Source organism: Phoenix dactylifera, chromosome 8, assembly GCF_009389715.1.
Source record: "Phoenix dactylifera cultivar Barhee BC4 chromosome 8, palm_55x_up_171113_PBpolish2nd_filt_p, whole genome shotgun sequence".
NCBI lineage: Eukaryota > Viridiplantae > Streptophyta > Magnoliopsida > Arecales > Arecaceae > Phoenix > Phoenix dactylifera.
This window is the reverse complement of record NC_052399.1, coordinates 26,248,086-26,312,899: the sequence shown is the minus strand read 5'-3', so window position 1 is coordinate 26,312,899 and position 64,814 is coordinate 26,248,086. Positions and strand designations below refer to the sequence as shown.

The 64,814-nt window shown below is 38.4% G+C and overlaps 4 protein-coding genes across 8 annotated transcripts in view; all 4 read left to right on the top strand.

The window, feature by feature from the left end:
* The first annotated feature begins 5,988 nt into the window (after window positions 1–5,988).
* Window positions 5,989–17,794, top strand: LOC103723734 (microtubule-associated protein 70-2-like). 2 transcript variants are annotated; one of them, XM_039129392.1, is made up of 12 exons: window positions 5,989–6,457; window positions 6,568–6,653; window positions 7,396–7,461; window positions 7,547–7,717; window positions 8,524–8,694; window positions 8,806–8,961; window positions 9,111–9,257; window positions 9,382–9,471; window positions 9,629–9,700; window positions 9,794–10,327; window positions 10,416–10,603; window positions 17,347–17,794. In XM_039129392.1, exons 1-12 carry the CDS (start codon window positions 6,226–6,228, stop codon window positions 17,384–17,386), a joined length of 1,953 nt encoding a protein of 650 aa, XP_038985320.1. In that variant the 5' UTR covers window positions 5,989–6,225; the 3' UTR covers window positions 17,387–17,794. The 2 variants fall into 2 exon arrangements, with proteins under 2 accessions (XP_038985320.1, XP_008812973.2); XM_008814751.4 differs by lacking the exon at window positions 9,382–9,471 and having other exon boundaries at window positions 5,990–6,457.
* Window positions 17,795–22,582: 4,788 nt separating this feature from the next.
* Window positions 22,583–41,974, top strand: LOC103723735 (two-component response regulator ORR21-like). 2 transcript variants are annotated; one of them, XM_008814752.4, is made up of 6 exons: window positions 22,583–23,234; window positions 29,550–29,702; window positions 29,781–30,182; window positions 30,405–30,481; window positions 33,142–34,373; window positions 41,566–41,974. In XM_008814752.4, the coding sequence occupies exons 1-6, from the start codon at window positions 23,063–23,065 to the stop codon at window positions 41,597–41,599; spliced, it is 2,070 nt and encodes a 689-aa protein (XP_008812974.2). In that variant the 5' UTR covers window positions 22,583–23,062; the 3' UTR covers window positions 41,600–41,974. The 2 variants fall into 2 exon arrangements, with proteins under 2 accessions (XP_008812974.2, XP_008812975.2); XM_008814753.4 differs by having other exon boundaries at window positions 22,584–23,234; window positions 33,142–34,377.
* A 4,690-nt stretch (window positions 41,975–46,664) lies between these two features.
* Window positions 46,665–58,365, top strand: LOC120111660 (probable RNA-dependent RNA polymerase 1). 2 transcript variants are annotated; one of them, XM_039129391.1, is made up of 6 exons: window positions 46,665–46,839; window positions 46,961–47,003; window positions 48,246–48,811; window positions 51,220–53,108; window positions 55,856–56,006; window positions 57,222–58,365. In XM_039129391.1, the coding sequence occupies exons 3-6, from the start codon at window positions 48,293–48,295 to the stop codon at window positions 58,056–58,058; spliced, it is 3,396 nt and encodes a 1,131-aa protein (XP_038985319.1). In that variant the 5' UTR covers window positions 46,665–46,839; window positions 46,961–47,003; window positions 48,246–48,292; the 3' UTR covers window positions 58,059–58,365. The 2 variants fall into 2 exon arrangements, with proteins under 2 accessions (XP_038985319.1, XP_038985318.1); XM_039129390.1 differs by having other exon boundaries at window positions 46,666–46,839; window positions 46,958–47,003.
* Window positions 58,366–64,519: 6,154 nt separating this feature from the next.
* Window positions 64,520–64,814, top strand: part of LOC120111659 (protein trichome birefringence-like 14) — a 6,868-nt gene continuing 6,573 nt past the window's right edge. For both annotated transcript variants that reach the window (XM_039129389.1, XM_039129388.1), the window contains exon 1: window positions 64,520–64,685. The gene's annotated coding sequence lies outside the window, so the exon portion shown is untranslated. The remainder of the gene's footprint in view (window positions 64,686–64,814) is intronic.

Sequence of the window (64,814 nt, the reverse complement as noted above, 5' to 3'; positions counted from 1 at the left end):
TGGAGGAGGAGGCTGTGAACGGATTCATCCGCGGCTTCGAGAACTTTCGGAGGCAAATGCAGTGGTTTTGCCCCCAGCTTGACCTCAAGGGCATTCGGCCAAGGATGGAAATTGGCGAAGATGAGGGCGAGCCCAAAAGCTCCGACGACGGGACCGGCAACATTCCCGTAATTCTCGAGGCTGAGCAGGAGCCTGTTGAGGCCGAGGCTGATGTGGCCGAGCAGACAGCGTGGGAGGTTCCCTCCAGAAAAGCCACCGGGGGTGCTCCCGAGATCACTAGTGAAGCCCCATCCGAGGCTGCTACGGATGGTCCTGAGACAGTTTCCGCCGAGGACCCCCACGTGATTGTTGTGGATGACTCCGAGGTCGGTGCCGATGCGGCCGCTGCCCCTTAGGACTTAGCCTCCTTTTTCTTTTCTTTTTCCTTTTTCTTTTGTAAACGAGGTCGGCCTCTGCGGCCACTGTCTGGCTGGGTGAGTCGACCTCAATGTCACGTTTTGTACTCTGCCCTCAGGCTTTTATTAATGGAAAAACTTTCTTTTTCATTCTTTATTGTGTGCTTCCACTTGTGCAATTGATAAGCTATTATCTTTGATTGTCCATGTTGAGTTCCTGTTCAGCGAATTTCTCCAAGTCTTCAAGCTCGGCTAAGTCTTTAGGCTCAGCACTTAGAGAGATTATGTTAAGGCTCTAGGCCTAGACTCTAGAAGAACTCGATAAGTCCTTGAGTTCGGGCTCCGAAGAAGCCCTGTTAAGCCTTTAGGCTTAACTTCCGGGAGAAATTTTGCCAAGTCCTCGAGCTCGGCTTCCTGAAGAATCTTGTTGAAACTTCGAGCTCGGGCTCGATGGCAGCACAGGCTGAGGTCGAGTCGCTGTTGGAGCTTGCATACTCCTTGACCTCGAACTTTGTCGAGGAGTGGTCAGGCGGAACTCGAGGTTGAATTCATGATCAGTGCGACCAGGTATCCCCGAGCTTAGCCGGGGCATCCTCAGGTTGAGTTCAGGGCCGTCGTCTTAAGTCGGTGTCCGAGTCGAGATAGGTCTTCGAGCTGAGTTGGAGGATCATGTGTGAGGCCGAGGGCGCTCGAGCCGATGGTTAACTCAGACGACGCATCCCGACCTTGGTCGGGGGATCACGCACAAGGTCGAGGGAGCGTGGGCTCGCAGTCAACCCCGTGATGCCTGCTGAGATCGATCGGGGCTCGGCTTGCAGTCGATGTAGTAGCGCTCAACAGTGCTTCCCAAGGTCGAGGGGGCTTGGGCCTGCGGTCGACTCAGCGGGGCATCCCGACCTTAGTCGAGGGACCATGCACGAGGTCGAGGGAGCTCGGACTCGCTGTCGACCCCGCGAGGCTTCCCAAGGTCGAGGGAGCTTGGGCTCGCTGTCGACCCCGCGAGGCTTCCCAAGATCGAGGGAGCTTGGGCTCGCTGTCGACTCAACGGGGCATCCCGATCTTAGTCGAGGGACCATGCACGAGGTCGAGGAAGCTCGGGTTTGCTATCGACCCCGTGAGGCTTTCCGAGGTCGAGGGAGCTTGGGCTCGCTGTCGACTCAACGGGGCATCCCGACCTTAGTCGAGGGACCATGCATGAGGTCGAGGGAGCTCGGGCTTGCTGTGGACCCCGCGAGGCTTTCCGAGGTCGAGGGAGCTTGGGCTCGCTGTCGACTTAGCGGGGCATCCCGACTTTATTTGAGGTCTTTGATGGAGATCGAGACTGAGCTCAATATTAACGCGGCGAGGCATCCCAAACTTGGCTGGGGCATCCAAGCCCGGTCGGGCATCCGAGCTTGGTCGGGTATCCAGGTTCTACCCGTTTTTTCTGGGGGGCATCCCGCACTTTCAAGGTTTCGATGGGCAGCATTTGATCTGACGTTTGGGTTGGCGCCTCAGTTGACTGTTCCACTTGGCTCGGTGCTTCAGCCGATTGCTTTGCTTTGTGGGTTGCCATATAGCATTGCTTAGCTATCGACTGGTCCCCGCGAGCCTCTCCTATTCCTCGGTCGATGGGGAACCGCACGAGGAGTTGGTAGGTCGAGACCACAGCTCGGAGAGCGTTAAGCCCTGGTCGTCCAAGAATGGCGTTGTAGGCCGAGGGCAGGTGGACCACAAGGAAATCCGTCCTCACGGTGCTCTCTCGAGGGGCGAGCCCGATCGTGACCAATAGGTTGATCTCACCCTCTACTGGGATCGAGTCTTCGATGAATCCGACTAGCGGAGCATTCATTCTCCGGAGTTGGTCTTCCATTATCTCCATTTTTCGAAAAGCATTGTAATACAAAATATTTGCTGAGCTTCCATTATCAACCAGAACACGCTTTACATCAAATTTATTTATGACCATGGAGATGACTACAGCATCATCATGAGGAGTCTCAACTCCTTCTAAGTCCTCGTCCGAGAACGAGATTGCTTCAGAGGTGCAGGGATGCTTCAGAGGGGTTCTTCGCCCGGTTGGTTCCCCAGCCGAGCTTCCTTCAGCCGGGCCCCTCTCGATAGTGTTGATGGTGCCGGCGATGGGCCTGTTATCGTTTGGGTTCTCAGGCAGTGCAGCGTTCTCTGCCGGCCTCCTTTCCTCACGTCGGTTCCGCACGAACCAGTTGAGCACTCCACAGCGTATGAGTGCTTCGATCTCGTCTTGGAGCTGGAAGCACTCCTCCATGTAGTGGCCGTGGTCCCGGTGGAAGCGGCAGTACTTCCTTAAGTAGCGCCGGGCTTCTGTCTTCTGCGTCGGGGGTGGAGGTCGGAGGTAGTCTCGTCCTTCTATCTTCATGAGGATCTCTGCCCGAGGTGCATTGAGGGAAGTGTAGTTCTCGTACCTCCCCGAGGGCACCCGTGGCCGAGGTGGTGATCTCGGCCGAGGCGGCGCTCGCTGTCGAGGCGGACTCCTCAACCGAGGCAAGTTGTTATTTCGACGAGGAGACCGGCTTCTCGGACGGCCGTGCTCCTCGCAACGCCTTTTCTGCCTCTTCGAGGCCTGCTCGGTTGCACCTTGCCTGCAAGCTATAACCTCCTCGGCCTTCGCATACTTTCGAGCTCGAGCCAGCATCTCGGTGAAGTCGGCGGAAAAATTCTTCTCAATAGAGAAGAGGAACCTGTAGGATCGAACTCTAGTCTTTAGCGCTGACATAGCTATCGACTGATCGAGATCGCGAACCTCCCAGGTTGCTGCGGTGAAGGACTTTAGCTTTGAGGGACTCTCCCTCCTTTTGCTTGATGTCGAGGAGGGAGTCCGACGTTCGCCGCTGGCATCGGCTGGCCGCAAAGTTGATGGCGAACTGCTTGCCGAGCTGCTCGAAAGAGGATACAGTGCTCGGCTTTAGCCCGGAGAACTAAAGTCGAGCTATTTCTCAGAGAGTTGCTGGGAAGGCCTTGCAGAGCACAGCTTCCGAGGACCCTTGCAGTGCCATGAGGGCATGGTAGCTTTCCAAATGGTCGAGGGGGTCAGTAGTTCCATTATAGAGCTCCACTTGGAGCATCTTGAACCTTGGTGGGACCGGTTCATCCTCAATCTGGCGGGCGAAAGGTAACTTGGTGGTGAATTCAAAGTTACCCTCGCGCCTTACCCTCCGGCTGTGGAGCGCCTCAATCTAGCGCTCGAGATTCTCGACCTTCTTGTCGAGCTCCCTGCCCTGGGGGACCGCCACGGTAGTTTGCTATGGTGCGGGTTGACCCGGGGTTGACTCAGCCTCCGAAGGTTGCGGCCTTCCGTCTAGACTCCTCCCTAGCAGTTCTCTCCGGGGAGACGCTCGGGTTGAGCCTTGATAGCAGCACCGTTCTCCATTGTTGGCCCTCGAGGAGCCATGGGGATTCTGACCTTGGGGCACCGGTCCGTCTGGAGGGAGAACCGGCTGAGCCTGAACCTATGGTGGCGGCATAGGAAGAGCCTCCACACACTGCAAGCCTTGGCTACTGTGGCCAAAGCTTGAACTTGCTGTACCAAAATATTGAATTGCTCCATTTGGACTTGGGAGACTGGGTCCGCCGGAGGTCTTGGTGGCGAATTTTGGACTGAGTGCCCAGGACTTAATGCGGGACGCCGGCAGGCGTTGGAAGCTCCTTTGCTCCTTAGCTTCATTGCCGCGACTCAGGCCCTTCCTCTAGCACCAACTGTTGTTGGAAATTGGACCCGAGGACGACCATTGGCTGAGAAGGAGGAGCTCCGGTAGGAGATGGCGGGTGGTGATACGTCGACGGGCTACGTCCTCCAGGGGACCTTCAAGAAATCGGTAGCCGGGGTTTCTGGCGTCGGCCCTCCAAAGCTTAAGTCAGAGGAGGCTTTTATGGGGAAGGAGAGAGAGGTTGCATGCCAAAGTTCTCAAAGTCAGCCTCCCCATTCAAGGGGGAGATGTTCTCCTTTTATAGGAGGTACAAGGTTACCTGTGATGTGACTGGACGAATTGAATGAGTTACCGCCATGATGGAGCACGATCGTGTGAATTAATGCGCTGTCGTGGAGAGCCAGACTGAAGCCGATGTGTTGTTGTGGGTGACTAGACGTAGTTGAGTGAGTTAACTAGTTATCGTGGAGGGCTTAAGATTTTGAGCAGGCTGGAGATCCGTGGAGGGCATGCACATTTACTGTTGAGTAAGCCGGAGATCTATGAAGACCATGCATACTAATTGTTGACAGCCGTTCAGACGGAGATCACAGGGTGGGGCCCTACAAAGCTCGGTTTCTGGTGGAGTGGAGGGGTTTGCCTTGTTCTCTGACTGGGTCTCCTTTAGGGTCAAAACTGATCGGGGTCGATTTGGCCGAGATCGACCAAATCAGAGAACACACACACACACACACACACACACACACACACACAGCAATATCCATCACATATCTTGTTCTGTACCAGTTTGGAATGGGAAAGCCAAACTGTATGAGACTAATGTCAGCGATTCGGCTCCAATCTCAAATCCAGTTTGCATGGCTCCGGAACCTGATAATCAATTAGAGTCATCATTCCTTCCAAAATAAAAAAAATGGGGGCATCTCTGTCTCAATTTGGCACTGACTTTAGTGATCCAAAGAAATCATTGCACGTATAATTTAATATAATTTAACAAATATAAATATAATTTATGTAAAATATAAACTTAAAATATAAATATAATTTAATGAATAGTAAGGAAGTCAAATAATGATCATTGTTTTTGTTAAAATAACAATTGTTCCTTATATTCTATATAATCTTTAAGTAATTACAACTTTTTTATTGGCCACAAGATGCTCTGATCACAACATCCATGCCACCTCCCATATGCATCATATATATCCAATTGCATCCTCTTTTGAGATTCTTTTTTTTTTTTTGGTGGGTCCCAAGAAGATTTTCAATCCTCTTGATTTTCCTTTTTGCCTTTTTAAAACTCAACTAATGCATGCCACTTGTGGAATGTTAATGAGTAAAATATATTAGATCTACTAATACATCACATTAAACCATCAAATATTTTTCTTATTGCAAGAGACCCTTTCTATCCCCCAAATAAAATAAAAATTATGTAAGAAACATTATAAAATAGTTATATTGGTTCCAGTAGCAACAAATAATAGGCTCTTCATTCATATTGTATATATCCACAGTTTTTTATTTTTTTTAATAAATGATAATATCTAACGAGTATGGATGCATTCAATAAAATCAAAAAACAAAATACCTCGGAGTGTCTGAAACAATTTTTCATCTTTAACTCATAAGATACTATCGAATGATTTTTTTTTGATAAAATATTATCAAAGTGAGTGACTATATGAGCAGCCATCTAATTTACCATCTCATTAGCTTAATGAGAAATATGTTTGGCGTGAGATGACCCCTTCATTCCTCACGCCTTTCTTCTATTAAAAAACAAATGTACACCATCTTGAGCTCCTCCGCGTGAGGGATTGGCCGTGGATCCAACGGTGCGGAGGAGCCTCCCATGGACGGCTGTTACGGTCTTACCAGCAGCGCTCTTCGTGACCTTAAAAAGTAATTTATATGAATAAAATGACACGAAAGACCAGCCTTTGGCACTCATCCCACTGAGAAGAAGACAAGGAGAAAGGAAAGAGAAACATAGGGTTCGCTTCGCTTCTTCCGTTCCTCGATCGACGAATCGAAACCCTAGAGAAAACCAAGGAAAAAAAAAACTTTCCTCGGCCAGAAGAAATCCTAGCTGCGGAGTAGGAGCGGTGACGGCGTCGATTTTGCTCGGTTGTTGAGCTCCTTCCACATTTTTTTCCCCCTGAATGGCGGATCCGAGCGGCGGTGGGGAGGGATCCTGGGCGGAGGCGGCCGGTGGCAATGCTGCGCCGTCGCTTGTGGCGTCGGGGACGTTCAAGGGGGAGATTAGGTCGGCGGGGGCGCCCCGGCGAAGAGCGCCGATCCGGGCGAGCTTGGATGCCGAGGAGTTCATAAATCTGCTGCATGGATCGGATCCGGTCAGGGTCGAGCTCAGTCGGCTCGAGAATGAAGTCAGAGGTGGGAATGTGGTCCGAACCGCGTGGATTTCGATTGTCTCGTCTTAGTTTCGTCGCCTCGGAGGCTCCGGAATAATTGGATATTTGATGCTTGATTTAATTTTTATTCAGATAAGGAGCGGGAATTGGGGGAGGTTCATGCGGAGATTAAGGCGCTGAAGTTGTCAGAGCGAGCCAGAGAGAGAGCGGTGGAAGAGGTAGTTCTCTTTATGACTCTCTCTATTGGTCATTCAAATGAACATATCCTTTACTTGATACTTTTTCCCTTGTTTTATCATTACCTCGTTTTTTACTGATGTTTCTTTTATTTTTTGTTTATGCGAGTTTTATGTGAATTATGATTAGTTCAGGCCCTTTTCTCAGTTAGCATTGTCAAAGTTCCTTTTTCCTTCTTGCTATGTAGATTGTGTTCAATTTGGAAAGTTTTAGATTTTATGTTATCTTTTATAACATTTAATTTTATTGTCTAACATTTTTCATGAAAATTTTCATTTGGATATGGTGGAACAAGTTGATATGCTTTCTGATCAGATTCCTCTACGGATATAGTTGAGGCAGTTCTTTACATATTTGTCTAGCTGTAAGAACTGGATATAATGCATGTTATTGTTACGTCTATGTAAATCAATGGCATTTTATTTAATCTCAACAATTCAGTAGGGAACTAGTCTCTGGAATCTCATGCTGTACTTATTGACTCCAAGAAGTAAGTATTAACTTGATACAATTTATTGAATTGGTATTGAACACTTCCTTTGGTTCATGTTTGTCTAATACTTCCCCTATTTCCCCCAAATTACCATTTTTTATGTAGTTTGCATCTCTTTTAGCAAACTTAGATTTGGTTCATTGTTATAAGCCTTGCCATAAGAAAAGTTGTAGAAAGCTGAGTTCTGCCTATTAATATTGGATGCGACTATGCTCCTTTTTTCCTGCCAGCTTACAGAGCAATTGGCAAAGGTGGAGGAGAAGCTCAAGTTAACGGAATCTCTTCTAGAAAACAAAGTACCTACAGGATATCTTATTTTCGTTCCCACTATTTTTAGTTATCATGTGGAGACAGAGGTTGATGAAACACAGAATTCCACAGAATCTTGAAATCAAGAAGATAAATGATGAGAAGAAAGCATCCATGGCTGCCCAGTTTGCTGCAGAAGCTACTCTTAGAAGAGTTCATGCTGCTCAAAGGGATGATGACATACCGCCTCTTGAAGCCATTCTTGCACCTGTTGAGGCAGAATTAAAGCTTGCCCGCCAGGAGGTATTACGCACCACTGTCTTGTACCTCAAAGCATTCTATTCTCATCCCCCTGGTTATCTGAAGTTAAAATGATGCTGGAGTTCTCTATAGGAGATATCTTCTTAGAATCTTAGGTGCTCTTGGTTTTCTAGAAATATGTGGACCGTTCAAGAATTGCTTGCAAGTTCTTAAATGTTATGTTGAATACCGCTTTTCTTTTTCTCCTAACGTATATATTACTCTCTTTTTTTTTTTACTTCATTTTATTTGGACAACATTTCCAACCATAGTAGTGAAAGTTGACTTTCTAATAAGTGTCACCTTTGCCAAGCTGCGTAGTGAACGCTAGTACAGTGGCTTAATTGTTGTTTTTGTCTCCTCACTAGAAAATGTACACATGACCCATTTTTGTTTTATTGTTAATCGGATATAATATAAAATCTAAAACAATCTGTCTGTTAAAATAATGTCAAATGGCAAATATATGAAGACACTTTGGATTGCCCTGTTTTTGTATATGGCATTGTTCCAAAAGAGCAAACTACATATGGGGAAGGACTGCCAGAGCTTGTGCCCACACTTGTTGATATGCTCTTCGTGCATGGCCATGAAGTGATGTCAGAGTGTCTTGCCTTCTTTAGTAAATCATATGTAGCATTTAGAGGACTACTTTTAGCTAGCGATGTGACAGCTCTGATGTGCTTTTCCAGCGAACCAAAAGATGTCCTGTAATTGCCCATAATGGTTTTACTATTCCAGTCTGCGTTTTTACTGCTAATAAAAACTATATGACAGCACAATTCACTAGAGCTACTACTCTTTTGCAGATTGTGAAGATCCAGGATGACAACAGGGCATTGGATCGTCTCACCAAATCAAAGGAGGCAGCATTGCTAGAGGCAGAAAGGACTGTACAGATTGCTTTGGCAAAGGCTTCAATGGTGGATGATCTACAAAACAAGAACCAAGAGTTAATGAAACAGATTGAAATATGCCAGGTATCAGGGGAACTACATGTTATCTTCCATGTCATGAAAGGATGACTGAGCCCATTTATTATATAAAAGAAATGAATTTGGTGTTCTAGTGCCTATCTTTTTCATTTTTAGGAAGAAAACAAGATATTGGACAAATTACACCGTCAAAAGGTTGCAGAGGTCGAAAAGCTTAGCCAGACTGTTAGAGAGCTAGAAGAGGCTGTTCTTGCTGGAGGTGCAGCTGCAAATGCCGTGAGGAATTATCAGAGGAAAGTTCAGGAGATGAATGTGAGTCATTTTCCTTGTGTGCAGATTTTGGAATTTGACACAATTTTTTACATTACCATTTTAGTCCCCTGCCAGGATTCAAGAACCATTTGTAGTGCTCTTTCTTAATCACAACCTACTATTTTCTTCAATATGCATTATTTATGTAGGAAGAGAGGAAAACCCTTGACCGTGAACTTGCCCGTGCAAAAGTTACAGCAAATAGAGTTGCAGTCGTAGTAGCAAATGAATGGAAAGATGCTAATGACAAAGTCATGCCTGTTAGACAGTGGCTTGAAGAGAGAAGATTCATGCAAGTAAGCTGTAATGCTGCATTGTATCTCTCACTGATCCAATCATTTCAAATATATGTCATTAGATATTTCTTTTTGTGATTGTTATATCTCCTGGTTATATATTTGTACTATTTTCTTGAGGGAGGGCCTTAGTGCCACGATAAGGTTGGTCTACTGTGACTTGGGTGTCACCGGTTCGAGGCATGGAAACAACCTCTCTGCACATAGGAGCAAGGTTGTGTACATCTAAACCTCCCTAAACCTCGCAGTAGTCCTATCCTTGTGCACTGAGATGCCTTATGTTTTTAATATTTGTACTACTTTCTTGCAGCCCAGCTGTGTACTTTTAGTGTGAATAAGCAAGTTATTCTACTTCAAAATGTTTTTTGCAGGGAGAAATGCAGCAGCTTCGAGATAAGCTTTCTATAGCAGAACGTACTGCAAGATCTGAAGCTCAATTAAAAGTAAAACTTGCTACCATACCTTCTGATTCTAATCAGATTTACCTAGTTAAGTTATACGGAAACAATTACATTGTTATCCTTTTGACTTCTCAGGAGAAGTTCCAGTTGCGCATCAAAGTATTAGAAGAGGGATTGAGAATGTCCTCTAGTTGTTCCAGCCACACAAATGTAGAAGGGAAGAGTGCAAGTAATGATCCTTCGCGTCGCCAGTCCCTTGCTGGAGCTGAGATTGTTTCCAAGTCAACTCCCAATGGCTTTCTGCCAAGGAGGTCACCGTCTTTTCAATTGAAATCCACTCTTTCTAGGAGCACCAGTACAGTGCTGAAACATGCAAAAGGAACATCAAAGTCATTTGATGGAGGCACTAGGTCCCTTGACCGGTGCAAAGTCCTTGCAAATGGAATAGGCCATTCACTGAATAGATCTTCCGATGGTATTAGAGACAGTGGAACAAATAACAGTTGGAAGGAGAATCCAGATGAGAAGTCTGTGGCATTAGCTAATGCTGACACAAATGATACGGTCTCTGGGTTGTTGTATGATATGTTGCAAAAGGAGGTAATCACCTTAAGGAAAGCATGCCATGAGAAAGATCAATGCCTGAAGGACAAGGATGATGCAATTGAGGTACATACTCTTTTGGCATTTTAACTTTAAAGCATTAAGGCTTTTCAAAATCCACCTAACTTCTTGGTTCTTTTGTATTGATGTGAAGATGTTGGCAAAGAAAGTAGATACTTTGACCAAAGCAATGGAAGTGGAGGCTAAGAAAATGAGAAGGGAAGTTTCTGTCATGGAGAAAGAGGTTGCTGCTATACGGGCAGAGAAAGAGCAAGACAAGAGGGCTAAGCGGCTTGGTAGTTCCAAAGGTTCTGTAAATACATCACAGATGCTTCCTGGGAGGTATATCCAATAAGCAATTATAGTTTTTCCAGTATACTGTATTGATGTGATGCCTGTATCAAATTTTAAGATTTTGAAGCACCTTAACTCGACCTATTTATAATGGAAAAGAGTTGGAGGCTGGCTTAATATGGCTGCCCACCAGCCCTGAACCATTACTTTTTGTGTGCACCCTCCACAGGAGATGGAGGAAGAAAAAGAATAATGGGAAAACAGAGGAAAGAATAAGAAACAGGACACCTGTCCTCTGTACTTGCCCTTTTTGTCCGTTTCATGTGACCCATCTTGAAAAATAGGGAAAAAAACATGTGCATTACAGATGCAAGGCACTCTTTAAATGATGAAATTTTTCCCGGCTTTTATTGATGATCTTGCTGTGAGTTTTGTCATGACTGTTTTTTCATTTAATTGTCTCATCACATTGAAACTGATAATATACAAACTTTCTGCTGTGTAACTTGCCCTGTATGTTTATTCTTGATCTAGCATTATGTATGATTGATCATTATTGCCACATGTTATACCTTTATGATTGTCATATATATGGTATGCTTAAGTTTTGACATCGAGGATCAGTCAACGATTCGACAATAGCCTATAGTGGTAAATATTATTGTTATTGATCCAATATTTTGTATAATGATCATTATTGCCACTGTCTTCAGTCATCTTTAATCTTCTATTCGTCAACAAAATGGTTGGGGGGACATTGATGTGGTCAGGGAAGACATCAGATGTTGATGGCTACAAGCAGGAAGTTTCAGTTCGATAGGCTCATAATTGAAATCTATTTGTGTTGTTCTTAAGTTAGTACAAGTTGTGGGCCCTTCTGTGGCAAATTTTAATAAGTGGGGGCCTGCCTGTTATAAGCGCATGGTGATGGGTGGTACTTTCCGGGTGTTGTCAGAGGCAACATCTCTTGCCAACTGTCCCCTCCATCTTGTTCTCTTGTCTTGCCTATGAGCCCTTATATTCTCCAAGTATGTTATCATTTGTCTTCTTCCTTATTTGGATAAAATCTACAAGTCTCTTTCTTTGGCCAATAGTTCCAATCAAGTACATGGAGGTTGTTTACTGTTTAAAAGAGAGGGAGGTTACTGCAATTTGGGATCATTTGGCAAAAAAAATATCCTATATTATTTTCATAACAGAGTTAAAGTTTCTCTCATTTGATAATGTACTTTAGGAATTTCCTTGCAGGCTGTGAATTCAAACTGCCTTTCTGAATTTGAGAAAGGTCGAAATTTTGGTTTAGAATTAGATTTTGAACTTGAAAACTCAGATTTACTTGATCTTCAATCTCAAGCCGCCTTATAGTGGTGTTACATCATCCAGGAACAATACTAGGAGTATTGAATTTTCACTTCAAGATAGTGATCCACTTGGATTGGGATGAGAGGCTACAACAAGATACAGTAACATGGCGGTAATCTAGACTGCATCAATCATTGTATCATTTGTTTGGAGAAGTCAATGGATGATCAAGGTTTAATGATTTTTAGCCATATTGAAGAGAAGGGGAAAATGGTAATTCCGTCCTCATCACTTTTAGAAGAAATGAGGCCAAATTGAGTTTCCATGTCCTCCAATCATCACATGAAGAATTACAGGACTAATGTTGTTAGGAACAGGATTGAGTTGTAAATCATAGAGGGGATTAAAGTGGATTGATCATGGATATAATCATTGATCATAAGATTTTTTTTCAGATTCTTCAAAAATTTGAACATAAAAAAATGTAAAAGTTGAGAAATTAGTGAATTATAAAGTACATGCATGAAGAATAAAAAACCATTCATGTAACAAATCTAGTTTCACCATCATATACCCATATGTAAATGAGACAAGCATCATTTCTGGTTAATTTAGATATTTATATACAAGCTATCAATTCAGTTATCCTTTTACGTAGAATATTTTTGGCAAAAAGGAACCAACTTTCAACAAATTGTTCTAAATATGAAAATTGTCTCAATCTTAATTCTGCAAATTCAAATTTTCCTTATGTGGTACTCTTTAGAAGCCAAAAGTCATAACAAGTGCTAATTTGATATGCTTGAAGTTATAAAGGATAAGTAAGTAATTCTAAAAGTCATAGTTCAATAAATTGTGTATAATGGACTTCTACGTGGTTTAATATATAAACAACATGATCAGGTTGGATCTTGTGATCCAAGGCATTGCATGATGCATGATATAGCTCTAGATCTTATAATCCTAACCATTCCTCATCCAAGAATGAGATCCAAATCATTTACTGATTTGCAAAGTCGAGGAAAACAATCTACTGTTTCCTCAATTTGTGAACATCCCTTGCATGCTTCAAGCATTCCAGATTAGTTATGAGCAACTTTATGCAATGCAAACAGCTATAAATGGCAATTGGAGCATATGGACAGTCACATTAATATCAAAGGGAGAAGAAAGCAAGAATCATACTTGATAAATACTGGACAGTAAGGAGGGTGTTCTTAGTGGTGGCAAGTTTGAAAGGATTTCATATGATCAACCATGCCTTTGAAATTTGAACGAATGAAATCAAAAAGTGAGAGGAGGGTCAAGTTGGATGTGATTGAAAAGTACACCATAAAAAAAGGTTTTCTTCAAGTTTAAGATTGCAATTAAACACTTCTCTTTTATCCGAGGTTATCTAAGTAAATCTGGAATGAAATGAACTGCATAATCTTTGTTATGTTGCCTTCGAAAGATCATTGTATAGATTTTTTTAAAAAAATATAATACTATGAAGTAAAAGTGTTATTATTATTTTAAAAACATGCTGGATTCGTTGAAGGTATTTTCTTTCTGATTATAGACTTGATTTAAACCCTTATCCTCTCTCTCTCTCTCTCTCTCTCTCTCTCTCTCTCTCTCTCTCTCTTTCTCTCTCTCTCTCTCTCTCTTTTTCTCACCTTTTTCTATCTGATTTGAAAAAGATTTTAACTTCATAAAAATAAGAATGATAGGGCAAAAAGTAGCAGCTTTGCTTCTAGGATGCGAAAAAGAAGAGATACTTTGGACTCTTTTTATTGGAGTTATGATAGCACCGGTCTAAGACGTGGTTGTGTCAGCTAAATAAGAATACAATGCTATAGATGTCCTATTGATGCTTTACTTGCCAGTCAAATCAACCAAGTTGAGAAGGTAATTGAAAAATCAGATGCTGTATATTCAGCTTCTGATGGCTTTTGAAAGGAGATCTCTAAAGATCTAGAAGTAAGGATGATGATGGGAAGAGGTTGGGTCAAACAAGCCTCAAGTCATACCTGACACATTTATGACCGAGTTGAAAATCATGTCTAACCCAATTATCTTATATGGACCCACCAACCATGTTATCCAATTATGGCTTCAACTATCAGTTTATATACACTAACAAATTGAACAAGAAGAGAATCAGAAAGAAGGATCTGGGATTCTGCATCTAAATAAATTGAGAGAGAATAAGGTAAAACGGAGACTAAAACATGTTACATCCTGAACACGTTATTTCTATGACTTTTATTTTCAGTGTCTTTTGTTTCTTTCTTGTAAAAATATAATGTACAGCCTTCTTACTCGCTACCAAGTCTTGGGTAGTGCATAGCACATTGCAATATCACCACTATCCTTGGGGGCAGGTTTGTGTTTGAGGGTCTGAGCAACCCATATTCACCTACAGGATCTTGGTGCCAAACCCGAACTCAACCCATTTACAATTGGGGTAGTCACATTGAACCAAATTCAAGCTGATTGTAAAAGACTCTTCACCCAAATTCCTTTTGTTTTAGGCAGGTTCAGGCAGGTTTGTGGGTCTGGGTTAGAAATTGCCAATTCATATCCCACAAGCCGTTGCTGTGTTTTTTGGGTGATGAGGATCAAATCCAGCTAATCAAAAGATATTTCCTTAATTAGTTGGAATCATTTATGTGCGCCATCCAATGACTATCCTGGAACTGGTGATTAGCAGTCATAAGTAAACAATTCACAGTCAAATGGTCTAATCTTATGGCACTTAAATGCTTGTTTCTCTATGTTGGAAACCCATGTTTATCATCTACCCGTTTAGTGTAGACTTGAAGAAAAGTCTAACCTTTTTTTTGTCCATTCATACTCTGATCTATAAACAGAATTTTACTTTATTGTAAATCAGATCTTCAGATTTATTTCTGATTATTCTTCCTTTTTATGCTGTCTACTTCTCAATGCTTGGATTTTAGATAGTTGGGTAGAGAACTTTGATCCATTTAGTTGGTTAATTTTGACTTAGAAGGATTGAAGAGATTGCTAGTTGTGTGAGTCGGACTACTCATCTTTTCGTAAATCATATGCTTCTTTTGCTAAGAACAATTGACAATAATGGAAACCAAATGATTCTTTTATCCCATTTTATTTCTTTGTTGGGATCGGCTAGTTGTTGTATGCCCTTTTCAAAGAGCTTAGGTGAGAAGGTGTTGTAGATAAAGTTCTGATGGAACTGTTATCTAATCTGTTTCTTTTTCCAATCAGTGTGGTTGGCTGATAATCTGATATCATGAGGAATATGGGGTTCCAACTGTTTCATGAGCACTCTCAACTCAGAAAAAGAGAGAGAAAACAACAGTTTCTGACCATCCTTTAGGATAAAAACGAGAAAGGCTGGAGATAACCTTTTTTGATAGACCTCTTTGTTTTACCACTCAGAGAAAAAGGGTGGACAAAATAGCAGATGGTGTGTATTTCAAAAAGGGAGGAATAGATACAATAATTTTTTACTTACAATTTTTTTTCCTCTTTCTTGTTCGTAGTTGTCTAGAGGCATTTTTATAAGCTTGCTTAGGATCAAGGATTTGCACTTGTGATAGTGGATTTAATTGCTTCTATCATTTCAATCTACAGTCTGCGATTTATTACAGAAAAGTAGATCTAAGATCTTGTCAATGAGGATCAACTAACACAAACATAATATGTTTATTGTTGAGGAGATGTGCATTGAGTTCATCTATATGATGACGGACACAAGACATGAATAGAGGATCAGCAAAACAACAAGAAATGCTTGCATTAGCTCAAAATGGGAAAAGACAGCATCTAGGGCTTGAAGTAAGAATTCTATTAAAAATGATCCAACATAGAATTCTATTAAAAATGATCCAACTTCTTGATTAAATGCGAAGGAAGATTTGTACCAAGCACTAAGATTGAACAAACATTGGAAATTTCATTCATGAAGACAGTTTGATAAAGTCTGCTTTTAGCTTTTGAAGAGCCATTGATATAAAAATCCATGGGAGAGTCCTCATCAAATCTAGAAGTAGCATCTAGTTAGTGTATGCTGTGATTCTGATCTAGTTAGGATGAAAATCAGCTGAAATAAAATCATGACTTATGAAGAGAAGTTCATCTCAGGATGACTTTACAATGGCTGACCACCTTTATAGTTGTTGAACCCTTCAAGTCTAACCTCAATTTATGGCTACATGGGAAGGAGATTTATATTCGTGGAAGGAAACAAGGGATGATAATCTCTTCTGTAATTGGTCAGGACTGATATTAATTTATTTTGATGTTGGGTTCTCTCCATTAGATATTTCCAAGTTCAGTTTGATTAGGTGATGAGCCCTGCGTGAGCCTTGTCTCATCAAATGTAATGCCATCAAACAAGCTGTTTGTTCGTTGGCAGCTCAATTTTTGCTCGAAACTCAGCATCAACTCGCTTGACTAATAAATGATCTGAGCTTGAGCTAGGATTTTAAGCTCAAAATATAAACAAGCTAGACATGAGCTGTCATATTTGGCTTAATTAAGTGCCCCCTTATATAAATGAAGAGCAAATAAATATTATGAATTTTAATTTATTTTTATCAATAAAATATTTATATCTGTATTTTATGTATGATATGAATAGCTAGGCATATAATGGAATTTTATTGGCTGTTAGATAACGACTGAAACATTTATTAAGTTCAGCCATCAGGTGGAGATCTGGTGTCTGGGATATAAAGACCTTGGATCATAAACAAAGATCCAACACTAATCCTCGCCCTCCTGAAGTTTCAAACAAGGCCTCCCTCTTTGTTTTGCTTCGCCATCCCATTTACCCCATTCTCCTCCCTTATTAGTTTGTATTCACATCTTCACCCTTATAACATTCATAACTGGTTGTTGCAACTACCGCAATCTCCAAAATTTTCATTACTGCTGCAGTGTTCATATGTAAAGGCAACCCCTTGCTGTTCAATGTTTGCCACCATCCTCCCTCTCTCCCCTCCAGCATGCTATCACTCCCTTTTGCCATAATCTCTGAACCCTTCCCCTCTCCTTCTCAGGCCCTTTGATTAGTGCCTTTAGGTTGATGTAGTTCTCTGTGTTATCCAGTGCTTTACGTCCTCTTCGTATATGCATTTCAGATCAAGTAGAATATTGGAGTCACTTTTGTTCCTAACCTTTATTCCCATCTTGTCAAACTAATGTTATCAATTATTTTATCATGTCTCCTTGTTCTTCTTGCAGTTAAACCATTTATATTTCAACTTGCAAATCACAGAAAGTGTCGTGCTGCTGCAGTCAAAAGAAATCAATTGACAAAAAGAAGTCTTATAAAGTCCTAAATTCTGTAATGCTGTATATAGTAAAATAATTAGCAGATATTCTTCTCAAATCCTGATGACGACTTTGAATGGATACAATCCAAGATATCAAAATCAATTTCACCTTTTAAATTGAATTAGTTGCTATTTATACCCTTATAGATTTCTAAAAGAAATTTGTTATTTCATGTACAGGAACGTGACACGTGGTGGGATGATGCGGAACCTTCAATGACAATGAACTCAAATTGAAAACAGCTCAGGATACTCGAAGAGATCCATTTCTCTCTTTGTTTCTTCTTTCTTGTTTCCTTTTACTTTGTTCTTCCTTCATTGATTTGACAGTCAAAATCAGCACAGATCACCCTGCGATCATCCAATTTGAGGATGTAAAAATCAGAGAGTCAGTCTGCATCTGATTTGACTTGTTGTAATTTAGTGGAAGTGATGCTGAAAGTTGGCTAACCTTATGGCAGTCTCTTTGATAGGGCGATGCTTATTGGGTTGTTGTATAGGTTGAAGGGCCTTCATTTTTTCCCTATCTATTTGTAATTTTAAGTGTGCTGGTTTCATTTTCTCACCCCAGTTTGTGAATATTATCGTAATTCAGATGAGGATGCATGATATTCACTCTTGTCAGGTTCACGTTGATTTCAGCTTACACCTTTTGCTCCTTCGCTTTTATGTTCATTCAGAACTAGAAGCAGATCCAAGAAGAGTTCATTTAGGTTCTGAAAAGGCAGTGATGTTTCACTAAGATAATTATTGTTGATGTGGATGCAGTTGCTTGTCATTATGCTTGGAAATGCATTGATCACTCAATACAGGGTAATTTGGAAACCATACCATGACATGATCTTTATGGCTATCACCTGCATTCCTCAGATATCTCAACGGCTGATTTATCTCCTGTGCCGTTCATAGCTGCAGAGGCCATAGTTCCTGCCATGCAGAGATTTTGGAGATTCCCAAATCCATTTAAAAAGGCGAACTCTATCTTGTGATTATGACATTTTGTAGACTTCTCAAGATCCACTTCCTTTTATTCTTCCATATAAGTTTCTTTGCATCTTTTCATTCACCAGATAACTGTAATATAGCGAATGCTCCTACAATTTATTCCAAATCCTTTCATCTTTCGGACTATGCTCGCAGACTGCATTCAGATAATTGCCAATCAGATAGCTGTTTTCTACTGTGCCGTTTGTAGTGCATTTGACTGGTTTTTTTTGCTCTACCTGATGTAGCACAAGTGCAGAGAAAAAGATGAAGGAGGAAGAACAAGGGAGGGAGAAGGAAGAAGAGGTTATAGAGATGCAGGAAGAAGAGAAGGGGAGGAGGAAGAAGTAGAAGAATAAGAAGGAGGCTAGGATTTTTTCATTCTATCATCAATTCTCTCATACATGAGAGGGGTGGTTTTTATATAGACTTTACATCTTGACCAAATCAAGTAATCAATTGATCAAATCAATCAATTGACACTAATTAAATTTGGACCCTTACATCAATTAATTCCTTACCAAATTTGGTCCACTAAATTGATCCAATTACATAAATCCAATTGATTAGTCTAATAATAAAACAACTGACCAAATTGATTTAATTAAGATAAAAGTAAATAATGTAATAAAAGAAAATGATTCGGACTCAAATGGATTCAATCCGGGTCTGACTCAATCCAGGAGCTCATGATGGGTGTTGGACGTGAGACGGATGGCCGGTGTTGTAGCATAAAATCCTTGTACCAGTTCTATTGATTTTTCCCTTTTTTTTATTTTTTTCACTCTCATTTATTGCGCTTCCAAAAGGTACTCATTTCAGTAGCGCCATGGATGCTAGACAAAGACCCAAATTGGAAGTACTTGAGAAATTGGTTAATATATCGAAATAATCAGGTTCCGAACTGAGAAATGGTACATGCCCGAAAAAACTGTTCATCTGTGCTACTTTTTCTACTGATGCACTGCAGAGAACTCTCCAATTATTTAAAGCTCCCGTTCAGTGATTACTGCAGTTTTCATACGGGATTTGACCTCAGCCAAGCTATTCATTTGCTTCAAGGGGTTTTGCAAGAAAAAATCCACTTGGTTTTTGTCTTTCCCGGAAGCAACATGTTTTCGTCTTTGTCGGACAATTATAACCCCTTCATATGATCATTACAAAAATATTTAGTTTTATTATGCATGCAATTAGTAACAATATGTACGCTTATATGAAAAATGCGTGCATTTATTTGGGAGAAAAAAAACATTTATTTGGTGGAACAATAAAATCGAAATCAAAGCATTTTTTGGGGGAAAAAAAAGAGAAAAAGACTAGACTTTTGACAGCTTGGGACATTTGGGGCTCCTCCTTTGCCTCGGCAGCTCCTCGGATGGTGTTTGTCACCTGGGAGCCCCCACCCCCGAGCTTCCTCAAGGTCAACTTCGATGGGTCGGTTTTGGATGGCGGCACTCGTGGCGGTGCAGGCTTTGTCATACGGGACCCGGACGCTAGGGCAGTAGCTGCTGGTGGCTGCCACTTGTATGATACATCGGTCCCCGGAGCAGAGCTGCGTGCAGCCTGGGCAGGCCTTCGTCATGCGCGGGTTGTTCTGCGGGCTAGCTCGATCATCCTAGAGGATGACTCGGCCACTGTCATCCAGTGGATTCAGAGGGGGTTGAGGGGCGGGGACACAGACCACCCCTTGATCCGTGATATTGTGGCGATGATGAGAGATGGGATGGCCATCCAGGCCGAGCATGTATTTAGGGAGGCCAACGGGGCAGCCGACTGGGTAGCTGCCTACGTGGCCCACCATTCTGGTTATGCTCTTTGGTCAGGGGAGGGGGAGTTGCCATTGGCACTCCGTGAGTTACTGTATTTTGATCTTATTGGGTGTATTCACACACGCACTGTATGAAGCACCCGTTTTAAGCAAAAAAAAAAAAAAAAAAAAAAAAAAAAAAAAAAAAAAGAAAGAGAAAAAGGCTGCACTGCAGGTGCCTGACTGTCATAAAGGTCTGAACAAGCAATCGAGAGTGGGGTTGGACAACAATATTCAAATAAAAGGGATCCTTTTTTTTTCCTACAAAAATAAAAATAAAATAAAATTTTCAGAGAAAAGTCCACTCATATCCATCGCCCATGATCCATGTAAGGCACTCAGCATGATGCATGATGAAATATTGGCTCTTAATATTTCAGCCAATATAAAACAATATTTGTTCTTGTTTCTACAGAAAATATTATACTATATAAATTGGTCCCCCAAATGAATCCCATAATCATGATCACCTAAGCAACTCCTGTTTCACTCATTGGGATATATTAATGGTGATATCCCTAGCATCACTCGGCTAAGAGCGTTAATATTAAGGTGAACTAATCTATTGATCGAAAAGTCTTTGATTAGACACTGATTTGCCACAAACTTAAGCAATCTACACCTGAACTTTGGCAATTTCTTTTTGATCCAGTCATTCATGATTTCTGGACAAGGTTTGCTCTGAATAGCTTTTGATTCGATGGTGAGTTTCATGGCTATGTTTAGGTTATCATGAAGGGTATTTTATCATCTACAGATGCCTTTATAGCAGTGGTTAATGTAGTACCTTGAAGTGTATGGAATAATTAATCAGAGTTCAAATGGTTCTTCCATGCAATTATGGTGGAGCATAGAGCAATTAGTCTAGAGTGACGATTTAATCTGCAAAAATTTTCTAGCCCTTCTTCAATTAAATCATCACAGCATAGAACATTTTGACCAATACATGGCAAAATATCATCCCTCCATAATAAATTAAAAGAAAAAGTAACTTATCCAAGGTCTACTCTAAATTGGCTATGCTGCCTACTATTTGATTACCTTAACATTTAATGCAAAAGATTCTTGCTCTCCCTTTTCTAGCTTTTTCAGAATTCAATAAAGTTGAGCACGAAGCATTTTAATCTCCTAAGTCAACATTCCTAGATGCCATTATAATTATTAATTTTTATCTAAAACTTTTTCACCACCATGAATTCAACAACTAAACTCATATCTTCAAAAATGACCCAAAAAAACCATTTGCTGCATGCTGTAAGATATTCAAGTTAGCATAGAAATGCAAACTCCTAAGTCATAAGCAAGTCCAAACTCAGTCATCGTATGAAAGTTTTCATCTTAGTAGAGATCATATTGATTTGTAATAATATTAGACTACTAATAAGATATATAATTGATATTTTCACTTTTAATACATTAGCTCATGTAAATCTATATTTCTTAATGTATCAGCAGATAAAATATAAAAATATTGGCTATAATTTTATAATGAGTCTTTTCATGATATCAACTTATTTAATATTAAGTATTTGATTTAAATATTTTGTTTACATACCCTTTAAAATCAAATATTTTTTGTATTAAACCTTTCAAATTTTTCTAATTTTTGCAAGGATACCTGTCGTATTAGAATTTTGACTGATGGTGTTAATAAATAATTATGTTAAATGTAAAATAACTTTATTACCCTTTTACACTAATACTCTTAAACATTTTACGCAAAAATATAGCTCTTTACAACATAGCTTAAATATTAAATATATTCAAATATATTAATATAAAAGGGTAATACTATCCTTTTATACTTAAAATGGTTTCTTTTTGACACCTTTAGTCAAAAATACAATGAAAGATATCACTATAAAAACAGAATAATTTAAAGGATATTACGTAAATAGCGATTTTTGAAGGATAAATATGCAATCAACTGCATTTACAAGAATAAAATGTAAAAAATTATTTAATTAATAGTTAATTATAGTTAATTATTTATTATATTAGCCGAGATTTCTATATTTTTGTTCCTAAAATCTTGACCTTTGATCTTGCAACATTTTATCATCTCTTTTTATAGTAAATTATTGTGGTCTCTCCTTTAACTATATATTTCCATCTTGGCCATGTTTAACCAAGACATCTCTGCATAATAGGCATCACCTGGATTGTTGACATATTCAACCAAAAAAAAAGAAAAGGGAAGACATGCAAGTAGCTTTCTTCCCATTCTATCTCAAGTATTTAATAATTTTATATAAAAAAATATTTATATCCAAATCAGATGAATACTTATAAAAAACTAGTTATCTTAATACCACCATCCCCCAAGGCACCACCCCCCCCCCCCCGCGCCTTTACCACCTCCCAATAAATGGCAAAACTCTCAAAAGATGGTAAACGATCATCCCGCCAACCATATGGACCCCACCTATTAGACCCTGCACCATTGAGGGTGCAAAACTGAGTGTGCCGGCACACGAGTGTCGCTAAGTATCCATATTAGAAAAATAGGAAGTCTGAAAAAAATTCAGACAAAAAGGTCAAGAGATCAGCCCATATCCTCTCCGCCAACCCGATTAGAGCCGTGTCTAAAGGCGCACGCGCAACCACTCTCTCTCTCTCTCTCTCTCTCTCTCTCTCTCTCCGAGATATCTTCTTCTTATTGTAAGGAAAAAGTGGCCTCCAAAAAGGCAGCTTAATTGGGGGGCCATCTCGCCTTCTCCACTGCAGCCATCTCTCTCTCGTGTTCTCTTTTGCCTTCCTCTGGACTCGTCTCTGGTCCTTGGTCTCTTCTTCCTCCCCTTCTCTCTCTGTACGGCTTCATGCCCCACCGGTTCTGACCGCGAAAGAGAGTTCGGAATGCTTCAGAGCTCTCCGGAGTGGTTCTAGTTGATTTCGCCACGGATCTAGCTTCAATTCGATGTAGAAGGTGCGCAGTCCTAGTTCTCCGGTGGAAAGATAGGTTCTCGCGGCGGTTGGAGCGATCTGGAGTGCTGGATCTGGTGGAGTTCCAAGAAGAGATGGATCTGGTGGATTTGGTTTTGGTTGGTAAGAGGAGGGGGGAGTTGAGGTGGTAGGTTTGGTGTGTCTGAAGGGAGATTTGAAGTGATGGCTACTGTTCAGAAGTTGCCGGGTTCGAGTTCGAGCACGGCGAGCAGCTACGGTTCCTGCAGGGTGGATGATGAGCAGTTCCCTGCGGGGATGAGGGTTCTTGTGGTTGATGATGATGTGACTTGCTTGAGGATTTTGGAACACATGCTACAGAGGTGCCGGTACAATGGTGAGTATGTTCCTTGCCCTGTACTTTAGTGAGATCAGTTTTTTAGTTTTCGCTTAGAATGGCAGGAAGTGATGGCTTCTGCATGTTTTTGATGCATGGCGGATGTTATGGACTATCATAATTTAATGCAATAGACTGATTATCCTGCTGAAAAAAAATATGGCTTGATGACCTGATGTGATATTCTGATGATAATATGCAGGCCATATGGATTAAATCTACCTCAAAGTGTTGAAATAAAATACATTAAACCATGAAGTAAAGCTAGAACTTTGAACACTACTTGCTGATGTTATTAGCTTGTTGCTACCAGTGTCTTTCACTTTTTGTACTCGGAGGACATTTGGTCACCCCACAATGCACAAGTCTGTCCATTTTTTCCCTAGGGATACACAAAGTCGAGGGTAAGTCCCAGAGACATGATCGTTTAAAATTGAGAATCATATCTGACAAACCCTTTGACCATTCCTTGTCATCTATCGAGTGTATTGGCCATCTTTCAAGAAACAAAAGGATCTGTTTAACTTTTCTCTGGGCATTTATAAACCAAGCAAAGATTAGTTGGGATCCACAATTTTGGTAGCATAACTCATGTAAGCTTAGGTAATTGTTAAAAATATCCATCAATCATCACATTGTACTATACTAAACTGAAATGGTTAAAGTCATGGGCAAAAAAGTTTAGAACGATGGAGGAGAATACTTATTATTCCTGATGGGGAAAATATTGGATACGTCGACTTCAGACCAGACCGACTTTGACCTTGGTATAACCGAGGTGGACAACGTCGGCCTCAGCTGAGGAGCCAACCAACTGATGAGAGCAACTTCGTCTCCAATTGACGAGTCAATCAACACGTGCTGACAAGGACTGACAGTTCTGTCAATCGGCTGTCGTGACAGCGACTGGCCGTTGTGGCAGCTCTGCAATTGATGCGCAGCGAGGACCGTATGCCGCCCACGCAGAGCGACATCTATGCTATAGATGTACACTTGACCACTAGTGCACGTCACATCATTCTAGGTAAACGACAAAACAGGCTACCCTATATGAAGAGGCAGTCCGGGAGACCTCAGGGATGACTTACATTATTATTCACAGAGAACTATACTCTGCTGAACTTTCTTCCTTCTATACTATTGTCCCTCTATTCTAACTTAGGCATCGGAGGGTCCCCTTCGGAAACTCTTCGGCAAGCGGACTTCTTGCAGGCCATCCCCGGAGAAAGCTAGTTCTAGCACACCTCGGCCACTTCATCCAACTAGGTTCCTGCCGACTTCGAGGTAATTTTGAGTTGCGCTCCAACCTCGGTCCGGATTTAGCAGCAACAATTTTATTTAAAAGTAGATTGTGATGCATAAGAGCTTGTAAATGGACAAACTAAAAATATAATTCTCTCACGCAGAAGAATGCTTAAAAGTTTAGAAGTTGATAGCCCTAGGGAGTGGAGAAGAGAAAAAAAAAATCATCTGGTTGATGAAAAGCTTGAGATGTTGACGTAAAAGTGTAATTCCATTCCCACTGAGTATGCAGATTTACATAGAACTTCCTCCAGAGATAGAATGAGCCAGAAAATGTTTAATTTGTACTTCATGAAGATCTAGAGATGATGAATTCTAACATTGGAAGATAATAGTTTGATGTGAAACCAAACAAGAAACCCAAGGTCTTAAAGTACTAGGCATGAACCACCTACAGCTTTTTTTAGACTTCATATTAGATTTTAAGGCTTGCTAAGGTGATAACTAGAGTTTACCTGGTTAGGCGGACCTAGGTAAGTGCTTGTAGCTTCTCATAATAGGCCATTAAAGTTTTCAGCCCCAGTGAACTCAGTCATAAGATTCTTAGATTTCCATGATTAGACCTTTTAGTATGCTGAATTCAGTGTATTTGCCTTATAGCACTCCAACTACTAGAAGGGGGCCTGTAGAATTTCCAAGTTCAATGAATTTGTTCACAAGCCTTTTATTCTCAAACAATGAGGCTGCTGAATTTTTTAGTATGAAGAATTTGTTCTGAAGCGTCTCAGTCTCCTACAAAGTGGTCTTTTGTATGTCTACATTGAGTGAATTTGGTTACTAGTTTCATATTCTACAATTGATGAACTTAAACATGTACATATTTGTTTCATTCCTCGGGCTTCTAAAGATCCTATATATGATGAACAAGGTTGAGTGCACTTACAACTCTCATACACTTGCAGTTAACAAGTAACCATAAGCTTAAACCTGAAGTCAGAAAGTCCTTGTTCTGTGGCTCAAACCCAATCATAAGCCACATGACCATGTTCATGCCCTATATATTATCAAACAGAAAAACATGTTTTCCAAGATATTAAGTATGAAATGAACTCAATCATTGGTGGGTAATTTGTGACAGACAATAAAGGGACTACTAATGCCTAAACACTTAATGGCCTCCTTAGCATTAATTAGCTCTTCGCTCCACATGTGGGTTAGAACCCGTTGCAAAGCTCGATTGGATTAATATTTACTGATAAAATAGCACATTCATTGAGGGCCTGCAGTACTTAATCTGGACTTCCTATACATTTTCCGACTTCTCTCCTTTATTGTACAAGTAATTTGAGGCACACTAAGCCAATGATAACCTGCTTAGCCTAACTTTGAAACTCATGTTAGATCATTTGGGGCTTATTCCTGAAAATCACATGCCCAATATATGAATTAGCCTAATGAGATTTTTTTGAGTTAACCAAAATTTGGTCATGCAAAATATTTCTTGTTAATCAATATTGACTGACTCACTTGTAATTTCATTAGTTGAATAGTCATAGTCTTTGCAAATAAGTCCTAAAATGTGCGCTGGTTGCTCTCCAGTCTTAGAAAGAAAATCTCTAAGCCCGTCAAAGATCCAAATTAATTCTACCAAGGGCTTTCATTCTCTTTCTCTGTTAGTCATTTTCCCCTCCTTTCTTCTGTCAATAGCTTCTCTTTCTCGCCTTATCTTATATCCTACCCTTGTAATTTGTGCCCATTGCTATTGTACAATAGAAAGGGAACATTTTTGAATCAGATTAAAACCTTTTTTGTGCTAGAACCAGTAAAGAGGTCCATTTCCTTCTTGGAGGTTACATCAAGTGGCATTACAACCTTGTTGTCCCACTTCAAGAATGGTGAGTTGGACCTTATGCTGATGCAAAGTTGTGAGCCCTTGTAAGGGTGGCTCGGTGCACGAGGCTCCTGCCATTGTAGGATCTAAGGCGGGTCAGATGTATGCAACATTGCCTACATGTGGAGAGACTAATTCCGTGTTTTAAACCCATGACCTCCAGGGCACAATGGAGCAACCTTACCGTTGTGCTGAGTCTCACCTTCAACTATGAGCCCGTCATGAGAATGAATAAATATGGTAATGGCAATGGATGTCAAGGGAAGGTACAAGCTATTGGAGTTGTGTAATATGACCAAAAATTCAACTCTTGTTCATCCTTCGACGTCTACAGAAACCTCCAAGCCAAACATGGAGGATAAGTGTCTACTACAAATTAAAGGAGATAAAATCAAATTCTTCTCCTCCAAAAATTAGTGTAGTTGTTAGAGCATATGGTTAAAGGAACTAAGGAGGTTGAAAAAGCATCAAGTGATGAACAGAAGGTGCACATACTTTTGTGAGAGAACATCAATTTGTGACGGAAAGCAGATATTATTGTAATCTTCAATAGGAGAATCTTGAAACATTGTCCACAAATTAGTAATTCAGAAAGCCACATTTGAAGTAAGAGGTGTCAAAACTTGGTCTCTTTTCTGGATGGACAATGCAAAGATGAAGTGCTTTGTGATTTCAATTTGATGATGGAGGATTTAATTGTGCATTTGTGCTGTTTCATATCCATGATACATTGTGCCTGCAAACTTTTGGCATGATATATGTTGCATACCTATGCACCATCTGTGCCAAATTGTTTCATTATTTAGAATAATATATACTAACACATGTCTGCTGAAATGCTTTTTGATATGGACTATGCATGGTGATAATTTGTCTTATCCTTGTAACCATCTTGAGCAATCTTGTTTCTATTCTAGATGGTTTTGAAACTACTCCACAATAATACCGTTATATATATATATATATATATATATATATTCCATACATCAACATTATTATGCCAAATATATATTATGGGGTTGTTAATATGTGCCTATAATCAAATGTCCACTTAGTTGTTTTTTGTCAGTTTTAAGATTTTTGTTTTGTATTGAGCACAAATGATTGTTTGATGTTATTTATGACCCCACACTTTGGAACTATGAAATGCACATAATAAATAATAATCCAAAGAGCTATTAAAGATGATTTATGTGTCTAGTTCCGCCGACTAGTTAAAGACTAACTGTACATGTTTAACATATTTTTGTACACCATTGAGCAAATAAATTAGTTTAGGTTGAAAGAGAATTGATTAAAATAGTGTAGCTTAGTGCATTAGTTGCAAATTTCTTGGGGAAATTGAGGTCCACCAACTTGTTTGACTACCATTCTACATCTAGTCCTTGTTGACTTAGAACTTTATTCCAGGTCCTGGATTTTACATTAGTAGCTTTAAGCATTTGGTGAAACAAGTAGTTCACCAGAACCAGAGTCCATAACCTATCTATTCAGTAAAATATGTACCTTACAATATAGATTGGTAAAATTTGGTACCTATATCCTACTTAATGGCCCTTTTTTGAGCTACTCGTTTATTAATTATGCTTATTAGTAAGCATAAATAATGCTTTCCAATGTGTTGCTGCTGGATGCTATTTAAATGATTTCAGTCCAATAGTGAATCCTTCTATAATTTGCTAAGATTGCATAATGCTGGATTACTAGTGCATGGTTTAAAAACATAACCTTGTTTGTAGAAAGGGACCATGAATAAGTTATCTATTGCTCTCCTTGGAAGCTAATTCATTTTATGCACAAAATACCTGCATATTTTTGTGCCTCCATTGATCTATAAAGTACAATCTCATCATTGCTTTCACTTTGCACAAGGTTGCAATACAAGATTGTTTTAGGGGTTTTTTGCATGTATGCCCTCTAAAATATACAAAATTGTATGGATACCCTCGTAAAATTGCTATTTGCATGTATACCCTCATAAAATACTTATTTTGTATGTATACCCTTCTTTATATATATATATATATATATATATATATATATATATATATATATATATATATATATATATATATATATATATATATATATATATATATATGCACCCATACCATCTAACGCCGCTAAAAAATAAATGATTTAAATTTGAAATGACTGAAATACCCTTATAGTAGATGCGTAAAAAAAAATTATAAGGATACATATGTAAATAGCAACTTTGCAAAGGTGTTCATGCAATTACACATATTTAGGAGGGTATACATTTAAAAAAATCCATAAAAATGATCAAAATTCAGTAAAGATAATTCTGTTATTCTTAATAAAAAAAGATGACGAAAAAAGATTAATATTATCATGTCACATGATCTCATGTTAATATCAACTCTTATAGAATGAATCATATTGCTTTTACGAAATTCTTGCCTAAAAAAAAACAACTCAATAGTTACAAATCACTAAAAAATATTATAATAGTCTAAACATCTATAATGAATTTAAATTTGATATGCTTTAATCTTTTAAAAATAATGAAGAATATATAGGTGTCATAGATTTAATAATGATAATTATATCAAAATCAAATGGAGAATAGGATTACTAAAATGGTCACCTAATATTCCAACTTGACCGAGTCATGATCTTATAAAGAAAATTGACAATGTAGCTCAATCTTTTTTTGAGCTGTGGATCCAACTGAATCATAAAAAACTTAGCAAGTTCTAACCGAGTTTTGATCTTTTTTTTAATAATTTTTTGAATGTATACGCTTCTAAATATGAGAAATTGCATGAATACCCTTGTAAAGTTGCTATTTGCGTATATACCATTATAACTTTTTTCTGCATATCTACTCATAAGGGTATATCAGTCATTTTAGTTTTAAGCTATTTATTTTTAACGACATTAGATGGTACGGGTATATATGCAAAAAAGAAAAAAAAGAAGGATATACAAGTAAATAGTAATTTTACGAGGCTATTCATACAATTTCATATATTTAGGAGGGTATATATGTAAAAATTTCTTTTTTTAGACAATGGCATTCCAATCTTATGTCAATTGCCTGTTGGTGATTTAACTTATTTTCTGAATTTATAATCAACTAATTTGATCATTTCTTAATTTCTTATGCAAGTCTATAGCTGCCTAGCATAGTGATGATAATTTTCAATATCTTGCAGTTACAACTTGCTGTCAGGCTACAAAAGCTTTATCCCTTCTTAGAGAAAGGAAAGGTGGTTATGATGTGGTGATAAGTGATGTTCATATGCCTGACATGGATGGATATAAGCTACTTGAACTTGTTGGACTTGAAATGGATCTTCCTGTTATTAGTGAGTAATATTCTGTTTACTATTTTTTTGTAGTTTCTTTTCAATTAGGATATAACCTGCTAGATTTTCAATTTGCAGTGATGTCCGCTGATGGGAGAACTAGTGCTGTGATGAGAGGGATAAAGCATGGGGCATGTGATTATTTGATTAAGCCTGTACGCATAGAAGAGTTAAAGAACATATGGCAGCATGTTATTAGAAAAAAATGGAACGAAAATAGAGATCTTGAACATTCAGGTACCATGGAGGAATCTGATCGTTTTAGACGTGCTGTTGATGATACTGAGTATGCTTCATCAGTGAATGATGGAACAGATGGTACTTGGAAATCTCAGAAAAAGAAAAGAGATGCTAAAGAAGATGAAGATGATGGTGAACTGGACAACGAGGATCCTTCTGCATCAAAGAAGCCACGTGTGGTATGGTCAGTGGAGCTCCATCAGCAATTTGTCAGTGCTGTGAATCAACTTGGCATTGACAGTATGAACATTGATCACCATGGTTTTTTCTTTAGTTTACGATATAATTTAAATCATAAGACATCTTGCTGGAGTCTGAAAACCATCTTGTACATATATATAATCCATGCATGTGCAAACACACATATGTAACTGAACTTGGTTCTGTGATTATACATTGAAACGCATGCTTGCAAATATGTACTTCATGCATTATTGATGGATTTTTCTCAACTGTGCACAGAGGCTGTCCCTAAGAGAATTCTAGAATTGATGAATGTTCCTGGCCTGACTAGGGAAAATGTTGCAAGCCATTTGCAGGTCTGACTCTAACTTCAAATAAATTTTTTTTGGAAGTAGATGATTTTAATTGTCATAGGGAAGTTATTTCAAGCTTTGGTAAGTAAAACTAAAGGGGTTATGCTTATTGCATTTTTTTCCTGTTTACAATTTGGACTGTATAATGTTTCAATTCTGTCAGGTATCTCATTGACCTAGAGTTCTTTTTCCCTTTTTTTTAAAAACTCTGGTGTCTCAAATACTCATTTGTTCCCATCTGTCATGGCACAAATGAAGTTAGAATATTGTGATCACTGATCGGATTCTACAAAATCATGATATATATCGCTAAACAGGTTTGCCAAGAATGCTAGTTGGAAACGTACATCAGGTGATTAAGGGTATTACCTGTATTGTTCAGTAGGTTTTGGTATAAACTACTAATTCATTGCTTGCAAAAAAATATTCTAGAAGTTTTATTCTTATGCTTAGCTTTACCTGAAATGATTCTTGACCAATGTATCCTTTTATTGATCTGTAGTTCCATATTTTGGCAAAGTATCTGACTCCATTTAAAGTTTAATTTGGTAACTTGAGCCTAGAAACTAGCCTATAGACAGGGTTAACAATACCATAACGTGACTAGTACTGACTCTTTGACTAGTAAAATTGGTCTGTTAATGGGATCCCATAGGTCAACTTCCTTTAAACTTCATCAAGTTCCACAAGACAGATCTTATTTCATTTAAGTTGCTCTAGCTTTTTATATAATTTTAGTCGGATTGTCAAATACAATGTCGTTGTGAACATATAAATAATGTATAATATTGATAAAATCAAGATTTATACTCTTGCCACTGGATCCTGTATCATTAACTTATCAATATGGGATGGGTTGGTATGGTGTACTATTAGAGTTGGCACAGTAGTTGTACCATGTCTCGTTACAGCTCCATACCAAGCCCATATACTGTAAATAATGTCAATGTGACAATTTAAGAATATTGGGTACTATAATGTAGCAACCATGAAATATGTTCAACAAATTGTGCCTTTCAAAGTAAATAATGTCTATTTGACAATTTAAAAATCCTAAGATTTTTATAAACCTATTGTCACATGAAGAAGAAAAACAGATTATACGGTAGTGATAATATGAGTGATGCACTATTGTACTTTGGTAACATTAAAAGATGATATAGTTACTTTTAATATACAATTTCATATTTGGCCAAAAATAAATTAAGCACGTGATTTGATGAATCTAGTAGCAAAAGCCAGTAGAATTATGATTACAAACATGGGATGTTTCTTGTGCATATGTGAGTTAAGAACAATGGCAACAGCTAAAAGTGGAAAATTATTATTTTAATAGCATAATGCTTGTGAAAAGGGACACAGGAAAAATAAAAAATATCTAATAGCTGTTATATCTCATAAAAAACTCGTTCATAACAAGAGAATGTTGTTCTGAAGCCTGAGTGATCACAGAATTTAAAGTACTCATCAATTATGAAGTAACTGCCAATGAAGAAAGAAATATCCTTCCAAGAGGGAGAATCATTGCTTGGAAGCTCGAAATGGAAAGCTTTCCTTAGCAGCACCTAGGACGCACCTAGTGGATCAAGTAACTTTGGCTATATGTTTTCAAAGGTATCAATTTGGTCAGTTCTATGTTGATTTTGTGCTTTTCATGCAAGCTTGGGTTAAGACTTGTATGAAAAGGAGAGATTGATGAGGAAATCAAACAGAAAGTTTAAAGAAGCTAATTAATGATTTGCAATTTGATGTTCAACTTTCTGTTATAGTTTCCTTTTGCATCATTGAATAATTTTTCTGAATTTTAAGATATTTTTTGCTAAAACAGTTGTAGTATATTAGTTGATTCATCATGCCAATATTTGACTTTTCTTCTCCCATCCCATTTGTAAAAAACGTTGAGCAAATTCGTGCCATTAATTTCAAGGAGGACATTCTCCTTGCTAGGGGCCATTCTGATGCAGTCTTATGGTGGAATTTGATTGAAACATCAAGTTAGCCATAGTTGAAGGTACAGCTTTCAAAGTTAGTTTCTATGCCTTTAAATGTGTGATATTGCTTTCTAAGTGGTTGCCCTATGTGATTTGTCTGGAAGAGTTAAGTAGCAGACATGCTAATGAGGGGAACAGCCTGAGAGCAGATTCTCCAAAGGTGTCTATTAACTTAGTTCTATAGTGGGATAGAAAGAGGCAAGCTTTTTGTGATGGGAACTCATTTATCTTTGAAGCATGAATCATAGGCCTAACAACAAACATCATAACATGAGATAGAAGGAAGCAAGCTTTTTGTGAAGGGAACTCATTTATCTTTGAAGCATGAATTATGAGCGTAATGACAAAAATCATAACATAAGCTACTTTTTAAAACATATTCACATGAACATCAGATTACTTAATCATAAAACCCTCACTAGCCATTTGTTCATTTCATGGGTAATTCTCAAAAGATGACTTAGATGCTTTTACTTCATTATAAACTGCAAATACCAATATGGCATAGAATGCCTGTTCATACTCAATGATTTATATTTTCTGTTATTACTCTACTGAGCTTTATTCATTACAAAGATGCACCTCGTGCTTATAGGGTAAAGAAAAGATATTTATGCTATTCTTGAAAAATATGAACAAAATTTTCACCAGCAATTTGGTAAAAACGTGCAGAAATTCAGACTATACTTGAAGAGGTTAAGTGGGGTTGCTCAAAACCAGAGCGTGCTTCCTAATTCATTCTGTGGATCTGTAGAACCAAATGCCAAATTGGGCTCATTGGGCAGATTTGATTTCCAAGCTTTGGCTGCTTCAGGTCAAATTCCACCACAAACTCTAGCTGCTTTGCATGTCGAGCTCTTAGGCCGACCTTCAGGCAGCTTAGGGTTGCCAGCAGTTGATCAGCCAGTTCTCCTACATGCCTCGATGCGAGCACATAAGTGCATTCCTGTTGAACAAGGAGTGGCATTTGGTCAACCTCTATTGAAATGCCAATCCAGTACACAGAAGCAGCTCCCTCAGTCCAACATTGTTGTTGAAGACATGTCCTCTGGTTTTTCAGCTTGGTCTAGTAATCAATTCAGTGCAACAGGTACTGCTGGTAATCTTGGGGCAGTGAACAAAAGTCAGAGTGGTAACTTGCTGGTGCAGATGTTACAACAGCAACACCCATACCCTGTGCTGCCAGAATCTAATCATGCAATTAATGTACAACCTTCTTGTCTTATAGCTCCCTCGCAGTCATCAAATGGTTTCCAGATAGGGAACAGTCATGTTCCGATAAATCCGAACTCTACAGTGGATACTGCTCTGTCATCCACAAGCTTTCAGGTCAGGAGCAATGCTCTTCCTGTTAATCAAAATTCTAACTATACTAACAGCAGCACAGTCATGGATTACAACCTGATATCTTCTCAGTCACATAATGTACCATTGGATATGGAACAAGTCTCAAATGGAGACTTGAAGAATGTTGGTGTGCTAAATGGGTACTCAGTTCCAGGATCAGTTTCACCATCGGTGTCATCCTGCTCAATTCGTACAGAAAGCTGCACTGGTTGGCAGGTGCAGAACTCAATAGTAAATGTTGCTCCAGCAAGTAGATTGCCCACTCACTTGCCTAGCTTGTGCATTCAAGGATCTGACTCAAAAACGAGTGCATTGCCAGACCAAGGACGAGGGAGGAATCTTGGATTTGTGGGTAAGGGTACATGCATCCCCAGCCGGTTTGCTGTGGATGACAATGAATCTCCAACTAATGACCCGAGTCATTGGAATACATGCATTGGTAATGAAAGGGTCAGAGTGAAGCAAGAGACTGTTTTGGATTTTGGAGATGGTTCTGGAGTCGAGAATTCTAAGTTACCACATTTCTCTTCGAATGATCTCATGGGTGTTCTGTCCAAGTAGGTAATTAAGTCCCACAAATCTGCTTTATTTCTTATTTTAAATAGGAAAACAAAATCATGCAGATTGTGTTTGCATTATTGGCTTATCCTTCTTATCAATACCTCAGATTTTTGTGTGATTAATAGATAAGGATTTTTCTATGTGTTCAAGATAAATTAAAGATTCATTGCTCATTAGTCTGTTGCAAAATTAGAAAGAGTTGATCTCTGGTAAATGACATATTGTGCTTATGTCTTGAAGAGCATAGTATCAAATATGATTATTAGGCTAACTATGCTACTCCATCAGGTCTTTTGCTTGCTAATAGCTTATTTCAGATATGGAGTTAATTTGTGCGCCAGGCACAAGCGACATAGGACTGCATTCCTGTGCATAAATCTTAGATCTTGAGGCTTGACTGATGACAGTTGAGCTCATAACGTGCCATGTGTCTTGTTGCCTGATCCTGTCGCTAGGCAAGTGCTGTTCTGTGCTTGATAAATATCATGTTTTGATTAAGATCAATTACTTTATAACAATATCAAAAAAATTGCCTAAATAAGGAGAGAACTTATTAGGGAGAGAGAGCGGAAGGGGGGACTTACCTTGTCGGTGGCGGCCAACGTTGAAAGAGAGAGAGGCTCGAAGGAGCTAGGGTACGGTTGGAGCCTCGAGGGAAGTCATCGGAGTGGGGAAGGTTGGGGAGACTTTTATAGGCCGAACTGACCTGAATGGCCAAATCGTCCCAGGTTAGCATCGATTCCTTTTGGTACTGGCCGAACCGCTTGGTTTGGGTCGGTTTAGTGTTCCCTGATTGCATGTGACAAATTCCTAAAAATATTTTTTAAACAAATATGAATATAACTAATGTTTGATTCATATCCATATTATTCTTAGATAAATATAGATATACATACAGTTATACATTACTTACAGACATATATACGAGAATATGGATACATATGTAAACATGTATCTGCATTCATTAATATTAAGTAATAATGAACATTAAAAAATGTTAAACCTGTCCTTTCTCTTGGTTCACATGTCTTCATCATTCTTAAAGAAAGAGAGAAAAAGAAAATTGGTCTAGAAGAGAAAACAAAAGAGAAATCAATTTCAATAATTGAACATCACTTTAATATCCAATTTGGAATTGGACTTGAAGCTTCAGACTGGACTTCACTTAGATAAAAAAGGCCTAAAGTGGAGAGGTCTTGGAGACGGACGTCTTGGACATGAACCCATTGGTAATCTTGTTTTTGAATTTGTTTTAATCAAAGTTCGAAATATTGAGAATCCATTCCATATCGACCAAGGATGGTTAAGGCACACACCATATTGAGGATCGTACTAGCAAAGGGTATCAATGGGTGCCATACACCCTTGGTACAACCCTTTTTGGCTCCAAACTTTGGTTCTAAATTTTTTTAGTAATATTTTCTTATCTGACTTTATGTTTTTAATTGTATAAATTGGGAATATGAAGTTTCTAGCTTAAAAATGGTTTTAAACTGGTCAATCTAATGGGAAAACCCTTGCAGCAACCTGTCCCATCTTCCCCTTATTTCAACGTTCAAATAATTAAAAACAAGGGAAAAGCACACTTTAGCCCACTTCCGAAGTGACACCTTGATATCGCTCAATTTGGGAGTGGTTTTAGATAGGTTTGGGAAAAACCATCAATCCATCCCTGAAGTGCTTGATCCACACATCATTAGAGTGGGTTGGGGGTAGTTTGTATCATTTTTGCTTGAACCAAGCCTCCTTGTATCATACCAAGCCTTCCTGTATTGAGCCAGACCCCCATGTATCCAAGAGGTCTCTATGGTACTCATTAATGGGTATGCACCGAACTGTTTGGGATGTCAAACCGGGGTATTAATTTAAATAAGTTGTCTGAATTACAATAGGGCTAATTTGTCTGATTTGACTTATTCTTGACTAAAAGTCAGTGCATGGCAAATATTTTATATGGATTGATTTCGGTCCATCAAAAGAACCAAGATTATGGACAATGTTTCATTTTGGCCTGAAACCCTGGTCCGTGAGGCATTAGATGGTTTGTTGCATCAGCTGGAATTTCTCGACAAGTAATCTCCTTCAAGAAGCAAGAATAATGGTGATGAGGTTGGCTGAAATCCTGATGCTGTGGGTGGATGTGGAGAGTGTGCAGGGGAGAAGAACTTTTATGAAGAAGACTGAAAAGGATGGTAGAGAGGTCAAGAAAAGAGTTGACAACAAAAGACAATATATTTAAATTGCCATATAAACTCAATAATGATTCTCAAAATCTTACATGATCTAATGACTTCTCTTGGAAGTTAGTAGTTTAGAAAGATCCTTGATAATGCTAACCCTAGGCTACTTTTGTTCTAGACTGCACATTTATTGAGAGGTATCTGTTATGACTAAAATACTATTAGGCTATAAAGCATGGAAATAGAAGAATGATATGAATATGGCATCGTCTGAATATGGTGATATGGCAGATTCTAAGAAAATGGGATATTATATGATTATATAGGTATATATATTTGTATATAATATATCCATATATGTTTGTGTATGTTTGATTGTGTATGAGATGGACTATGCTCATCTCAATAAAGAGAATCTACTCTCAATATTGGAGCGTCCAAATCGAAGATTCACACTATTGGGAACAATCTATACCATTAAAAATGCCTACAAACTAAAAATTATACATACATATATATATATATTATATATATATACATTATATATATATACATATATATATATATATACATATATATATACATATACATATATATATATACATATACATATATATATATACATATACATATATATATACATATACATATACATATGTATATACATATACATATACATATGTATATACATATACATATATATAATATATCAAGGTCGGAGAAACTGGTACTGGGCACCGTACTGGTTCTCTGTTGGGATGACTTGGTATGGGCCATGCCGGGCTAGTACCGAGAGAGGGCACGACACTGGGAGAGAGGAAGAGAGAGAGAGAAAGCAGGGGAGGGAGGCCGGCGGAGGCCGCGGCAGGCGATGCCGCTGTTGTTCCTCTTTTTCGAACGAAACAGGGGTCTGGCCGTGGCTAAAATATTTTGCGATTTTTAAATGAAGTAGCAAGAGATTTACCAACTTTTCTTAAAAATCGCAATTTTTTTTAATTTTGGAATTCTTAAGTGAAATCAACAAGCAATTTGCCGACTTCACTTAAAAATTTCAAAATTTTTTAGCCGCGGCCTGACCTTGTTTCGTTCGAAACAGAAGAACCGGGCCGTGGCCTTGGCTGCTGCGGCCCCTCGCAGCCCTCCACCAGTGTTCGCCACCTCTTCTTCTCCCTCCCTCCCTTGGTTGCTCTCTCTTTCCTTCTTCTTCGGCTCCAACAAGCGTATCGTTTTTACAATCGGAACTGTATCAGTGAGCCACTGGGACGGCTCGGAATGGGTGGAACCGCCTGGTTCGGGATGGTTCCGCCGACCTTATATATGTATGTATATATACGTATGTACATACATACATATATACTAGCAATAGGACATGTGCAATGCATGTTTGTTAGAAGAAAGGAGGGAGGGAGGGGGAGAGAGAGAGAGAGTGATCGAGTTCAATATGTTTAGGAGTTGAATTTGATAGCCAATTTGTTTGAGGGTCGAATTAAAAAGAGAGATAGAGCCCAATTTATTTGAGAGTTAAAAAAGGTTATTAGGAAAGGTGAAGAAAGTATCTGTGGTAGTTGATGTTGAGAAAGTCAATTAGGTAAGTAACATATTCTTAAGATACATAAGAAGGGTATTCTTGGTAGAAAATTTGACAGTCATAATCTAGAGAGAATAATCCTTGATTTCGAAACTCGTATATATGTGTGCGTGCATGCACGTCTGTCTGTGTATGTGTACTTATGTATACATATATGCTACATACATACATATGTATTAATATGTATGTATATGTACATGTAAGTATGTATATGTGTGTGTATGTCTCCATTAAAAAGGTCAACATTCATTTAGAAAAATCTCTCCGTTGTACACCTCATTATCTAGGAAGTACTTTGAGTATTAGGGAAGTATTCAGATCCTTTTTTTAATATTATTAAAGTAAAAAGGATACTGAAGTACTAACACATATGCCTAGACATCCTTGACTAGTATTGGTATATGATCAAATACAAATACAGAATCCAATTTGAAGTATCCACGCCTCCTAGCTATTAGGTTAAATGCTTGCAGAAAATGGAATAATTCATCACTAAATTACGACTGTATATTCCAACCAATGTTTGTTCCCTAAAAGTGTTAGGATTTGGCCAGGGCCCAAGGACTATGAAATATCACTCATATGTCTTGAAGTGTTCTTTCTAATGAGTATAAATTGGCTGCAATGTAAAAAAGAAGCAAGGAGTTACAGCATCCATTAGCTTGCTGGTTTCTTGTTGACCACAGCAAATCCTGCCTGTTGGATATGATTGATCTTAGAATCTATACTACATCAAATGTTTTCTACAGATATATCACTAAGAGCACTAAGTGGATTCTTGAGATTGAGAAGAAAGGCATGCATTAATTCCCAGAACAACCCTAGAAATACAATTAGGTCCATTTCCATGTGTCAATGGGCAATAGTTGGAGTTTGGAACAAATTGGTGATATTAAATTCGAAATGAGGGAAAGGAATTTGGTGACCCTAATAAAGAGGGCTAATGCTTGCGCTTAAAATAAAGGTGAATATGGAATTCATAAAGTTGGTAAAGAATCCCTGAAATAACTGGTGGTCCTCTTGGAAAGACATGTAAGTCCATTTGAAACTTGCTGCAATACCTGGTATTATAATATGGAACTACAAGCTTTGAAAGAGAAGTTGACGCTTAAGCATTTGACTATGTATTGATTTGAGAGCCATATTTGCCTAGCCATTCAGAAGTTAGCAACATTAGGATGGCAAGGGAGACACTGATTTTGATAACTAGGAGGAGATTTTGTGATCAATCAATTCTACATGCAAGCTTACAATGCTCAGAACAGTTCTGAATGACTTGAAAGTTAGCTTGAAGTTCTATAAGGTACGATATTTTTGCCAAATTTAGCAGGATGAACCCACACATCAAGACCCATACAAAATCACCATATAAACTTCTGCTTATGTAGAAAATCAAAGGGAGAAGGAAGATGGTTTGAATTGTCAAGAAACCACTAGAACTCAAAATCTTAAGTGGATAGGGAAAAGGTCAGCAATGTAAATCATGCCTAACTCCCCATCCCCACCTTAACATGCAGCCCTCACCATGAATGTTGGGGCATAATTGAGTCAAGACAGAGAAAGATGGGCATAACAGACAACCAGGGAGAATTACATAAATAACCAAACTCAAGGGAATTCAAATCCATGACTTCCAGCAAAACCTGACCTCTGCCACCATTTTAATGAACGATTAGTTCCCAAAAGCTTAAACTGATAGGAAAAGGATCAACAATGTTTATAAGTCTTGACCGAAACAAAGAAAAAGAAAGTTCAAGGAGGCACATATTATCCCCTCGATTCCACCCAGAAAAAGGACTAGTAACTGACCAATTATATTATTGCTGCAAATTCTAGATATCCAGAGGAGGGAAATATGGAGATCAGGTAGAGAGGCATTTTGAAAGGAACCAAAGTAAATCATCTCGATTGTGGTCGAAAATGGTGGCATTAATTGATGGCAGATCCCACTGAAGATATGTAACTAATTGTCATAAGTTAAGGCTATGTCCAAGTTTTCCTAATTGTCGGTATAACTCCTATGCTGGTTTAGCTGGAGGAAATGTCATAACTATCCTTTGCTTGCAGTATTCACATGGGACCCGATTGCCTAATTTACTGCATGACTCCACTTGGGAGGCTACGAAGAAACCCCCAGGTGCTAATTTTATCAGGCTAACATTTTTAATGATGACTGCTGTTCTATATCTGAAACTGATAATCTTTAAGCAGGTTTATTCTGGCAGGGGTTTCGGTGTTACTCCATATTGTATTCCATATGTACTATAGCACATATTTGCTTGCATCATTTAAGGGCGTGTGTTATACTGATTCATGCTGATGTGTGTTATGTCATATCAGTCATTGTATCATATGATACATGGTTATAAAGGCCAACACGGGATGGCATCTGGATGAACTTCACATAGATGCAGTTGATGCTACCCAAGTTGAATATTTAATTCTTCTTTCTCTTGTCCTGTTGTTCATGTTTTCGATACCTATGTCTAGCACTCGTCTATTAGAAACCACAATGCAGCTTTAGTATATCCTAGTGATGGATTTGTTTAAAGTGGTCTCTCTATCCCATGAAAAGCCAGTAATGTAACCTTAATGCACAAGAGAAATGTTTCCACCAAGTCATTTAGCATCTCTGGTATCTTTTAGTGGTGCCATGTTTTTGTATTATTGGCACCATATTGTATGGTATGCATGCTTTATTGGTCCCTAACTGGCATGGGATAATATAAAATATTTTCTTAGTTCTCCAAAACCAAGCAGTATGCTGGAAGGACTCCTGTAGGGCCAGGACAATTTTTGGTGCATGTCTAATGCACAATTGATTTTACAGAAGATATCTTTGAAGTTGGTGCAACAGCCTAGGAAAGAGATTGGAATCTCTATCATGTAACTGAAGAGCAACTGCTCGAAACTTTCAAGTTTGCACATATGCATTACTAATGGTGCAGCACGATAAACATTTATGATAGGATGTAATGATCTGTTAAAACGTGAAATCATTGATGTATCAGGATGTTTACTGTATGTAGTACAGAGTCTAAAATATGGTATAATCCAAGCCATCCTGAAGTTTTCTACCAAGATCTGCTTAAATCTGTGTGCATAACATTTAAGCATGCAATTTTTGGTATAGTAGTCTGAGCATGATCATTTGCCACTTTATTGTGGTGAATGTGTATCCAACAATGTCGCCAATTATGTAATCTGAAGATCGTCGAGTAAAATGTTTTGAGCCATGCAAACAGACAAGCTTTTCTTGCTTCTGGGTGTTGAATTGATTGGTATTTTGCATGGCATGTGCTGCCCTTGGTTCTTAACTCGAAAGGATGTATTCATTTTTGGACATGTATATGCATGTTCCTGTGATTTTGAGCAAGGTTACCATGCTAGAATAATCTGACTGGATTGCTTTCTTTGCAGGGATGGGTTGGCAGGATGCTACCTGAAATCCTGAAGTCCTGAAGCTGCTTCATTATCCTCATCAACATTGAGGGTGCCCATCAAATTATATTATCTGTATATGAGTAATTATACGCTTTTATCCTAATGTTGTCTCTGAGATTGAATATAGCAATCTCTGCTACTTAATGCTCATAGGGAGGTAAATGCTCTATATGCTCCTGTGCTTCTTCCCAGGTCGTTGACAAGGAGATGGGCGTAAAGGAAAGTAATTTCTCTATTGTATGGTAGTTTTTAATGGCATTGTAGAATTCAGGTCACGTCTCTATAAATCGTTTAGATTGTTAGTTTGGTAGAATAATTTATGCCTGTATGGTATGCAAACTGATCCATTTCTATAGTGGAAATGAAGCGCAAACAAGCTGGACGACTTGCTGCTGTATAGTATGCGATCTGATCTATACCAGAAATCATAATTAGTTTGGTGGAAACATCGATCATCAAGCGATGCAAGCAGTTGATAACTTGTCTTAAAGCAGGAGAAATATCAGATTCCTGCAAGAATTAGTAAGATTGTTCGGTATGTTCCACTAAATTAGCTGACTCTGATTGCAGGTTGATTGTATCTAGGTTATCTTACCAGTGCTTGCTATTCTGTTTCTGCTTTTGCTATTCTGCTATCTTACCAATGCTTGCTGATTCCGCAAGACCGTAAAGACCGAAATTTCAGGTGGTCTTAAAAATAGTTTTGTATGAGTGCCTGTGAGGGTGGTTTGTTTTGTACTGCTCATTTTCTTATTTCTCTGAGTTCTTTTCTCTTACAAGCTCCCCCTTGCTCTTGCCCTCTCTCCATTCTGTCATCTTGCCCTTGACTATATCCAAAAACTCGTCCGTACTCAATATGGCCATGCCTCTAATGGTTCCATCCTTCATTACCTAGCTTCAATATTATCTACTCAACAAAGATGATGGAGAAGTGCTATCTGACTATGCTTGTCGTTGATGTCTTGTTCTTTGGGGGGCGATTGTAGCCCTTGTGGCAAAGACAAAGGAGAATAAGGAGGGCTTGATGTTATCCTCTAGGTTTGGGCGGGTGGGGGTTGCAAGAGAAGGGACTGGGGATGGGTCAAGCACTTGGAGGGAGTACTGAAGCAGTAACAATTGCTGAAGCTAGAGAGGCAATGGATGAAATTCACTAATAGGTTGGTGTGAAGGCTAGACCGAGAGGACTAGGGATCTAGTCACGCTAGGTCAGGATGAGTATGTAGAAAAAGAAAGGTTTAACCTTAGGGGGCTGTAGGAGTGATAGGTCAAGGATATGTGGGAGTAGAAGACAACCTAGTTTGCAGAATTTCTAGGATAAACTAAGCATGACCATAACAAGATTTCTTATCACAATGGATGCGAATTGAGATGTTTTAGAATTTCCAGGAGAATATTTTTTTTATATATATTTTTACAATAATTTTGAAAGCAAGAAAATAAATAAAATAAATACTAAAAATAAATTAACTATAAGGCTTGAATCCAAACAATACCTAGAAAGCTAGAGATAATGGAGAACTAGAAAGGCTAAATCTGGACTAGTAAGATTTATCCACCAGAGTTGCATTGATCTTCTCTTGAGGCCTTGTGATAATGAAGAGTACAGGTTTGACCTTTTAACATAATTTTTGTTGCATCTAAGCCATGTTTGATCATCTCTTGAGGCCCTGTTTCACCTCATCGATGATGTTTGATCTTGTTTATCCATCCATTACCTTGTCTCCAGCAAGGTTCGATGATGGCCCCAGGGAAGGTGGCGGACGACGGTAGAAACCCAAAGAACAAGAAGAAAGAAACTTTCAGGTGTGGCTATAGGAGAGGGTGGCGGGGGTTGTTAAATAGATGGCGGAGGCTAGATTTTCTGGCTTCCATCGAAGACTGGAGAGGAGGAAGAGTCCTCCTCCTGCGCCGATTTCTCTGAAATTAGGCTTATGGACCTTATTTTCGTATCAGGGTCAGGCCGAAATTCTAGGCTGGTCAATTGAAACTAGGCCCAGCTCAGATTTTAGGTTGGTCTATGAGCCAGGCCATATAGGAAGCTTTAAGAAGCATTAACAAGATGCCTCACACCTCACACCTCAAATCCACTCAATCCAATCCAAAAAGAAACTCCAGACTCCACACTTCTAGCTATCGAGATGAGTGCATAGCACATGCCTCATGCTGGGGTCTAATCTGAATCGGTAGTCAGAAAACTATAGCTTTTCTCAAACCTTCAAATGCAACTGCTTGAAAAGAAAATTTTACTACTGGTGGGTCCCCAGACCAAGTACACTTTTGTCTCCCATGAGGTAGCAGCTCCAACGATGATCCAATCAATCTCAATTGCTTGGCTAGCAAGTCTGGGTTTTCAGTGGAACACTTGGAAAGACTCAAGGGAATCTTGGTACGGAGTTTAAAGACAAAGGCACAATTCCAGTGGGTCCAAAATTAAGAACAAATTTGTTTCTCACTTGATGGCAGCATTGCAGTGCACCAATCAAGTTCCATTGCTTCGTGAGCAAGGTGGCTTGGAACTTTAGTGCGGAACTTAGGGAGGACCCGGGGGGGAATCCTGGTACGGAGTCCACGGAGATAAAGCACGCCGGGACTGATCTCACCCTGCTCTCCTAAAATTTGATGTGCATTGCACGAGCGCTCTTGTTGCACGCTCGAATACAATTTCGCTGAGGTCAGATGTAGTTTACGAAGAGACCTTGAGATTTGTATAAAAAAAAAAGAGACCTTGAGATTATCCCCTCGAGAAAAAATAAAAAAAGGCTTTGAGATTATTGCATGGCTATCTAGATCAGTACTACATGATAGGTGGATAAATAGGTCTGTTTGAGATCACACCAAAATAGAAATTATATTCAAAAAGTGTTCTATGAAACAAATAACTGGATATGTATGATCTCCAACGATACATTATTATCAAAACTGAAAATATAAAATATTTATTGTTTATAGAGTGTAAATATAATGATATTGCCTGTAAATATATTGTTTATAGAGTGTGCCTATATACATTATATCTGATAATTGCTTATATGTTCTAGTTAACTAAATCAGTAAAGTTTTGATCTTACTTTTTGTACATCTAGATGATTAACTTGCCTATACTTTTTAAAATGCTAGAAAAAAGTTTTTCTTAGCAGATGTTCTTTTCTTTTGTATTTAGAATTTTTCTTAGCAGATGATTAACTTGCCTGTAAACTAAAGTAGCATTAGAATTTGTTATCCACTTCTACAATGCATGCAAAAATCAATTAGCAGATGTTCTTTTCTTTTGTATTTAGAATTTTCTTTTAACATATAAGATTTGATGAAATGAATCAAGGCTTGCAAGTTAAAGCAAAAATTTATCTCTATGTGGTGCTTTAATTTATTGCCAACACCAAAAAAAAAAAGAGAAAAAAATGACCAACATGTTTAAAGATGGTCAAACTTGATATCAATATGCTCAACAGAGTTAGAATTATATATTATGCAGCTATCAATTTATTAAATTGAAACTAAGGATTCAGATGCCGCTCTATGCTGAATGTGTTATACTATGCTAGGTCGGTGCTTGCACGGCACATTCATCTGTGCTATGATACTTTGTGCATCGCAACCTATCGTGATCTTGTTTTTTTATTAATTTATTTTTATTGAAGAACTTTAAAGAGCTAGAATACTGGTTTCTTTTATAATTCCACAAAAATTACTGCCTCAGTGCCCTTTAGTTGTTTTTCTATGCATAATTCCTATATAAAAATCTTTATGAAAGCTAGCCACTTAAATTGTATGGCTATCAGGAATCCTTTTGGCACTCAATGATTTCTTAGATTCCTGATCCGCCTCAAATATATCCAAAAAAGATATCATATTAAGCTGTCAAGCTTATGATACTTCAAAATAATCACATCTCTTATGAGTTATGACTGCGTCTTCCATTTTGTATGTTGGAAGCAAACTTCTTATTTTTTGCAAGATTGATAGATTGTCTCCATAAGAGATGCCTCATCAAAGCTGACCTCCTCCTTGCTCTCACTCTGCTTCCTTGCCCGAACCTGCGAACCACCGATGCCTGCCTCATCCTCACGGTCTTCACTGCCATACATTGGGAGTCATGGTGCAAGATTGACTTCTTCATAGAAGTGGTCTTCCAACCTAGAGAGGTGTAAGATAACAGGGGAAATTTCTCTCTTATTTCTTGGTGTCTGTCTTTTTCTGATGTTTGATGGCTTTATAGCTTGATTGCGGGACTCTCGAAGATGCACTGATAACTCATTGCCAGCCAAACAAAAACAAGAATGTTCGGTCTTGGATACCTATTTCAAGAAGCATGAAGAAAAGACTCACGGCTGAATGTTAGATATGGATTTAGAGTCAATAGAAAGCAGAGCATTTGAGAAACTAGTCATGGACTCGTAATCTACTAATACTTGAGCAATGATTCCTAGCTCATTTAGAATCCCTTGTACCATAAAACTGAGGATAAGACTGTGAATTATTGTAACAAGAATTTTGTATCATAAAACTCTTTCTAGATCAATAAAATATACTAGCCTTGAATGCTTCTTGGCTCAGTCTTCAAGCTAGTTTTCGGGTCTTATTTTTGTCAAACTAGCTTTAATGCATACCAGCTTTCTTTAAAGAGGGATTTTGCGAATAATTTAATGATATGATTATCTTTGTTTAATTTGTTATCAAGAAATGTTCTAATTTGATTTCTCAAAAATATTAAGGACATATATTACCATATAAGAATTTGACATGTTCAAGAAAGTTTTTGGGTATTGACGATATTTTGATACGTCACTGTATGAAACATTCACCCAACATGCTGGTCCCATGTTAGACTTTATTACGTTGGACAAGCATAGATTAGAATCTACGTTGGCATGGCACGTTTATTATAGTATAAACAAAACAAATTACGAAGACTCTTCGTTGACTCCCAACCACTGTGAATGAATACTATGTCGAAACACCACTTCACGAGACAGCCATCACAACTCTCTCATTGGTTGGACACCGGAGTCGAAGCCATTGCTTCGAAGTGAAGCATAGAATCAGGAATCCCCTCACCACCAGTTGCCATTCACCGCGGCACTATCGACTTGGCTTGAGCGATGGAACCGTGTGGGCCCGCCGCTCGCTTCATTGGGGGCTGCGGTTTTCGGAAACATAAGCGAGCTTTAAAACCCTCAAGTCATTGATCTCTCTCTCCCCCGCTTCCCTCCGCGCCCAAGGCTGAATCTTTCTTTTCGGGAAGTGGTGGTGGTTAGAATCGTTATTTCTTTAGATAAAGAAGAGATTTTTAATTACAGTAGTTCGTTTAGAGAGCAATCTTTGTTAAATTCTGATGGGTTGATTCTTTCTCTCTCTCTAATCTGTGCAGCAGCGACGGGAAAGACCTAGGAGCACTGGAAATCAAGCAATTCACAGTAAACATTTTCTTTGTGATTCTTTTTTTGAATGAGTTCTGATTCATGCTTCATTTTTCTTTGTTTATTTGTTTTGGTAAACGCTTGAGATGATATGACGAAGTTAACATGGAAGGTGTTTGCTTGAAATTAAGGGCTATCAGGGATTCATGAACTAGCTTGATATTTGATGGCTGCCATAGTTCTTGTGCTTTTACTTTATTTGTTTATTTTTGTTAGAAAAAAGTGGGATGTCCGAAGAATTATGTTTTATTCTTTAATCTTTTTTTTTTCTCAGCTTAGATCAGTGTGGATATTTGAAATGATGTCTCATTTTGTAGTCTTAATATGCTTCTATATCTTCTTTCACGTAGCTTAAAAGATATATTGCTAACGGATTAAGTAGTCTTGGAATTCTTGTTTGAATCTACATGTGCTTCTATAGTAATCATTAAGTTGGTTATAGTGATAATATGATGCTGCGCGTTATTATAAAATTTGTGAAGCTAGGTAAAGGATTAGGCAATTGTCACGTAATGCCTGACCTTAGCCCCTTAGAGTATCATGCTTGATGACTTTTTTTTTTAATTTTTTTAATGTGTTGGTGGCCTTTAGCTTCTTTTGTTTTCCTTGTTATTTCAACAGAAGTATTATAATCAAGTCTGAAAATCTTCAAGGGGTTTTAAATGGATATCAGTGAAAATCATTGCAGATTGATTCTCCTAGATCACTTATTTGTGATTCTTTAGTATGTCATAGTTAGAAAATAAGGGAAGTCTCTATTTGCGTAAAATGATGTCTTGGTTATAGCTGCTAGAATGTTTGGAATATTTGTTAAGTTATATCTATGGCACATCTGACAGTTAGCTGATCTTTCCATAGTTTTCCGTGTTTTCTCCATTTTGTTAGTTTCAGAAACTCTTATTTAGTCTGAGTAACATTAGCCTATATTCAACGAGAAAAATATTTCGTAGCTTGAATATAGAAATTTCCTCGAACTTGAAAATGAACATTTCTTCTATATTCAACTTTTTTTGCCTAACATCCCTCTTTTAGATATAACTTAGAATTTTCAGCAATAGTACTCTTTCATCCACATTTAAGTACTGATCAGACAAGTTATGATGGAAATTAAAGCATAACCATGTGAGCCTTTTCTTGGAGGTTCAAGTACTTACCGTTGTTGTGATGCCAACCCTTTTTACCTAGTAAACTATATTCCAGCAATTTAAATGTTAACATAAGGTTCTCTTATGTCTACAGTAGTTCTGAATTCAAGGGGTATTGTTGCATGTCATACTACTTCAAGAATGGGAAGCAAGACAATTAATATCCATGGATTCCCTACAACTGCAACTGCCCCAAGTGTAAAAGAATTTCTGGAGGTGCATACAGGCAAGGGAACCATATATGCACTTAAGTTTAGACTTCCCAAATATGTTACAGCAAAATCAAGAGCATATGCAATAGTTCAGTTTATAGCGAACAAACATGCTGAGTCTATAGCATGTAAGCGCCTTGTGTGGGTTGATGGTTTTGTGTTGAAGGTTCGACATATGGAACGTGACATTGTCCCTAAGCCGAGGACCTCTTTATTTGTTCTTGAAAATACGACAGTGCATTTTGGCTCCCCAGTTTCACAAAACAAGTTCTCTGTCCTCTGGTCTCCAAAGGATGTCAGAGTTAATTTTGGTTTCAGTATGAGAAAAATATACTTTTTCCTAGTGCAGGGAAGCCATTCGTATAAATTTGAACTTGCTTATGAGAGCATATGGGAAATACAGCTGCACCACTCATCTACTAAATATTTGCAGTTTCTCTTGATTCAGGTTTGCTTCTGTGAACCATTTTTACATTTTTTAACTCTTTTTACCTTATTTTACTTAATAGTGGAGATGCTTCAGAACTAAGTTATAATAGTGCTAATGCCATGGATAAATACATATATACATTCTTACATGGATGGATAATATGTTTATATCATTATTGCCTGAGCTCTAACCTTACCATCTCTGTATATTTGTTAGCTGCTTGTAATTTGTGGCTCTTTCATCGGTAAAACTGCGATACATTTTTGAAGTTTTGTAATGATAAATCATGAATGTTTTTCCTATTTCAGTCTATAAAGCAAAATAAGAATGCCATCATGGGAGCTTTTCTTCCCTTTATTAATCTTAAGAATTAGAACTTTCATTTGCGTATTATACATGCTTCCATGCATGTGTTCGTATCTTTATGTACTTGTGTGCATGCATGTGGATGGATTGTTAATGCATGCATATGTGTGTATTTACATATATATGTCAACTATCTGCTATCCCCCAAAAGTTTAAGCTGTTAGGGAAGGGGTCGACAATGTATATCTGGCTTTAATACGTACATACAACATATAAACACATATCCATACATACAAATCGGCTTATGGATGAAAATATGTACAAACACCGCGTATATGCATATTGGCCATGTGCATAATTATGTTTTGGATAGGAGATGTTTACAAACACCATTGATTGCCTAAATACCATTTTTTGATTAAATTAAGGAAAAGGGAGTGTGCCCAAAAAGGCGACCATGTAGGCTAATGCTGACACATTTGGTGCCTGATTAAATTTCAAGGATACCTTTTTTACCCTTAAGTGCTTGGTAGTCTAGGAAGTGTATTAAGGTAATCTAGGTAGTCTATTGCCCAGTTCCTTTCCTGCCATATCCTGGTTTTTGTAAGCTGGACTACTGAATCAACTGCTAAATCAAGTTCAACAGCTACACCTATTGACTCCTACCTTTTTCCCTTCTGTTTTTTCCTCCTTTTTGATGTGACAGTAATCAAGGATTAAGACTTCTCTTCTGCAACCGGATTAATGCACATCTACACCATGGCGTTGATCAATTAGAATATAAGTTCCCCAACCGCCATGAGAATTGACATCTACGCCACCACCTCTAACCCGGCAAAAAACCCCTCAATCTTGCTATAAGGTCTGCTTTTTCAACTTTTTCCATTGCTTAGGCATCCTTAACGCTCTTACTGCCCTCATTAATGCCTCCATTCACAGCCTTCTTACTATGTTGATCTAACAACACCTTGTTGTCCACAATGACCCCAATAATGCTATCATTGGAGGTGGAGAATGGGATAGTTGGAGGTGTCCTGGAATCCAAAGTAGAAAGGTGGATGTCAAAGCTTCTGTTGATATGCGTCCACTAGGGATGTATGAAAAAGGAGCATGGGTCTAGGTGCTGATTTTGATTGGTTGCAGGGGGCTGGGCAGTGTTGGCTATGGGAGGTAAGTTGTATAGGGTTGAGATGGATAAGCTGGGGCATGGGGAGAGTGGGTGGCCCAAAGTGGGGGAGAGAGGAGGATGGAGGAATGAGGAATGGAGGGCCTGAGCTTAGGAGACATGGGAAAAAAAAGGGGCGACATTTTGGATCTTAGTATTAGTTTTGTGATATTCCTCTAGCATCCAGGGGTAAAGCCATGGTATGTTGTATTGGCCTGAACCGGGTGGTACGGGGCATACCGTACTGATTCGGTATCGGTACGCATTACGGGTGGCGTACCAATACTTGGTACACCAAAAAAATTCTGCACTGTACCATACCGATATGGTACCAGTGTGGCACCGATATCGGGTTCGATATCGAGACGGCGAACCTTGGGCAAAACATTATTAAACTTGGCCTATGGATTGTGTTTCAGCATTTTGTGTAGCTAAAAGATGTCCAGTAATTGCTTCCAAATCTCTCAAAATTAGCCCTTGCTTCATAGCATATATGAGCATGCCTGCATGCGCTAAACCTTTTAGCAAAGGTGCCTTACCTGTTTCTTATCTCCCTCTCCCTCTCACACACACATACACTTCCTAAGTGCTTTGTAACTTTATTTCTTTTGTGGTTCATGTTCTTCTTTATCTGCTCCTTTATTTTTTTTCTTCAATTATCTTTTCTTTTAGTTAGCAATTGTACAGCTGTTCTAGTTATACTGGTGTTTATTTCTCTAATTAGTACTCAGAATATAATGTGGTTGGCTATGAATCCTTCTTTGTCTTTCTTATATTATCCATGTTTGTTTTCATGGAAACCAATGATCTAATCAGAAATCCAGCATCAGAAATAGTAGGCCTCTGATGCAGATATTTTGCCTTTTAGCCTTGTAGAGTACTTTATGCCCCAAGCGTGATGCCTCTTTTGTCTTTCTTTTTCTATCTAATTGTTAATGTGGTTACTGAACTACAGGTGGTAGCTGCTCCCAAGGTTTATGAACTGTCCCTTCGTAATTCAGGTCTTCTGCATGAAGATCCAGAATACAATTACTTTAAAGACCTTCCAGATGATCAGTGGGTCAGGACGACAGATTTCTCCCCATTATGTAGCATTGGACAATCTTCTGCTTTGTGTTTGCAGCTGTCGTATGACTGTGATCTTCCAAATATACGTGACTACTTTCCCTTTTATAAGGAATTTGAAGGTCGTTTTGACTTGGAGAGAGGCTCTTCCTACTCTCGCAGCTTGGATCTAGTCCCCATTGTGGAACCTCGCCCAAGGATTGAGGTTCCATATAAAATTCTCTTCAAGATTAATCATATGGTTCAGAATGGGACACTCTTTGGGCCCACCCTTGATGGAAAATTTTTTGGGCTGGTCAGTCCTCAGTTTATCCGTATCGATTATATAGAATGCGCCATAGAAGAGATGTATCATTCAAAAAGCTCCTTCTTTGATCCAGCAAATTGGCTCACTAAAAAGTACTTGAAACTTAAAAGATCCCTCCGCCTTCCAAAATCACCTAGCATATCTTTGGATGCTGGCTTGGTTTATGTTTACAGGGTGCAAGTGACCCCTTCCAAAGTATACTTTTATGGACCCGAGGTTAATGTGTCCAATCGTGTGGTGCGCCATTTTTCTGAAGATATAGAAAATTTCGTTCGAGTTTCTTTTGTTGACGAGGATTGGGAAAAGATGCATTCAACAGATTTGTCATCCCGATCTGGTTCTGCAGGAAATGAAATGCATACTGCCCTTTACAGGAGAATACTGTCAGTACTGAGAAATGGCATAACTATTGGTGATAAGAAGTTTGAATTTCTTGCTTTCTCATCTAGTCAGTTACGGGAAAATTCTGCATGGATGTTTGCTTCGAATGAAAGATTAACTGCAGCTGCTATCAGAAAGTGGATGGGCGATTTCCATGAGATAAGAAATGTGGCTAAATATGCTGCTAGGCTTGGTCAGTCTTTTAGTTCTTCTACTGAAACTTTAACTGTTGACAAGCATGACGTTGATGATATTCCTGATGTAAGATATGGAAAATATGTTTTCTCTGATGGTATTGGGAAAATATCTGCTGAATTTGCAAAGAGAGTGGCCATAAAGTGTGGCTTAAAAAGTTCAACTCCATCAGCCTTCCAAATTAGATATGGTGGTTATAAAGGTGTTGTTGCTGTTGATCCAACCTCATCGAAGAAGCTATCCTTGCGAGAAAGCATGCGCAAATATAAATCAGATAACACGAAACTGGATGTCCTTGCATACAGCAAGCATCAGCCATGTTTCCTCAACCGTCAGTTGATCACTCTTCTTTCAACATTGGGAGTTAGGGATTGGATTTTTGAAATGAAGCAAGAAGAAGCTGTAAATCAATTGGATAAGATTTTAACTGATCCAGTAAGGGCACAGGAAGCAATCGAGCTTATGCCCTCAGGAGAAACAACCAGTGTTCTTAAAGAATTGCTATTGTGTGGTTATAAGCCTGACTCTGAACCTTTCCTTTCAATGGTGCTCCAAACGTTTAGGGCATCAAGGTTGTTGGAACTGAAAACGAAGTCAAGAATATTTATTCCAAAAGGAAGAGCAATGATGGGGTGCTTGGATGAAACTAAAATCTTGGAATATGGGGAGGTATTTGTTCAAGTTTCTTGTACTGGAAGAATGCAGTTCCACAATAATGGTCTCTTTGTGTATGGTGGAAGTGAATCAGACCATCATACTGCTGTGCTGAAGGGGAAAGTCGTCGTTGCTAAAAACCCCTGCCTCCACCCTGGTGACATCCGTGTTTTATCTGCTGTTGATGTTCCAGATCTGCACCATATGGTTGACTGTGTTGTTTTTCCACAGAAGGGGAAAAGGTACACTATGCTTAGAATTTGCATTTGGAGTTTGCTTTCAATCTATTAGCTAGTCTAATCCAGAAAACCCTCTTCTATATCTAATTTGCTTCAAACTTTTCCTCTGCTGGTTTGTGCTAAAGTTTTCTACCTTGAACTGCACATGAGTGTATGATAGTATCAATAATACGTACAGATTTGTTGTGATGAGATTACATATCTTTACTAGTTTTTTATTCTAAATCTTCTTTTTATGCACCAAAAATGATCCTTTCACAATTTCCTAATCGATGTATTGAGGAAAGAAAGCATTACAACTATATTGCACTCAAAGAAACCAACCATACTTGATGGTAAGTTATACTGTCGGTGATAATGATAGCATAAAAAAAAAGGGGAATCATTCACGTATATTATGTGTGTAATAATAAATGTTTTTGCTAGTTGGAACTTGTGGCAACCAGGATGAAAATGCTGCAAGATTTTATTCACGGAAGATATTTATTCAAATTCTTGCACTACCCATCGACAAACTTACAGTTAGAATTCAAAGAGATGTATAGTGGGTTATGTTACTAGAATATGAAGTAGCGCTGGTTGATGAAAGGAGGATAAAATAAAATGTTAAATGCAATGGAGGAATGCTTGGAGATTAGAAACCAAAAATATTAACAAAAAACGCCTCAATTATAATGGAAATGAAAAGTCAAAAATAAGAACCTGGTCAAAATTGCTGGCAGTTAAATTTCCTCGAAATTAATGGTAGGTAGATAACAATTTTAGACTTGCTTTGTTGTCTTGAAGCTGTCATGCAAAAGAGAGAGATGAAGACATATCTAGTGAAACTAACAAATTGGAGAGGCTCAATGAAATTGAAGTGGAGCCGGAAGCAAATGGCTTTATAATAGCATGGTCTCACTCACCTGTGTGCAACAGGTAGGGTGGACAAAATGACCTTGAAGACATTAGTAATACTAGACTCTAGCTGGAGAAGATATTGCCACTTCGCTAGAAGAGTGCCATACCAAACAAAAGCATAATGGCACAGAAAATCAGTGGAACAAGCATATAGTGAGGGTGCACCAATTAGGAAATATGAACATTTGTAGTTCTAGGAACCTGAGTTCCAAGTAGTCTTAGAATTGGCATAGACTTCAAAGTATACGGTTTGATACATGACAAAGTTGTGTCAGAGTTAAACTATGGATAGCTTGTTTCAAAGTGATTTAAAGGGATGACGATATGATTCTATTTGCCCAATCTTTAAGTCTTTTTGTGAGTTTTCTCTGGTGTAATGTCAGGTTATTTATTTATGTAATGCTGGTGAATCCTTTTCTAGTGCGAAGTATGATTTTTCAGGGGTTGGTGTGGTGGCCTCCTCCAATGTGTGAATCTCTCTATCTTTCAGTAAGTCTTGATTTCTATCATGAAGTGCTTGAAACAATTAGTGCTTTATCTAGTTACAGGAAATTTGACGAACTAGTGTTGGATAATTACAATACGGAAGTAAATATATTAGTAAGGAACATAGCCTCATAAATACATATATTCTTGCATGTGTATGGAGACATGTATATACATAAATAGATACATAAAAACTCGCAAACAAAAGCAATTTGGCAATACTCCTTGCACATGTCCTTATAATACTCGACATCCTGGTTTTCAGAAATCCATTGATATAATTGCATATAATTTATACAATATAATCATGTACAATTTACAGCTCTAAAATGTGCATTTGCTGTGTATTTTGTACCACATTGACATTTCTGAGAAGTGGACTTGAAGCAGTTAAGAACATGAGGATCCTTGAATGTTGCTTTTGATTAATTACTAGCGTATTGGTTATGATTTAATCATATTTCTTCTAATAGGCTCATGCTGATCTTGTTTCATGGTTTGAATAATTATCTGTATTTATATGTATGTGTAAAGTTATAACCCATTTGGGGTGACCCATGTGTAATATCATTGTTATCAGCTGCTCCCTACTATAGTCTGGATAATAAACTATTTGTGTATTATTTTCTTCTTTCTTCATTTATTTGTAATTCGTATTCATTTATTTGATCCAAATATTTCAGAGCATGCAGCCAGTCACATTATAGAGTTCTAGCCTCATCCTTATTATTAAGTCTTCTACGTTGAAATCTTTAGTTTCATATAATTAATAGTTTCCTGTTGATAATATGAACCTTGCAGGTTTTGATTTATTATTAAACAACTAGTGCCAAAGGACGGTCTCGAAGATACATAAGGGGATCTTTACATGACTTTGATCTTAAAGCTACTTTCATCAACAGTGCATTATCACTAAAAGTATAGGTTACTTAGATTTTCATATTAGATGATGTTGACAAAATTTATCTTCCCAGATTGAGGGTTTTCATTTATTGATTATTTAGATATTCTGTTATGCATGTACATGCTTCCATTTTCTTCTTTTGCAACTCTTGCTAATTTAATATCTCATAGAACTTACAGATTTGTGACCTGGGTGTCACCGGTTAGAAGTTAGAAGCACGGAATCAGCCTCGCCTCTCATGGGGGGAAGATTGTGTACCCTAGACCCCACAATGGTGGGAGCTTCATGCATGGGGCTGCCCTCTTATAGAACTTTCAGATTTCACAGTTGATAGTTTATATGCACAATATATACTTAATGCATGCTATTTGGATCCTTCTGATTAACTGGCACATGCAAAAGGTTTTTCTGAGTACAAATAATCATAGCATTTCTTGATTTTGTTTGCTGTTATTTTCAGGCCCCACCCAAATGAGTGTTCAGGGAGTGACTTGGATGGGGATATATACTTTGTGAGTTGGGATGCTGATCTCATTCCTCCTCGTGAAGTCACACCTATGGATTACACTTCAGCACCAAGTGAGATCTTAGATCATGATGTGACAATTGAGGTAATACTTTCTAGTCGTAAACATTCTTGCAAATATTCAACTTTCTTTGTACCAAAAAAGTATTGCAACTTTCTAATAGTTCTCCATTTTATCATTTGATCTTTTGTTTTCTTAGTGTCTCTTGAATTATATCTAAAACTGTTTATGCAGGGGAATAAAAAGAGCATGTATTCAATATATATGGAAATAGCTGAACTACCAAATAACTAATCCAAGATTGTGGTTTTTCCCAGCTTAATTGTATGGAATACTTCTAATATTTGTTTCCCTTCCTTGGGAATACTTCTAATACTTTCCTGCTCACCTCTTTCCTTTCAATGTAGTGGAGTCCTTATTCTAGGTAGCTTCTTGTATAAACCATCAAATGCTGTTAATTGCAGTACCGCCTGATTTTTGGACTTCTAATGTAGATTAACATACTTAGGCACTCTTCAACAAAGAGGAAAAAAGGAAAGATCGACTGATGTTGCCTGCATGCACTAAGTACCCCATGAAGCAGTTCCATATTCCATCTTGCTTGGAAGCTTACAAGAAAAAAAAGATAATCTCAGATTAATCCAAGGGACTTTCCCTTTTGCCTTTATTTCTTGTCATCAAATGAATAGTGTTGGCAGATATATGCATTTACTTTATATATTAAAACGGTGAACCTAAATGGTACATATTATTTCTGTTGCATCAGCTATTTGATTATTCACCAATCTTCTGACTATATGTCTTTCTTATCTCGTGATGATAAAGCACTTCTTGCCTCTTTAACATTTATTTTCAAGATGTAAACAAGGTGAAATTCCATATCATGTTAATATGAAATGCTTTATGTCAGTTAAAGTTAAATTAGTCAACATCCGGGGCAATTTACCTGCCTTTTCTAGTCTTTGTTTTTTCTTTATTTTTTGAGAACAATGGTGGGAGGCTGGGAGCACTACCAGTCCAGAACTACCATGTTGATCACTTGGGAAAATACCTCAACACCAGAAAATGGAATCTTCTCCCAGTGGAAGAGGGATTCAGCATCTACAGTATTGCTTTTTCTTGTTCTCCAACGGTCATCTTTCTGGACATATATGTAGCATCAATATGGAGACATCTCCAGTATTTTTGCTGGCCATGCATAATTAGGGAGAAAAAACAGTTGATTCCTATGCAAATATTTTGAAACTTGTTATCATAGAATACATTATTGCTAATAATGTGTATGCTGATGTGATATAGGAAGTGATGGAGTACTTCACCGATTATATAGTCAATGACAGCCTCGGAATTATCGCAAACGCCCACACAGTCTTTGCGGATAAGGAGCCACGCAAAGCTGAGAGTGAGTCCTGCATAGAGCTTGCAAGACTCTTTTCTATTGCTGTTGACTTCCCAAAGACAGGAGTGCCTGCTGAAATCCCTACTCATTTACATGTCAAAGAGTATCCTGACTTCATGGAAAAACTTGACAAAGTTACCTATGAGTCGAAGGGAGTAATAGGAAAGCTCTTCAGAGCAATCAAAGACCACACATCCCATTTGGGCCAGATAAAGGCATTTACAAAGGAGATGGCTATGAAATCGTATGACCCTGACATGGAAGTTGATGGCTTCAAGGAGTACCTTGATGAAGCTTTTTGGTTCAAGGGGGAATATGATTTTAAGTTGGGGAACCTGTTGGAACATTATGGAATAAAAACTGAGGCTGAGATCCTTAGTGGGAGTATAATGAAGATGTCAAAGACCTTCACTAAGTACAAGGATGGTGAGGCAATTGGATTGGCACTTAGGTCATTGAGGAAAGAAGCTAGAGCATGGTTCGATGAGAAGCGCATCGATTGTGAGGATGAAGATGATGTCTACGCTAAGGCATCTGCTTGGTATCATGTGACGTACCACCCAGACTACTGGGGTTGCTATAATGAAGGCTTGAACAGGCCTCATTTCCTGAGCTTTCCATGGTGTGTCTATGACAAGTTGACACTTATCAAGAAAAAGAAGATAAGCATGCGGAAGTATGAAACTGAGTTATTCTCACTACATCATCAAGTCAAGAGGAGCCTGCGAATGAGCTGAGAAATCATGAACGTGATTTCGTGGTTTCGGCTGGAAAGAAAGCTTTCTGCATAGAGCGCTGTTGCACTGAATAACAACTGAATGTTAGCTGTTTCATTTTTGTGATATTTGACATGCTTTGTGGTGGTCTATTTCAATCTATTACAAATATGTATATATTAGTTGCACCATATATATGAATTGGCTTTTGCTCCCAAAAATATATTTGTGAATTTTCTTCTTCAGCAAATATGGCTGTTGGTTAAGACCATTCATCTTTACTCTTTCCTGGAGAAATGAATGGACGCTTTTCTTATTTGCAGCTTCCTTTTCTATTCTTACAACACTTTGTATGAAAGAATTTCTTTGCTTTTAACATCCCCTTTTCTGCATTGAAGGAATCACAGCGAACAGGACATCTGTTGGTTTCAGCATATGCTTACCTGAAAGTTTAAGAATTACTCAGCTTGGGGAAAAAACGTTCGAAATTCAGAGAGTGCAGAAAATTTTCCAAAAGATCATCAAGAATCTGGGGAATAAATAAGTACATAAACAAAGGTATGTCATGTTTTTGATAGATCAATTATTGGTTCATTCAAATTTTAACAGGCTAGAATACTGGTGCAGCAATGACAATGCGCATGTCAGCGATATATAACGTTATAATCTGTAATCCATAATCTTCTTGATAAATCATGAATAATCACCGGTAGTGAATCTCTTTTCCATGGATAACTAGGCATTGCAACTATCGATAATGATCCATAGTCTATAATCTTGTTCATGAATCATGAATTATTCACCCATAGTGGACCTATTGGACTGAGTAGCTTGGTTGCTCGGGAATATTTCAAGGACAACTTCTGCAATTATTGTGGTACTTGGAACATTTTGTTATTATGCCCTCTTCAAGATTGGATGGCATCTTCCTAATGGATGAACTTCATGATATGGTTGTTATTTTGCTAATTCTTTGTGGTAGCAGGCAGGCAGTTCTCACGCACTTGAAAGCCTTATTACTTTGGAGACAGGGCTCCCAGACGAAGGAGAAAAGGCACAGTTACCCTCCCTCAGAAGCACACCACGATCATCAGCTCTTACCAATCAGCAGGTTTGTTCTCCTCCTTGAAGATATGAAAAACAGAGATTTATGAGGAGGAAAGCAAGTTAAAGCATGTCCCTCGTATAGTTGAGCACTCTGAGAGTTGAGTTTATAGTGTATGTATTGACAAAAGGGACAGTTGAATTTCTATATGTGACCTGTATTTACCATGGAAAATACTTCCCTACATCCAAGACTACTGGTGAGAACAATTTCTTCTTCCTTTTTCTCTTGAAAATGAGAGAGGCTGACCTGATGGAAATTGATGGAGATACTTCAGATGCAGCAATATTGATTACTTACACCCAAGAATAACCATTTACAGTGTCACACCATAGACCTGCCACCTGAATTGATGCGTGACATGACCACATATTTCATAGAGTATAATTCTAGAAAACATGCGAGGCCTACTGGATGAATAAAAATTATTATAAATAACTCACTATTTCTAGAATACAATAATTAGCTCCAATATAGTTAAATAATGAGAACAACACCAATACAATTTTTGAACATCTAGTAGTACGAGAAATATTTATTTCCTTCCAACTCTCTCTAGTGAACCCCAATTTCAGTCGAGTGCTAAATGTCCCGTGGATCTAAAAAGAGAGTTAAAATACTTGCATGAGCTAAATAGCTTAGTAAGAGTGTTCACTGCATACAAATATAATGTAACACCCAGCCTAGGTAATAAGAAATTGGATCAAGTCCACTTGACTAGCCCATATATAAAAGTTGGAGTAGAAGATGGAAAAAAAAATGATATAGCCTTATTCGATGTAGAATAGGAGATGAAAAAAGGATAGAAGCATGTTTGACTTGGAGTAGGAGACGGACTCTTCCTCCATCCCGATTTTTTATGAGAGCTAGAAAGCCTAACCTTCAGTGGCTATTTAAAGATCCCCAAACTCCCTTTTATTTCCCTACTGACAGGTTTTGTTGGTCGCCACCGTTTAACCACCACGGGTTTCTTTCTCTTTCTCCTATAGGCATCCAATGGTCTTGGTTTATAGTGCTCACCGGAGATTTCAATCGAGAGCTCGTCGGAGTTTTAGGTTCTCAAAACGAACTCTCTCCTTCTCCTCTTCTCTCTTCCCTTTTCTCTCTCCTCTTCTCTCTTTCACTCTTTTTCACCATTCTTCCTTTATCTAGAAATCCTACGGACCTATGGAAGTCTAGACGTCTTGATGGGCCTATATAACCTTTGACTTTAGGAGGCATACCTGGTCTTCTAGATCTGCGTTATGTGGCCCTAGGAGGGTTCTAGGTTGGTGTTATGCAAATTTAGAAGAAGATTTGGGCTAACCTTATTATGATCATCTACCATAATCTATGGACGGTTATGATTATTCTAATGATGAGATCTGACCCTGTAGGTGAGCAATCATCGAGGCAAGAAGGTGTTGAGAAAAATACTTTAGCCCCGAGTTCGTAGGTTAAGGAGTGGATCGGTATTCGCTGTACTTAAGTCTAAGAATTTCAAGACATTAATCACCTATATATAAACTATTTTGTGCATTTGTGATTTTTCTTTGTATGGTATGGTATATGATGGTTGTGTATTATATCTTTATCTGTTAAGTATATGTCGATTTTTATAGACTTATGTATCATATATTTTGGACTTCGATGCATGTGTACATCAAATTTTGTTAAAGTGTATGATCTGGAGTTATATTTACATAATGAGCATGTAATTGAATTGTGAGTTGTTATATTCTAGACGAGCAACATTGTTGATGCCCGCCCTAGACCGAAATATGGTACTGTTGATGTCCCGCCACGGGCTAGAAACGTAGTTGTGGTAGTCCAAAGCTGAGAACCTATATACCATTAGATTCAATAGATGCTAATTTGAGATATTTATTTGATGCGATTTATTGTACTAAAAGATGTGTGTTTGCTATGCACGTTTTATGGTTATGGTATTTTGTGGCAAGAAATTTATATAAGTAATAATTATTTGATAATCTCTTATTGATTGTTATTATTATAAAGGTGTGGGTGTGTGGAAATTCTTACTAGGCTATAAAGCTCACACTACTTCTTTTCTTTTTCTTCTAAAATTGCAGAATGCTTAATCTTGGATGGGTCAGGCATGGAGTTTAAGTGATGGCAGTCTTTAGTTAGTTTATTTTTTGCTGCCTAACAAACAGTCGAATATCTTTTAATTGAACCAGATCGATTATTTGAATATGGTGGATTTAGTTAGTTGGATTATTTGGCTATTAGCTATAGAGCTATTGGATATTTATTTATCTTATGCCTTGTATGATCTCTAAGGCATCGCTCTACGATTCATATGGCCGTGTCACGTAGCCGACCCAAGTGATGTGTTCGGGGTGTGACATACTAGCAATTGAATGATACATAACGATGAGCATACTATTAAAATAATATTGAGGAAAACATAGTAGTCATGATATGTATATTCCAAAATTAATTAGTATTCAAAATTTGGATCTACCAACCACTAGACGTAATATATTAATTATATGCCATTAATAGCAATTTATTAGTATTTTTACTAGCATCCAAGTAGCAAGGCATGTGCTAGTGGTTTTTTTAGAATTGCACAATTAAAATTTCTAATTACCTCATGGTTCGCACTAGCTATGGCCATGCTCCAGCTCTGGCAAATTATAGTGCTACATTCCTTCCCATTGCGAGGCCATCAATGCTATTACGTTTCTATATATAGCGAGGTAATCTATAGTATCACATTTCTGCACATTTTTATGTAGATTTTTTTTTTCAAAATATGCAACAGACTAATTGGGTCGGAACTTAGGTCAGTCATGAATAGAGCCAACCCATTTGCGACCCTAATATTGGCTTTAGGCTGTTTATGTAGATTAATCCAATTCCTTGCCATCTCTTCCTATTCTTCTCCATCGATGGGCAATTTCATCCGCTAACTCCGGCAGACCGGCGGACTCATGATACCGGCCTTTTGTCTCTAGTATCTGTCTTCCCTGAGACCTGGTTCGAATCCTAGCAGCCACAAATTTCTCCTTGCTTGAACAGCACAAACGTATCCTTTATCCACCCAGTCTTCTCTCTCCAGCCTCTAGAAATTCCATGTTTCCACCCACAAACTTGGAGCATCGACCAACGACCTCCAGGTGCTCCCCCCTCTTGCACCGTGCTCTCTCAGCGAAGAAACTGATTTCCCTCCTCGTCCTTTGAGTATCTTATTCTTTACAGAGTGTGATGAGGACACCAATGCATCATGGACATCAAAGGACAGGAGGATGCTCTTAAGATTTCTTTAGATCTTTATGCGAACATCTTAGCTGGGTTGTTTTCCATGTTTCACATATTTCTTCCTGAAATCTGTGTTTGCCGTAGTTTTTCGAATTCTGGATTTTCTAGGAAACACTGGTTTTGAATTTTTGATAGATAAATCTGTTTTTTCTTTAGAAGACTGTCTGGTTAAATTCCTCTTTTATTAGAATTGTTGCTCTCTATTATTGGGTTGATGCAAAAAAAAAAAATAGCAGCACAGTAGGCATGACTTTCTTTCCTTTCTTATTTCAGAAGTAGAAAATAAAAATTTTATATTTATTTTCCAAAAGTATAAACATGTTTGGTGCAGCCAACTTTTTTTTTTTAAAAACAAACAAGTTGATGGTGATGGAGATGGTGGGGACAATGATACAGTAGTATAGTAGTGGTAGCGATGATGGTGGTGGCGATGATGATGATGATAGTGGTGACAACAATAGTAGTAGTTATAAGGACACTAATGATAGTGATGGCGGTACGATGGAAGTAGCGATGACAGAAATAATGGCAGCTATGTTGGTGGTTGAGATACTGGCTATGTGCTTGAGATAATAACAATAGTGGTAATAGTAGTGGTGAGAGTGGTAGTGATGGCGCTAGTGACCGTAATGGAGGCAGAGTTAGTGGCAACGGTAAATGCAAGAGCTTTTTATTTTTAAAATTAATAAAAATAATACAAACTTCTTACTTTTATTTTTCTAAAAATAATGAAAGTAATTTTTAAAAATAAAAAAATAATAGCAGTAATGATAACAACAACAATGATAACGGCGGAGGTTATGACGATAATGGAGGTAGAGTTAGCAGCAATGGTAAATGCATGAGTTTCTTATTTTTAAAACTACTAAAAATAATAAAAACTTCTTACTTTTATTTTTTAAAAATAATAAAAGTAATTTTTAAAAATAAAAAAAATAATAGCACCAAGCAAATACTTTTCTTCCCGTATTTATAATTTTGTTTATAAAAATAAAAAATAAAAGTCATGTCAAACATTATTATTTTATACGTTGAAAGTTGTTTCCGCATTAGTGGAAGTTGATTATAAATTCATGATACTGTAAGGACTTTTATTCACAAGTCCTGTCATTTAATAGTTAAAATATATATTATTCAATAATTTTATATATTATTATTCTATTTGGTCGTCAAATTTTTTTAATTTTATTATATAAGTATTACTAAATTATTTAACTATATATATAGATTATAATTATTAATTAATATATTTATTATATCATGATGCTGATGTGGCCTAATTTTAATTCGACTATTATGAGCCGACATGTGGTTTAGTAGGATGCCAATTTCAGCAAAATTTTTATTCTCAAACTGATCATCAGATCATGGCTTCTGGGCATCAGATACCATGTTGTAATTTAGGTTCACCTGTTAGTTTAATTGCTGATCCATTACCTTTTCCAATTTGATAGACAACATTGCATTTAAAATATTGCTTAACAAAAACATTTTAACCTTGCACGGGCCCAAACCAGATCCAGCTGCAACCCCAAATGAGAGGTTGTGCCGGTGCGATTGGTTGCTCGAAGTAGCCGACGGTCACAAGTTCTCTTTTTCTTTTTTTTGGTGATGGAAGCCAATGGTTCACACCAAACATATTACACAACAGCAAAGTTCAAAGATCCCCAGATGGCCGAGATAGATTCGGCCAGCATTGAAGGCTTCACATTGTTGGCGTTCCGAGTTTTATTAGATCTTCTCCTTTTCTATCCAACCCAGTTCACCTAACGTGCACGATGGCCGTGTTAACCCCACTAGGCGAATCAAGTATCAGACTCCGCACACCACACAGGAAATCAATCCATTCATCTCTCGCCAGAACCATATTGGGTGGGCCCCCTCATGTACTGCTAGATGAATACTCGCGTCATCTCCGCGTGAAGTCTTGTATCGCTCTCGAGGACCATTACATTTGCATACAAATTTCTCGTCGTTGTTTAACTTGGGGACATGTGAACGGTTCTGATCAATCTACGCGGTAGTACGAATGGTGGATACGTTATATGCAGAGAAATTATTATGCGTTTCTACGTATAGTATATATATTTCTTCACGGGTGACCGCCGCACTCCTCTCCCTATTCCTCTCTCCCTCCCGTCGTTTCCGGTGTTTTTTCCACCGACTTTCATCTCCTTGGAGGGCGGTGCCGTTTTCCTCGACCGCCGGCGCTTCTCCCGACGCCGGCGGCGGCCGCCGTTTGTCGTCCTTCGTCGTTCTCCGGTGACCCTCAGCTGGTGAGCTGATCTGATTAGAGCTCTGATTTAGGCTCTGGTTAGAATTTAAAAGATGTGATCTTGCTGTCATTGGACTCCCTTTTCCCCTATTCTTGGATGATTTCTTTATCGTTGAGGTTTATGTTGTTG

Bases quoted from the DNA above. Each gene is read 5' to 3' on its own strand.
- LOC103723734 (XM_039129392.1), top strand. From the start codon at position 6,226: ATGGCGGATCCGAGCGGCGGTGGGGAGGGATCCTGGGCGGAGGCGGCC. The intron at 7,462-7,546 runs GTACCTACAGGA...AGAATTCCACAG, and splicing joins AATCTCTTCTAGAAAACAAA to AATCTTGAAATCAAGAAGAT. The intron at 8,695-8,805 runs GTATCAGGGGAA...TTTCATTTTTAG, and splicing joins AACAGATTGAAATATGCCAG to GAAGAAAACAAGATATTGGA.
- LOC103723735 (XM_008814752.4), top strand. From the start codon at position 23,063: ATGGCTACTGTTCAGAAGTTGCCGGGTTCGAGTTCGAGCACGGCGAGC. The intron at 29,703-29,780 runs GTGAGTAATATT...TTCAATTTGCAG, and splicing joins AATGGATCTTCCTGTTATTA to TGATGTCCGCTGATGGGAGA. The intron at 34,374-41,565 runs GTAGGTAATTAA...CTTTCTTTGCAG, and splicing joins CTCATGGGTGTTCTGTCCAA to GGATGGGTTGGCAGGATGCT.
- LOC120111660 (XM_039129391.1), top strand. From the start codon at position 48,293: ATGGGAAGCAAGACAATTAATATCCATGGATTCCCTACAACTGCAACT. The intron at 53,109-55,855 runs GTACACTATGCT...TGTTATTTTCAG, and splicing joins TTTCCACAGAAGGGGAAAAG to GCCCCACCCAAATGAGTGTT. The intron at 56,007-57,221 runs GTAATACTTTCT...GATGTGATATAG, and splicing joins ATCATGATGTGACAATTGAG to GAAGTGATGGAGTACTTCAC.